This window comes from Cydia fagiglandana, chromosome 1 (genome assembly GCF_963556715.1).
Source record: "Cydia fagiglandana chromosome 1, ilCydFagi1.1, whole genome shotgun sequence".
Taxonomy (NCBI): Eukaryota; Metazoa; Arthropoda; class Insecta; order Lepidoptera; family Tortricidae; genus Cydia; species Cydia fagiglandana.
The window spans coordinates 1,668,812-1,733,953 of record NC_085932.1 but is presented as its reverse complement, the minus strand read 5'-3'; the positions used below and the strand labels follow the sequence as shown (position 1 = coordinate 1,733,953).

Here is a 65,142-nt window from a genome sequence, read left to right as displayed (position 1 = left end):
TAGATGTTATATACCTACGGCAGAAAAGTGACTACTATATTTATTTATATTTTTGAGTGCATTGGTTAATTAGTTTAATAACTAATCGAACAATATTTTATGTTTTAATTTAGTTTATAGGGGACTGACGAATCATGAAAATTGTTTAGTATTGATTTTTAAGTACCAATGTAAGAATGAATTGTATGATACGAAATATATAATAAGTGAGGAATATAGATATGTGTGATTAAATATGTATAAAGAATATATTAATGTCAACGAATTTTTTATCGTCATAATTGGCTTGAATTAAAATTTGTACTAATTCACTACCTACTGTAATATCGGAAATGTTTTTACGTAGGTATTAAAACTCCCGTGAGACTGTAACAAAAACATTGTAAACAACCTAGACACGTAATATTAGTCGAATTATCGCTCTTTATAATTTTGATCTCTTTCGAGGTTCTTCAACCAGAGTAACGGCAGCGGGTGCACGACTTATATTATACCTACTGCGGACATGGGCCATGAGGGGCTACCGTGAAAACCGAAATTCGCAAATCGCGGGGATCTTTCTCTTTTACTCCAATGAAGGCGTAATTAGAGTGACAGAGAAAAATGCCCGCAATTTGCGAACTTCTATTTTCGCGGTTATTGACATTTGCTGATCTTGGTTGCATTTTGGTTCCTCGATACGGATGAAAAGTATATCGAGCGATAATTCGACTAAAATAAGGGCTGATTTAGGGCTCATTTAGACGATGCGAGAACTCGCATGCGAGTTTCATTACATTGCGGGTTTTGATAGGTCGGTAGAATTAGACGTCTAAATCAGCCCTTAGACGGCGCACGAACTCGCATGCGATTTTAGTTACATTGCGGACTGTTGATTACGTCCAATTCAACCGACCAATCAAAACCCGCAATGGTATGAAACTCGCATGCGAGTTCTCGCATCGTCTAAATCGGGCTTAACGTGAGGGGCCTTTGCAAACAGCGTCTTTTTAACGCACAAACGCGCGTCGTCATATCGTGTTTTTCATTCCACGGAGCAGTTTGTTTGCATTTGTAGCGATAAAAAGGCGCGTTTGCATCGATATATTATGCTCACGTCATCTGCGTGTTTTTACTGCCGCGCCTTGACGGCGCGTTACCCGGCTACACACGTTATATAACTGTAAATCGTAGCGATTAATCTGTGCAGTCCGATTTGCGCAGTTTTATCTACCGTGTGTATAACAAATCGTTACGATAATCGACAACGATTTGTCATACACACGGTAGATAAAACTGCGCAAATCGGACTGCACAGATTAATCGCTACGATTTATAGCTACGTGTGTAGCCGGCATTACAAAAACCCGTTAAAATAATTTTAATTGGTACAGTCAGCGTCATATAGTAGGTAAGTAGCATCCAAAGTATTCAAATAGATCGGTACACCATATTATTTATATGACGTCAAACTATTTGACTATACGACGCTGACTGTAGGGAGATACTTTATTTTTACTTGCTACTCGTAATAAAACCCTAAAGCTAATTTTTCCTCCACATACCGATTTATAAATGTACTTGAAATCAAAACTGTACCACTGTAATGCATGGCATTAATTTAATTACGCTGAATTTTAATAAAATATGATATGATAATAAATTAATTTTATTTACATACCTATGCCTCACCAGTAAATTAAACATTATGATTGTCGCTAGTAGATTTCAGAAGGAGCTTCTACGGAAAATAGCACACAAGTCATTAAAAAACGGAGGCTTATTATTATGATTTTAAGATATTATTTTCACCACATCAACACGTAAAGGCTCTCTTTATACTTTGTTTTTTTAGCATTAGAAAAACGGTGAAAAATATTGATGTATTTTTATTTAATAACAATTTAATGATGAGTCACAGCAAATATGTATGTAACAATTGTAATATAGCATAATTATTTGATCATTTACATTTGTTTTGGTTTTATAAGTAGGTAATAGTTAGGTACCTACTATTTATTCAATTATTATGGGGACTTTATTGAGACAAAAAATACAAACTAAACAATAATAAAACTAAACTATTTATTCTATTATCTTTTTTCTAATGCTAAAAAAATATTATACCTACAACTACATGTATAATATCTTCTTCCGCGCGTTATCCCGGCATTTCGCCACGGCTCATGAGAACCTGGGGTCCGCTTGACAACTAATCCCATGATTTGACGTAGGCACTAGTTTTTACGAAAGCGACTGCCATCTGACCTTCCAACCCAGAGGGTAAACTAGGCCTTATTGGGATTAGTCCGGTTTCCTCACGATGTTTTCCTTCACCGAAAAGCGACTGGTAAATATCAAATGATATTTCGTACATAAGTTCCGAAAAACTCATTGGTACGAGCCGGGGTTTGAACCCGCGACCTCCCGATTGCAAGTCGCACGCTCTCACCGCTAGGCCACCAGCGCTTCCCCACATCCCCACAACTACATGTATAATATAATGGAAAAAAATGCAATAACTCTTGATTTGTTTCCTGAGAGATAATTTAATTAAATTTAACTATTAAGTGATGATTTTGAATATTTAATTATTTAAACGCCCTAGGAATCCTAGTCTATGGTATTTTCCTTGCGTTGGTGAGGTGAAAATGTTGTGTTTAACTTAGTGCCACTTGCACGATCTCGCTAACCCGGGGTTAACCGGATAAACCGTTAATCCAAATCCAGTGTTAAATTGTACTGGTAACCATGGTAACTCTAGGTTTAAACGCTTAACCCCGGGTTAGTGAATGGTGCAAGTGGCCCTTAGTAGAAAAGTTTGTTTAACCCTCGTGTCTTGAAATCCTCGCAACACTTAAGATCCACTTTTCGAACCACTCACTAAGCTCGTGGTTCAATTTTGGAGTATTTCGCTTACTCGTTATATTGGCACAATTACTCGGGTATCAATATTAGCACAATTACTCGGGTAGGTATTTATTAGCACCAAGGAGATAAACAACAACTTTTCCAAATAATGTAATTTGATATGACTAAAACATAAAATAAACGTTACGATAACGTAAACGTAAATAACCTAAATGTGTATATACATTGGAAGGTTATATTTTACAAGTTTACATAGAACATCTGACACTGAAAGGAAAGGTAAACAACGCAACAGAACTTATAATGGGAAAGTAACCTTATACCAGATATCGGGTAAGTCAGGGATATTACTTCCAAGGCTGATCGACCGGTAGGATGCATTAGGAATATTCCGACTTTAATTTTTTTTTAATAGCCTGTTATCCCATTGCTTGATTGTTGAGCTTTTGAATAATTTTACGGCTTAGACTCACTTGTAACCCACATGAAACATGTCGCGCGAGTGACTAAAAACAAGTGAGTCTAAACCGTAAAATTATTCAATGTTAATATATCTCACAACAGTTTAAATTCGACTTTTCCGGCCAGTTATTAATGAAGGTGTCTAATGGTAACATTCCATTTCTAACCGCAGCTGCACTACTAGCACTGAACGCGTCGCTGTTATTGTTAATTTCTATAGTAAAATTAACAGTAATGCAGCGGTCGTTGGAAATGGACTGTCACCTTAAGAGTGACATTCCATTTCCAACTGCAGCTGCAATACTGTTCATTTTACTATGGAAACGCGTCGCTGTCATTGTCAATTGCCATAGAAAATGAACAGTATTGCAGCTGCAGTTGGAAATGGAATGTCACTTTAAGTCGTAATGCCATCTCCATCTGAGCCTGCCACGTTTGCGCTTATTTTGCGGCATGCACTTGGTGGATAGTTATATCAACTTTATTTGATTTAGATATCTGGCCACCTCATTGGCGCAAGTTTTGGTGTCACAATACCAAATCAAATTATTTTTAAATTGCCATCCCCCAACATAGGCACCCTCCTAGAGAAAACGACCCTCACACTCGCTACCAGTCTGCGACTGGGGGTCAAAACCAATGAGCCCCACCGCTGCCGCTGTGGCTCCAATGTTGACGAGCTGGGCCACCACGGCTTGTCCTGCCAGAGAAGCGCGGGCCGCATCTCTCGCCATGCCTCCCTGAATGATGTCATCCGGAGGGCGCTTGCTTCCGTTAGCGTGCCGGCCATACTTGAGCCGAACGGTATCGCACGTGACGACGGCAAGCGACCCGACGGAATGACACTTATTCCGTGGAGGCTCCTGCTCCTGCTTTTGTTCCATGTTCCTGAATTGGAAAACTTGACTTAACTTGAAATGAATACAAACTGATATCGAACAAGAATCAATTATACAAGAAATGTGGTAAAGAAGTTCTAGAAGTAGGTATTTGGCGGGATCTCGAGCGGTTCACGGTAGTATTTTATTTAATAGTATAGAAAGTTGGGTCAGAGATTACACCTAATACACAATAAAAATGTAGACACGCCACATTCCGTTTCAATGCGTCTTTATCCTTTAACCGTCTAGCGGTATACAAGAAAAAATCTGCAAAACTTGAATCAATGGCATTGTCTTATGTTATTTTTGTATATTTTGTAACTCGCTCCATATTATTTTTGTGTGGCAATGAATGGTTTCCTATTTTTATTCACTAACTGCATTACAAAGCTTGAAAATAAAAAATAAATATTAAAATGCTCAAGCAATTTCCTGCAAGCAATACCCACTGAAGATAATTTTAATTTGTAAACGTTGAATTTGAGTGTACATTTTTTTTACATAATAATATATACTTACTTAAATACTACAATCTGTTGTAGGTATTCGGCGTTTTACGGGTAAACTCTAGGTCTACCCAATACTGGCTGGGTAATGCTAATGGTGTAAAAGTTGCGGCCCTATTCGAACTTTAAGATACGTCAGTTAATAGATCTAGAAAAGATATGGATTAGATATGTTAGTGTCAAAACTGACATTTCTTCAAACAAAAACGCCACTTTTGACACTGACATACCTAATCCATATCTTTTCTAGATCTATTAACTGACGTATCTTAAAGTTCGAATTGGGCCGTTGATTTTATTTTTGGACTGTGGAGTGGAGTATTTACTGCAGTAGGTAATTTAATCTGTGTCTTGGTATCGGAAGTGTGATAGGAGTTGAAAAGTGTAATTGGAGTTTTTTGTTTTAATCTCGTTTCCTCTTCGATTTCTAGGGAAGAACTTGTACGGCGTATGAAGGTAATATACACCATTAATGATCTTGTATTTGTAACTAAGTCTACAGTAGGAATGAAGCGCCAAGATGGCAGCGAAATTTAAATCAACACCATAAAATAAGTAAAAGCTTTGGTAATTGACCTTCGCTGACGGTCTCCGTTTCAGCTTGGACAAAAATGCTTTCGCTTGTCCGATATAATATTATCCTCTACAAGTCGCATCTCTTAACCGATTCTCGTGAAATTTTATGACCAGTATTAGTACGTAGTTACATAAAAAAATCTGTCGTCTCGTTTTTCGAAAAATGTTCAAAATAGCTGAAATTAGCTTAAAGGACTTAAACGTTAGTAGGGTCTATGGCACTTAAGGCACAGAATAATTAATAGTACTACCGCACAGAAAGGAAACTTCCTACAACACTAGGGTGGTTCAAAAAACTTTTTATTTTATTTTCCGACGGGCCATCCCCTTATTTTGTTACACTTATTATGCTGATAAAATACACCAAGTTTCGTAATTTTATCTCAACTACAAGGGGGTGCTCAACCACTTTGAAAATTTTGTATGTTGTATGAAAACCAAAAAACAGAAGTATTTATTATTCAGATTTTTATTTAAGTATCTGTTTTCACATTATTTGCACATGTGATTTATAAGTTTTTAAGTAGAAAAACAGTTTTAATTCTATTTTTTATAATTTTTCGAAAAGTAAGATTTTTAGAATTTCACCTAAAAAATCATAAAAAATAGAAATAAAAATGGTTTTTCATCAAATAACTTTAAAATCGCACTTTCAAATAATGTGAAAACTACTACTTACATAAAACTGAAAAAAATAATAACTTGTTTCTTTTGGATTTCATACAACTTTGAAAAATTTCAAAGTGTTTGAGCATCCCCTTGTAGTTGAGATAAGATTACAAAACTTGGCATATTTAGTCAACAGAACACGTGTAATAAAATGAGAGGGTGGCGCTTTTTCTAGCTGGAGTTTGAATTTTTCCCATACAAACGTGAACCACCCTATACAACACCGAAGTTTGACAGCGGTTCAGGGTCGAATCACGCTGTCCCTTTCTAATATATGGCACTATCCCTTTCGGCTATTTAGGGTTGTCAAAAATCAAGTGATTATTTTATCTGTGGTCATGCACGCAAAAGGAAGTCAAGTGGTGCCAACCCTAATAATTGCTCGGAGCAACGCTGAGCAGAGCGGAGCCGAGTTTGACCGAAGTCAGGAGTTTCGCACCCCTGCTTAAGGCTAGGTGAAGTAGGTAAGTTCGCTGTGATAAAGATTCGACGTAAGGTTTTATTTTTTTAAGCTTATCACGAGGTTTACAGCTCACAGAGCCACTAGTATTGCAGGTCAATATATTTTTAATGTTTAGCCATTTTAGAATTTGCAGGCTACCAGACTTGTAATATGTTTGAGTTGAGTTGCAGGCAAGTCACGTAATTTTAGTTGCTCTATTTCTGATTTCATACGAAACGACTGGTTGGTTCACACGGCCACGCAAAATGACTTGTCTGCCGAAACTTATCTGAACACTCACTCTAACTAACGCCTTGACAATATTGCGTGTTCAGATATTTGTAAGCACCTTGGCCGCTCCGATATATCTGACGGCTCTACTAGTTATAAATTAGAATTTCTGCAGCAGAAATTACGCAGCTCACAATATTACGCTCGTCTGACTTCACCCTAAGTGACATCGGCATTTTCAACTCACACACGGTCTGAATATCTCGCTACTTTGTACCAAGTTTCAACCATTAAAAGTTCTGCGGTTGTCGGAGATTACTTACCTACATACATACATACATACATCACTGGCTCAGCGACCCAAAGAGGATCTTGGCCTCCGACACAAGAGAGCGCCATTCTGCCCTATTCTGCGCCACTTCATGCCAGTTGGGTATTCCGAGGGCGGATAGGTATTTTTGGGCTTCGTCACTCCAGCGGTATCTGGGACGCCCAGACGGACGTTTTCCGCCCGGGTGCCCCACATACGCTCTTCTCACAGCACGATCCTCCCCCATCCTCTCCAGGTGACCAAGCCAGCGGAGTCGTGTTGCTTTGATCTCGCCAATTATATTAGGCATCGCAACCAGCTCCTCTAGCTCCCTATTTTTTCTTCGCCTCCAAGTTCCATCCTCCTCTCTGACTTACCTACATACCGGGTGTGGCCTGTAACATGAGCAAATAATTAAAACATAGATTGTACTCCTCAAACGGTGACACTTTTGTTCAACAACTTTTAAAAATTATGAAGTATTTAGACTCCCTATTTTTCATACAAAATAAATATTATATTCAATGGACGCCATCGTCACGCCATATCATTGTGATTGACGTTGCTTGTCACGCGTTAAACATAACAGAATTCGCAATACATTGCGTCTTAGAATAAACTTTAAAGTGTATTAAAAATCAAACCACAAGTTATTTTTAAAAGTCGGTCAGTATGAGGAGTACAGCCTACAGTTTAATTTTTTGCTCATATTACAGGCCACACTCGGTATACTTGATATACTACTTGAGATCGAAGCTGTGTCAGGCTTGGTAGTGAAACCTGTGTCAAAACGTCGGAAAGAAAGGTAACAAAGTAAATTCTTTCTAAAATGTTTGTGTCAACTTAGGTATTTTTGGGCTACTTATCTGCTATTAGGATTGAAAAAGCTAGTGATTATGAATTATAAAATCCAAAATTAAAAAATAAAGTTTAGTGCGAGTACAACATTTAACAAAATGGCCCTTGCACTTGTTTGCCGTCGCCGTAATATATAAAAACGAATAATAGTTTTCATTAAACAGTGTCTATAGTTATTAGTCTATAATGGTATTGTGGTTCGCCCTAAAATTCAATTTTAGATGCAAATGGATTTCGAAGGCAGTAATTGTAGTTAGGGAGGCGAATAGGGGAATTTTCGGCAATACTCGAGCGTGGCAGTTTAAGATATGAGAGATACCTTAGACCTAATAGAACAACCTTGTAAAGTATTTAGCTCTATATGTAGTGACGCGCGCCTAGGATAGACGATCAGATTAGTAAAAAAAAATGGATAGTCTGAAATACTCGAGCGCGTCAGATTAAGATATTGGGGGTTGATTTTAGTGTTTAAAGACTAAATTTAACTAATCTGACGATAAGTCCTTGACGCCGCCGAGTTATAGGGTCGCGAACTTGTAAAAAAAAAACGTTAATCCGGCATTCTCGAGCGCGATTTTTTTTTTATTATTTTGAAGAATATAATCTAAAACTTACTAAAAATACAAAATCTGCCGGTTTCCGCATGACCGGAAGTGTGGAGGAGCCATTTCGTCTTCCTAAGAACGCGTTGCGGCATATAAGTCGCGAACGATACATTTTACAAAAAAAAAGTTTAAATAAACAAAAAAGGTCATTTTATTTTACACATAAAAGGGCTCTTTACATTTTTGTCCAAAGTTAAAACTTTTTGACTTGAAGCATCATAAAATCGGTCAGATTAAGAGAACCCACCAACATTTTGTCAGATTAAAAAAATATGCTTTCAGGATACCGAGATAAACCTCCCCTATGAAAATCTGACGCGCTCGAGTATTTCAAAAAAACTTTTTTTTTTTGCATTTTCAAAAATTCATCGTAACTTATCGTCACGCCGAAATCGTCAGTTTTTTTAAAGGAAGCTTCCTTGGGGCCTACTTAACACCCCTTCCGAAAATCTGACGCGCTCGAGTAATTTTTTTTTTTTGCATTTTTGACTACTTTATATGCCTACGCCCACCACGCAAACCGGCAGATTAGTATACCGTTGTTATCAGAGGCACTCGGGGCATACGTAGTATGAATATCTGACGCGCTCGAGAATGCCCAAGTAACTGTTTTTTTTTAACATTTTTGAAAAACCGTACACGCCAAACCCACCGCTAAAATGGTTTTTGCCATACGAGCTTTTCTTTTCGAAATTATTTTATCTTTCGATTTTGATAGGTCTCGACGGCGCCGTTGAATTACGCCATTTAGCTACCTCGCCTCCTTAACTATTGGGAATGTTTTAGGCAATCGAGCCAATCGTTAATTCCTTTGAATGTGAATTCGGTGAGCGTATTGATGCCTGATGTACGAGTAAGCATTACTCGATATTGCATTGCGCCGTCCAAGAGGCGTATATAGGTATTACAATTTCAGTTACAAAATTGATTTGAATAGTGTAATACCGGGTGTGGCCTGTAACATGAGCAAATAATTAAAACACAGCTTGTACTCCTTAAACGGTGACACTTTTGCTCAACAACTTTAAAAAATTATGAAGTACATATTTAGATTCCCTATTTTTGATACATAATAAATATTATCTTCAATGGACGCCATCGCCACGCCATTAAATTATCATTGTGATTGCCGTTGCTTGTCACGCCTTAAACATAACAAAATTCGCAATACATTGCGTCTTAGAATAAAATTTAAAGTGTATTAAAAATCAAACTAAAGGTTATTTTCATACAATATATATACAGTGGTAGAACTAAACAAAATTAATAACTAGCTTAGTTATTTTTAAAAGTCGCTAAACAAATGTTGGTCAGTATGAGGAGTACAGCCTACGGTTTAATTTATTGCTCATATTATAGGCCACAGCCGGTAGATATTACGATTACTACAGTTTGGTGCTATTATGCATGATCACTATAAAGGATGACTCACGCTAGAAAGGGCCGTGCCCTAGCTGAGGCTTCCGACATGTTATTTTCTATGACGGCTGAACCGTGATCACGTGGTGCTTTCCATAGAAAGCTCCGGCCCGGCCACGGCCCGGTCTAGCGAGAGTCATCGTACCGTTCGGATTTAGACTGTACCAGCATTCCTGCTGTGCTGCTGCTGCAGTTATGCGGCGAGACATGGTTGCCGACTGAATTGCTGCCGCAAATGTCAAAAAACAGGGCAACATCGAATTTGACGTGGAATGATGCCGTAAAAGTTGGATTCGGCAGTTAGCTTCGCGGTACCTCCGAAACACAATACTCTTCGGCCAGAAGTCGGCGTCAGAAGTCCACTGCAGCGGTGAACGAAGCACGGATGAGGTAGGTATATTATATATGTCAAGGTCAAGGAGGGAACAGTGACTCGGTCGAAAAAAGTCGGGTACAGTGGTTCACTCAACCTAATTTCAACACGAGAGAGCTGATGTTTGGGCGACTGAGCCACTGTTCAAGCTGAGCCACTGTTTCCGCCTTGACCCCAATCTCATAAAAAAACAGAGGGTAATAAATCCTCTATCCATAAAAAAACAAGTTGCAATAGTTAATAGAGTATTATATATGGTTATGACATACACATAGACGGATAACAAAACTTTAACCCTAAAAATGCAAATACTTGTTCATATTTGCCTGTCGCCTCAGTTTTGCGTCATATCACCATAACACATTTCATATTGAATATCAGTATAAATCACTATAAATACCTAAGTGGATTGGAAAATATCCACGTGGAAAGGATATTGTAGGTAGGTACCTACAGGTATTACCGATAATACAGCACAAACATAAAATCTTTAAATAGGTCAACGGGAAAATGTTTTGTATCATGATTGAATCGAAATTGGGAAAAATGTAAACATACCTACCAATTCACCTTTATTTCTTACTATTTATTTTTACAAGGTTAAGGAGCCCACTGATTAACAGTCTGCCGGACGGTATCGGCCTGTCAGTTGTTCGGAACTGTCAAAATTTTGTTCTAACTGACAGGCCGATACCGTCCGGCGGACTGTTAATCAGTGGGCTCCTTTATATCACCGTATATACCCACACACGTTGATGTGTGAGCGAGACGTGAGTGCGAGAGTACGTATAGCGTTGTCCCCTTTACACTCCCGCATTCATATGTAAAGGCTAGAACCAACATAGTTTTATAAACAATGTAAATAAACCTTATTTAAGAAGACTTACATAAAGAAAGCTTTCTGGCTCTCTCGCTTTCAGCTCGTATCATAAACCCCGTGTAGCTTACCTACTCATATTTTAATGCCTAATTATAGTTACAGTTACATTACACGTCAGCATAAGAAAGACGGCTGTCAGAGAGGAATGGAGGAGTCTTGTAATTTGTAAAGCTTGCTACTAGCACCTAAAATGATGACTACGACCACTCAGTCAAGAGTGAAAACGACGAAGAAGTATATATATATAAACTCTATAAATGCTACTAAAACCATGATAAAAATATTCATAACTCAGAACGAAATACACAACCGGGATTTAAACCCAAGACCTCCAACTTGATAAGCTGATGGGTTTTATGAAATCTAGTAAACAAGCGTAATAAAAATGGAATGGATCATATTTCTTTGCCTTGTTATTTTTACTAGCAACTAGGTTGTTCATTATTCTCATTATGACTCTTAATTTGCCCATAAAACTTTACTAGGTAGTTTAATTCAATTGCACGGCAAATATAATCGAAGACATGAAAACATTAAAGACTGCTATTATAGTCCGTTTTTTTTAGCATTAGAAAGAACTTCGCAGAAGTTCGCTTGTGGTTCTAAATCTGGCACTTTTAGCGGTAACAATTTGAAGTAAATTATATGTATTGACCATGCTACATTAGATAATTCAATAATTAGTAACAAATAACAAGCCTGATAAAAACTGCACGCTTGCTTCTGCGGAGTTCTTTCTAATGCTAAAAAAAACGAACTATAGTGTACCAAAAACTGTTCCTTTGCCGAATCCGAAACTTAATGACGTGAAAAGAATAATAAAACTATATGTACCATCGCTTTCTTTTTATACCTACATATGAACAATGAAACAAATAAAATTCATGTAGAAATGTTACAAATCCGTTTTCTAAAACTACTAGTTAATGAAAAGATAAAATACAGTTGCAAAACTGACTACAGACAATTATTTAAATTATGTAAAATTTTACCAGTGGGATTAAAACTTAAATATATGTTAGCTGTAAACAGTCATGGCAGCCAGGAACACAGGGATCTAGTCAAACATAGTCATAATACCAGAGCACTAACTGCGGGCAAATATGAGGTACTTACGGTGGATAATAATTATGGCGATAGGACACTAAAGAAACGTTTACCCTATTTACTAAACACTTTGCCCGCGGACATAGTACAAAAGCCCAAAAAAATTACATTTAAAAACATCTATAAAGGTATCTCCTGAATACTCTAGGTATAGCGGATGTTTTACCCTACAGTGTATTCATGATATATGTACCTACATATTTTAACTCCGAATGTAAACCTATTATAATATTTTAATTTAATTAAGTATAGTACTGTATAGTGTGACTCTACAGTCAAACTAAATGTAGTTTCGTGGAGCATTGTCTTTAACAAAAAAGTTGTAACTTCTAAGTTGTAAGTGGTATAAAATACCAGCCAAATGCGTGTCGGACTACTCGAATCCTAATTAAAGTACCTGATTAAGAGTTAAGAAAAATAGAATTCATGCACTTATTCAGTATAAAAAACTAGCCGAACGCAATCCGAAAGTGCAATCTTGTAAGTTTCGTTTCGTAACGATCGACAGTTTTTTGGCAGAAACTGCCGAAACCGAACCTTCGGCGGACATAATTTTTATGCCGAAGCCCGCCATAACTAAAACCTTGTTCGGACACTAATAACTTCTGTTTTTAAGTTAATACTCTTTGGCTAATGTCAAACATTCCCGCACCGAAAATAAATATGCACAAGCTCATAAACCTTTTAAAACCTAATTTAATACCTAACTTGCCATTTTTTTATGTATCATTTCATAGTTAGATATTTTTATAACTCGTCATTTCTCCTTATAAGTAGATATTAAATAACTAGTCGTTTAAATCGAAAAAATAACATATTTCGAAGTTTTTTGCAGAAAAGTTGCCAATCTTTATATTTGCCTCGTCTCTAAATTACCTGAACAGAGGATTACTGACAATTCCCTGAATTCCCACAAAGTTGCGGTCCCAGACTGCACATCAGTTTGTAATGATCTCATTAAGCGTTTGTGAAGTTATCAATTAAAAGTTTAAAGCCATTGAAACGTCCATTGTTTCTCAGAATATCAATAAAAACTCTTACATCATCTAATACTTTAGTAATCTGAGTTTTATTTAAGTTAAGAAAAAACATACAACAGTACTAAAGTTAAAACTAGAAATAAAATAAAAATACAAACTATAAAATTTACTTACCTACAAAAATTTAGTAATCTTAATTGGACCTGTTTATTTAATTAGTCTTCTTAAACGTGATAGAGTTAGACCGAGATAATAATTTTTGCAACTATTTTGATAGCACACGCGGTGCACATTTTATTTATATTATATGTACCTACATAAAGTTTGGTTCCTTTTTTTATTATCTGTATATTTTTGCCACGAATAAACTATTTCTATTTCTATAATTTCATAGAAGTTTGACGTTTAAAATTAAGTAGCACTGTGTGTGCTATCAATCAAACTCGTTACAGACTTGGTCTAAATCTTAATTCATTCATTGTAATTGTAGGGCGCAATACCGGCGGGCGGCATTGTGTCAAAGGGATATGTGTTTTTAAGCATTGTCCAGCGATAAAAAAGAGCGACTATCCTGGTTGAATTCCGCTTGAATTGTGCATTTTTCGTAGTAGACCGAAAATAAAGGAATGATTGTTTATTGAATACGACGGCAGTGCGGAGCTACGCGCAGATAGAGTTGGGCCAAGGTAACTCTGCATCGCAAAATGTGGCACTATCATCGTTAAAGTCAAATTTTTATGAAAATGTGACGTTTATATAATGGTAATTCCTTGCTTTGTTCTTTAAATCAGTGCTAATGTTAAGTTAGCTTCGTCGGACTCGAGTTGGACTTAAATCGATTTGTGTAAGATTTTCCACAATATATTTAATACTTATTCATTTCTTAGGTATTTATTTTATTTTCATTTTATAAAAAGAAAAACGAACCGAAAACTAAATAATAAAACTCCAGGCATCATGTCCTTGCTTAGTCAGACACGCACTTGCACTTGTCGGTTGTAACGGGTGGAATTATATGTCAGCTGTCACATCGCTTGCGTTGCGTGCTCGATCGTAATCCGTGGGGCACGTAACGCGCCTGCTCTTTATTAACTATAAACGAATAGAAGAGACATTTTCAGTGGTAGCCCTGCATTTCCAGACATTTGTGGGAACTCAGAAAATTCAAATGAAGTACATACTTCACTTGAAGTCACTCTTTCATTCACTAGTTCAGTTCTGATTCATTTAGTTCTTTACTTCTGCAGTGTTATACATTTATCTTGTCATTTACTTTCTTATTCGCATAGAGAGTGACAAGGACATCATGTTTAAATTAATCCTAGAATTCATCTAAATCCATTTATTTGAGTAATTCATATTGAATGAAATTAGCTATCAACTCATTCATTTAACTGCGCGATTAATCTCCTCATATATCCGCGAATAAGAGGAATGAAACCAGAACTGTTGACATAGATGGATCTCTTGAACCATCGAACTAAACTGAACTAGTGAACTGTCATTATAAAAAAAAAAACATAAAAAAAAATGCGGTAAAATTTAATCATATTTTCATAGGTATAATTCACGTTTATTAAAAAATAAGGATTGTCTGTGCAAACACGTCGGCACTACAAACGGGGCTTTATTTACATTTTTTTTCTGAAAAGCTCTCTTTCTTCTTCAAAAACTGATGAGCAAGTGGCATTTTATCCACAAGAGTGACAATTAATTTAATTTTTGAACCGTTACCGTCTTGTGAGCGTCTTGGCTGGTAGAATTTAGTGAATTTACTTTTTAGTGATGATTTCGAATCTTTTAATGATAATTCGTTTTTAACGTTTTACCGTTAATATTTTCGCATTGTGTTGGCGAAAATTTAATGTTTCACTCGGTAGCAAAGTTTGTATAATTATATTTAACCCTCATCCCTTGAAACTTGAAACCCTCGCAACGATCAAATATCAATATTAGCACGAGAGGTAAACTATTGCCTACCTATCCAGCTATAGTAGCAAACTAACTGGAAACATCCGTCGATTTAGTTTATTGAATCTATCGTTACTATGCGGAAAACCTCGGTAATTCATTACTAAGAAACAGCTCCACTGCTTTTTTAGCGAAATGGGAAAGTAATATTATTTCAGTGCGTAATTCTTATTTCTTCAGAGTAGAGTACTTACTTAGAAAGAAACGGACTAACCTAATAAACTACAATCTGTAGAAATAAGCCTTATTTTTACATTATTCGTGTTGTATGAAAACCTCGAAACATGAAAATGAGGTATTCAGAATAGTTCTATGAATTTTGTCAACTTGTCGCAAATAAGTTAATATGATTGAACATATATAAAACAATAATAAATGAGTGTATATATGGATTTTTAGAAAAATATTTTGCAAATATGTATGACATGAAGCTAGCTAACTAGCTACAATCGTTTTGTCATGGAAAATGCCCCGCGCAATTCCCCATTAAGAAACAACCTACTAAATGTATGTATATATATATTAATCTTTTAATCGTTATTCATTCAATCATAAAACATACCTGGGCTACTCTTTTCTGCCCTCTCTGTTCATAATGCCACCGCATGTCCGTCGCTAGTTAATGACGTAGCCAAAAACTATTCGAAGCCAGATTAAAAGTATTGGCCCGAGTGTAGTACCCGCGGCAGCTGGCGGTAAAAATAAAACTGATTGGTATTGCGATCACGCGCAAAAGGCTCTCTTCGTTTGTTTTAGAATTCGGGATGTTTCTTTTGTCGTTGGTAATAAAGGCTGCGATAGTCCTGCCAAAGATTTTAGTAGAGAAATCAGTGAAATCACCGAGTTTGACAGCTGAAGAAGCTTTTGTCGAGTCACAACACGCACCGCCGTACGAGTAGATAGAGTCAGTCGCCACATGGGATTGTTATGCCATTCAGGGTTCTTGCTAAATTGGAAATTCTATAGCGTAAATATTGAACAACCAATTTAGCTAGGACCCTAAATGACGCAACAATCGCGGAGCGTGATGGTTCCTATGCTTCCGCAGAGGAGAAATACTGCCGTATTCGAACTTCAAAATATTCACAAGAGACGACACGTACTAGACTATTCTAGATACGTTATAGTTTAGATATCAACTAGTTCTCTTTTGCAGCGCAATTCGAGCAACCAATGTCACTTTTACGTTAGACAGAGTAAGATATTCTATTAGATCTCTAAGTCATATCCTGTGGAAATCGATCAAGAGTATCTCCAGAATCGCGCAAATGTCAAATTTGACAGGTTAGATCATAAACATATCGTTATCGTATCTTGGTGATGTCTAAAAGATATAATAGATGTCTATTTCAAAATCCGAATCGGGCCCATAGTCCCGTTCCCGGTGTTGCTCGAAGCTACGGAGCGTTAACGATTGACAGGATGGCTACGCGCCATACCTAATTATTTTAGGCTTGACTTCCTCCTGAGATAGAATAAGTTTGTTATCTTTGACCACGTGGTAATAATTAATTACATTTTAGTAATAACAGAGAGCAAAATTGAACGTCAGGAAGTGGTTTATATTTAGATCTCCGGCCGGTTGTCAAATCCAAGATACAAAGCCTTGGAAGCCTTTGAAATTACATTTTGATGTCAAAACGATGTCATTTTGTAACCAACCATTCACCCGTGCGTCTCGCTCGCGCTAATACTCGTACATGTACGAACAAGAATAAGCGGAATGCACGCGAGTATGATAACATAATTGCATCACTTTGATATCAGAATTTAAGTTCGAATTGGCCTCTTGAACATCGTCGCTGGATCGCCTGCCTGTCGGTGTTCTATCGGATACATTTTAGAGAGTGTGCTCAGGGCGCGTAGCCAACGTGCCAATCGTTAATGCTTCGTCCGTAGCATATCGTATCATCTTTCTCTATCGCTCTTCCACACTGGAGTGAGAGTGACAGTTACGTTTTGTTCGCTACGGAGCGCTAATTGCACGTTGCACGTTGGCTACGCACCCAGGAATTTTGCAAAACCACCTTCCCCGTTCAATCACTTGGATGGATTTATGATTAGTGTTGTATTTATTTAGAACAAACAATATGTAAATACAATAATCATTATTTTGAAATAAGCAGTTAAATAAAGGTTTAACAGGTATAAACTATGAACTAAGTTAAATAGGTACAGGTAAATTGGTCGAACTGTCCGAATCTCTAGTAAAATATCAAGCTACCTAATGCCTTGAGTAAGTTCCGAGCTAAAATTTTAGTTAGGTACCTAATTATCAATAGGTACTGTTCCACTACTTTTTTTATTTTATAAAACCATAAACATAATTAAAAACAAACTTAGAATAAAATTAACCTAAAATTATAAAACTACCTAAAAAACTAAAACTAATACCTAAAAAAATATATATAACATAATGTGGGTGATCTAGCCGAATATGTATATATTAGGCTAGATCACCCAGGTCCGAACCCTGTGGAAGGGTTCCCATAAGGCTGGCTGCGTTCCCCCTTTGGATGGCTATGCCGATCCGTTGGGCGAGGAACGAGCCAGCCCTACGGTCCCCGGTGACCTCAAATATTTTTTTTGAAAGTTGCCGAACTAGTTTATGGGCCCCTGGGCACCACGGTCCCAGAGTTTCGGCTGCAAATGCCGCAAATATATGCCGGTCAGTGAGAGCTATATATTTGCGGCATTTTGCTGCCTCAGCAGCTGCGGCCGCCGCGCCCGCTCTCAATGATGTTGAACCGAGGTGAGACGGTGCCAGGGTGTCCACACACGTTGCGTCCCAAATAAGGGCCCGTCCCACACTCCAGGGCACAAGGGTCATTCCGTCGGGCCTCTTGCCATCGTCGCGCGCGAGGCCAGGTGGTTCGAGAATGGCTGGGACGTTGGCGCTGACGAAGGCCCGACGGAGGATGTCGTTAAGGCAGGCATGGCGTGATAGGCGGGCGGCACTTTTAGAACACGATAAACCGTGGTGTCCAAGGCTGTCCACAAAAGTTCCGCAGGGGCAGCGATGGGGTGAGACAATGTTGGATCCTAGGCGAAGACCGACAGCCAGCCTGAGGGTATTATTGTCGAGTAATGTTCCAAAGTTGGAGGAGGGGAGAGCATGTAACCAGGAGCCGGATTCTCTTTCCGAAACAGCCAGGATGCGTGCTTTTTCCTGGCTGGTGGAGCAAGAGTTTAGGATGTGGGAATGTACTTGTGTGCAGATAGGTTGATCCCAGATTCTCTGAACTGATTTATCTATGGGTAGGTCTCTTCCAGGGCAGGCTATTTTCCAGGCGTCTTCTGCCTCAGACAAGTACGCTACCTCGAAACCACGGAGTGATGGCACTACTTGAAAGTAACCCCATTTTTGAACATGGAACCCTAAAAAAGGAAAACTAAAATCCCTACAAATCCTACAGCTAGACTAGAGTTGAGTATGCCACGCCACGCAGCCAGGACTGCGTGGCGTGGCATTTGGCGTTGTTTACGAAGTTTTCCCCGTGTATCGTTTTAGAAGAACCAGATAAAACAGAATTTAACTAAATCAGGCCCGTAAAGTTTTATGAATAAGGGGGTAAGGTAGAAGTACTAGTGCTCGACTCTGCACTAGTAATCGACATGGGCACTTTATGTCAAACTACCTATACTAAACCTATATTACATAGGTTAAATTTGAACAGCGAAGATTTTTCTGTATTCAAATTTAATGGCACGTATTTAACCGGTCAACTACTTAATTAATCGAATTTGGGTAGTTTAAGAAATAGAAATGGGTACTAAAATTTAATAGTTAAATCGGAGCCTTAAAATATATCAATATGAGTTGTATTTTAATGCCGTTACAGCTTTTGATTATTTTTAGGCAGGTACCAAGTATTTATTTGGCAACTGAATTATTATATTGGAGACCATTTATGAAGCAAATTTTAAAAAGAAAACGGCTATCTATTAATTCAAAAACGAAGTTCTTTTAAAATATTTTGTTTGGTCACTACACGGTCAGCCTAACACGCTCCTCCTCGCTTTGCTCGTCGTCGCACCTATCTGTTGACTCTAGCAGAACACAGTGGTAACTATTGAAATTAGTAATTAAAAATTTAAAGATCTAATGGTATAATGGCCATAAGGCGTTTCATGATTAGAAATTTCGACTATGAGTATACTGACCATTACGTATTGGTAAATTAATTTGAGGTGTTTTGTGTAAAAAGTGACCAATATTCTTTAAATTTAACTGCTTTCGTGTTAAAATACTACCTATCTGAAACGGCATGCTCAGTTATGACTGTAGTTGATTACTTAGGTGTAAACAACTAGATGACAACTAAATTTTATGATCGCTTTACAATATTAGTTGCCAATTTATTATTTTAGTCGCCAACCTATCACTTTAAGTTCCCTGATTTTTTTTGGGTGGCTTGATTTTGCTGCCAGTTTTCATAATAATATGATGCTTATATTTGAGGCTAATATATTTTTTTTGGCGCTAAAATATTAATGCACAGCCAAATTATATTATTATATGCCCAATGAAAGTTCCTGTTTAATATTTTAGTTGCCCGGTTAATAATAAGCCAAATTTAATCCTTGTCACTTTGACATAAAGTGGCTATGTCGAATACTAGTGCAGCGTCGAGCACTAGTACTTCTACCTTAAATGTCTGTGTCTCTGTGAGTATATGAACATGCACGAGCTGAACTAACGGCGCGATTCGGAAAATGAATTCGACATTCACTAGATATTAAATAGTGAAATGTGACGTTCCACGACAAAAGGTACCTTATGGCGGCTGGCGCTTACGCTATTAACGCCGCTCCAATATTCAGTCGGGGCTACGGTATCTTTTGCCATGGAACGTCACATGTCTTTACTATTTCATGTCTAGTGAATCTCTAAGTCATTTTCCGAATCGTGCCGTATAAAAGTACAATGTAAGACACGTTTTATGCTATGTTTAACATTAACACGCGTCTCCTGTAAACATCGCAAAGTTAAGGGAATGTAAAGCTATTTTTTACGTTGTACCCTTATCTTAAAATAAGAAAGACATGATAAATAAGTACCCGAGTCGTTACCTTTTATTGTATAGAATAAGGAGAGTTATTTTAGGTTAAAACGCGTGTTTGATCCATAATAATAAAATACCCAATTCACTTAGTACTGGTGCTCGACGCGGTTCCAGTACATGTGATCTTGAAACTTAAGTCATTGTCAATAGAGATGACCGCAAGGTGTCATCTATTGGGCATTAGCATGTCGAGCACTAGTACGTTTATCTTATATCAGATCACAGAATAAATAATAGTACTAGATACAGAAGACTCACTCTCTAACAATACGCGTCTGTCACGATCAGCACAGATATGGCCGCTAGGTGGCGACAGCGCCACGCGCGGCTTATGGCAAACCCCAAAATTGGGGTCGAACGGATGGATTTTTAGCTACCTGTAGCAAAGCGACGAAATCGCGGAATGAGCCACGCCTGCTTATAGTTATGTAGGTAGGTCAGGAAATGAATGCTCAAAAAACGTTGTAGAGGGAAATGCTAGGAACACAATTTTTGACTCCGTAACTTTGTTTGGACTAGTTAGGAGGTGAACATATCAAAAGTCCCCGGCTGTAGCCCCGGTGCTGGGGGGTAGAGGGGGGTAAGAAGGTCGAATTTTTCGGTTTTTCATTGATATCTTGGAAACTTTGCGTTTTAGCGACATGACTACTAAGACAAACCGAAAGCTGATAAAATTAGTTACAAGTTTTATCCAGTCAAGTTTTTCGATATCTTGAATAGTTTTTGAGATACCCGCTCTTGAAAGTTTATTTAGGGATTTTAATTTTATCTTGATATCTACATCAATGAAGCTGTTAGGCCATGTTTGGTATCATTTTCGTATAAATCGGGGTTGCTGAATTCATTTATGGTATCACATTGACACCATTCCTAAGAAAAAACATTCAGCACCCCCGATTTATACGAAAATGATACCAAACTCGGCCTAGCAGCTTCACTAATGTAGATATCAAGATAAAATTGAAATCCCTAAATAAACTTTCAAGAGCGGATATTTATGAGCTTTCGCCCTCTACCCCCCAGCACCGGGGCTACGGCCGGGGACTTTTGATATGTTCACCTCCTAGCTAGTCCAAACAAAGTTACGGAGTCAAAAATTCTGTTCCTAGGTTTTCCCTCTATCCACTATCATACCGCGTGTGGCCTATAACACGAGCAAATAATTAAAACATAGATTGTACTCCTCAAATGGTGACACTTTTGTTCAACAACTTTTAAAAATTATGAAGTATTTAGACTCCCTATTTTTCATACAAAATAAATATTATCTTCAATGGACGCCATCGCCACGCCATATCATTGTGATTGACGTTTCTTGTCACGCCTTAATCATAACAAAATTCGCAATACATTGCGTCTTAGAATAAACTTTAAAGTGTATTAAATATCGAACCACAGGTTAATGTTAAAAGTCGCTGAACAAATGTTGGTCAGTATGAGGAGTACAGCCTACAGTTTAATTTTTTGCTCATGTTACAGGCCACACCCGGTATAACTAGTTCCTTAGCCACCAGTGTAGGTACCAAGGTCTAGACATGATTCGAGACAAAATGCTTAGCGAATCATTTGTGGAATCCGATTCCGCAATAGCAATCCAATCCAATCACATCCGGGCCCACGCAGCAGCACATGAATACATTCATGACATTTAAGGTTACACTCCAATTTGGACGGTATTGCTGTACAGCATTGCAGCAGCGGTGTGACTGTTTCCTCGAACAAAGGCCTGTTGCATTGACATAATAATAGAGTCAGACCAACAGTCTGGAGCGATTTTGATAGCCCATGCAGTGCAAGTGTTATTTTAAACGTCAAACTTCTATGAAATTACGACGTATAAATAACACTTTCACTGCGTGGGCTATGAAAATCGCTCCAGCCTTTTTTTAGTCTAACACTATAGTATATTAACAAAAGATTAAGGTAAGATTTAAATAAAATTCTGACTGTCAGAATGGCGGCTGTAATGTTTTTTGTTAATAACTTTAAATACCGTGAGGTACTAATTTTTTTAGAGGAGGTACAAAGTAGGTACTAAAATATGATATACTTTTTGTTTATTTTTATTTAGGTACACCCGCCATCCTGACTATCACGTTTCAAAATCTTTATGTATGCTTAGAAGCAAGGCTCGGTACCGGTATTTTTTTAAGCCCCGAAATAGTCCAATATTTTGAATTATTTTATGCTCTTAACGCAGGGCTGAATCATGTATTTACGTAACTACTTCGTATTATTAAATTGGCCGATTAAAAATGAAATATTAAACCAAAGAACGTAAAAGAACGTAGTGGTATTTTAGAACCGAATACTCTGCTTAGAAGTATACCGGTGTGGCCTGTAACATGAGCAAATAATTAAAACATAGATTGTACTCCTCAAACGGTGACACTTTTGTTCAACAACTTTGAACAAAATTATGAAGTATTTAGACTCCCTATTTTTCATACAAAATAAATATTGTCTTCAATGGACGCCATCGCCATGCCATATCATTGTGATTGACGTTGCTTGTCACGCCTTACTCGTAAGCATAACAAAATTCGGAATACATTGGGTCTTAGAATAAACTTTAAAGTGTATTAAAAATCAAACTACAATTTATTATATTAAAAATTAAACAAGTCGCTGAACAAATGTTGGTCAGTATGAGGAGTACAGCCTACAGTTAAATTTTTTGCTCATGTTACAGGCCACACCCGGTATAGCTACTTTATTTTCTCGACCTGAATACCCTACAACTTACTTTGTGAATTTTATTACTTCGCCAACGTAAGATATAAAGCCCTCGGGACACGAGATGAGTCCCTCGGGAGTTCTAAAGCTGAACAACAAAATTACCGTAACTAATTGTCACTTGTTAGCTCTGTTCATCCAATCTGTGCATTCAGGTATGTAATTTTATGTCTTCTATTATTATTACTACAATACAAATACACTTTATTGCAAACCTCATTACAGAAAACAATACAAATAATACAGGATAAAGAGGTAATAATTAATTAATTAATAAATCACCGACATTAAATAAAGTGACAAACAAATATTTATAAAATGTTAAGTGCCACAAAATTGTAAAAATGTAAATAATAAAAAATCAATAAGTAATTAAATATTGAAAAATAATATATATTAAGCATATAAACAGGAAGTAGGCGTGAAAAAGTGACTAAAATATCTTGTTATTACGTTTGATTCTGGGAAATACTACGTATGGCTCTTTAAATTTTCAACATAGTCACTTAATGTGCCAATTATCGCACTAGTGCTGTATAATCTGTATATGTACTTTATTCGGGCTCACTCCATAGTTTGGGTTGAACTACTAGTCAGTTATTATGTAACTGTTGCATTAAATAGCATTATGAAATCGCACAAGTCTGCACATATATTTTTGATATCTAACTTTTCCTATAAGAAATCTTGATATTAACTTAGTTAGAACTTTAGTCACAATGTTTACTCTTGTCATACAGACAGATATTATCATAAGGACAATAAAATACTCCCATTCTACATATATGTAATAATAGTTTGCAAACATACAGGAAACGAAGCTCCAATTGCCTGGAGTCCGGTACAGAAGGTATCGATGTCAAACATATCACTAGTGAAGTGAAAAATCCCCTTAGGAATACCTGCTGTTCTTAAAAATATTCCTGGATCGAGGAAACGTTAAGTTAACGTAACAGCATGGTAAAAAGTAATCATCATCATCATCATCTCAGCCATAAGACGTCTGCTGACCATAGGCCTCCCCCTTGGATCTCCATACGTGCCGGTTGGAAGCGACCCGCATCCAGCGTCTTAACAAGGTCGTCTGTCCATCTTGTGAGTGGACGTCCTAGTTACGCTGCGCTTGCTAGTCCGCTGAAAGCAATATTTTTGGTATAATTTAAATGAAAAGGGGTTTTTATTAGAGAACACCTGGGTGCGTTGGCTAGGCCGGCTGGAGGCCTAATAGCCAAGATGACAATCGTACATCGCCAAAAGACCGTTTATAACGATGTAAAACAGAGTAGGTATTTTTTATGAGTCATCATCATTATTCAACGCAGACGCAGTATAAGTGCGAATATGTGAAAAATCGTTTACGGTTGACGAAATTCAAAAATCGAAATCATTGTTATTCGATTCTTTGCCTACAAATGAGCGGAATATTAAGCGAAAGGGCGAAGGCAAAGATCAAAGAGACCTTCGTGATATAATACGTGTTTTTAAAGCCACGGAACCTGACATAATTCCGACTTTCGTGGCACACCAGCTTGAAAAACTACCCGCTTTGACGTTTGATCATCTTGACTGTTCCAAGCTTTTAAAGGACCTTTTGCGGATCCAGGATGAAATCAACACTATTAAGGATAGTTATGCCACGAAGGGTCAGATAGAGGATTTAAGGAATGAAATGCAACTATCATATAGGTATGCGTGTCCGCCACAGATTCCTTTGTCTACTGTTAACGTAAGGAGGGGTGCGTGGTGTTTACAAGCAGACAGTGGACCTTATGGTATGTCACAACATCATAACTCAACCCTAAACGATAATGCCTCCTCCATAAAGCAAAACGATTCAATGTCAATAAGTCAGAAGGAGGATAATATGCAATACAGAACCATTTTGGATGAGTCATCGTCATCGGCTACACATGAAAAACCTACATCCATGTCAAAATCTAAATCTATTAGTACGAGCAATATACAGGCCGTCGAGATTGATAAGGAAAATAAATTGACTGATATCGAAACCGGTTCCCCTCGAACAACGGAAAGACAGGCGATCAGCTGTTTGACCTCCGGCGCACAAAACGTCATGATTAATAACAACGATCCGATAAGCAGCGAGTGCTTGCACGAGAAACAGAGGGAGGAATGGAAAACTGTTACTTACCGAAAAAGGAAATCTTCAAGCCGCTTTAATGGACAAGTGGGAACGGCGACTTGTGATATCAACAGCAAGTTCAGAGCGGCAGAGAAACAGATACCTATCTTTATATCAAAAATACACCAGGATACAAATGAAAAGGACATAATAGATTACATAAAAACAAAAACTCATGAAAGTGTGTCATTAGAAAAAATTATAATGAAAAAGAAACAAAGTCATAAGGCTTTTAAATTTTTTGTATACGAGAGTAAATTACCATTATTTCTTGACACTAGTCTGTGGCCAAAAGACATTGTATTTAGGCGGTTTGTGCATTTCAAGTACAGATATGCGAACAGAACTACGACTGAAGGCGGCACATAACTACATAATTTAAGTATAATAATGGAACAACACACAATAAAGTTAACTAGTTTTAATTGTAAAAGTGTCAAACGATCAGTCGACTACGTCAGACAACTATGTCAATTTTCCGATATAATCGCTTTGCAGGAATCGTGGCTATTACCTACTGAAATCCCATATTTAGGTAATATTAGCAGCGAATTTTCGTTTACGGGAACATCGGCGGTGGACACATCCTCTGGTATGCTAAAAGGGCGACCGTACGGCGGAGTGGCACTTCTGTGGCGAAGTAATCTGTTTCAATGCGTAACAGTGTTACAGTGTAGTAATCCACGCATATGTGCGGTTAAAATAGTGACAAATGATAGGCCGTTTATAGTTGTCTGTGTGTATATGCCCACGGATTGTTCAGACAACCTGCCCGAGTTTACGGATTGCCTTAGCGCGGTGAGTGCAATAGTGGATGAATGTGAAGTGGAATCAGTTTATATCTTAGGAGACTTTAACGCACATCCAGGTGAGTTATTTTTCACTGAACTAAGTAATTATTGTGATGAACAGAACTGGGTGTGCGTTGATATAAACAGATTAGGCCTTTCCTCTGATACCTATACTTTTATCAGTGAGGCGCACGGGTCTAGGCGCTGGCTGGACCACTGTATTGTGACACAATCGGCTATAAGTTCTGTTCGTAATGTACATGTTAAGTGTGACGTAGTATGGTCCGACCACTTTCCCCTCATATTAGAATGTAATATAGGTGTTTTAACTCCTAGATTAACTGCTGCGCCACTTAATAATACTAATTGCGCAATATGGGGGGACAGAACAAAGGAGCAGATTGCCGTATACACACAAGAATGCGATAACAGGTTAAGAAATATCCATTTTCCTTCCGATTTTATAGATTGTGGTGATAAATGCTGTAGTGACTCCTCTCATGAAGTAATTTTAGATAACTTGTATAGGGACATTGTATCTGCGCTCAGCCAGTCTGCCATAGTTAGTAAGGGAAATGTGGGAATTAAGAAAAAGAACAAAAATCGTATAGTGGGTTGGAATAGGCACGTGAAGGATGCTCATTGGCGGGCGAGGCAAGCATTTCTTGTGTGGGTGTGTAGTGGCAAACCTATAGTTGGCACTGAATATAATAACATGTGTGAAAGTCGACGTATATTTAAGTCCCGACTAAAATGGTGTCAAGATCATCAAAATCAAATACAAATGGACATAATAGCATCACAACACTCGAAAAAAGATTTTAAGGCTTTTTGGAAATCAACTAGCAAGTTAAATGTTAGGTCTGGCCCGCCGGCGAGCGTGGAGGGAGTAACGGATCATAGGGCTATTGCTAACATCTTCAGAGACCATTTTACTGTGAAACCTAGTATAGCACCTTCATGTGAAAGAGTGGCGGGCACTGGGGCCATTATGAATAGACAGGTGACAAGGATATCGGCCTTAGAGGTAGCCAAATCCATTAAATCTATGTCTGGTGGTAAGTCGCCTGGTCATGATGGCCTCAGTGTGGAGCATCTACGTTATGCTGGCTGTCATATCTCACGTGTACTTTCAGTGTTTTATTCTCTATGTATAGCCCATTCCTACCTGCCAATAGACTTGATAAAGACCGTTGTCATACCAGTGGTGAAAAACAAGACAGGAGACTTAACTAGTAAAACTAATTATAGGCCGATATCGCTCGCTACTGTTATGGCAAAGGTACTGGATGGTGTGCTTAATGCACAGTTGAATAAGAACCTTTCGTTGCATGACAACCAGTTCGGGTTTAGGCCCGGGCTGTCAACTGAAAGTGCTATCCTGTGCCTTAAGCACACCGCCGCGTATTATGTTGACAGGAATACGCCAGTTTATGCTTGTTACCTTGATTTATCAAAAGCGTTTGATCTGGTTTCCTACGATATACTTTGGAAGAAACTAGAGGGAATTAACCTAGCTCCCGATCTGATAGGTATATTTAGATATTGGTATGGAAACCAGATCAACAACGTGAGATGGGCAGGTACTTTGTCTGAGACGTATAGGTTGGAATGTGGGGTGAGGCAGGGGGGGTTGAGCTCACCATCACTCTTCAACCTATATATGAACGAGCTGATTGTCGCGCTCAGCAGCATGCATGTGGGCTGTCACATAGACGGGGTTAATGTGAACAATTTGAGCTATGCCGATGACATGGTGCTGCTGAGTGCGTCAGTCTGTGGCATCAGAAAACTGCTTAAAGTGTGTGAAGATTATGCGCACACGCACGGACTCAAATATAACACGGTCAAAAGTCAGTACATGGTCTTTGGGGTCGAGTCTAAAATACCATCTGTAATACCACCTATCAGAATCAACACGGTTGCCCTAGAAAGGGTATACCAGTACAAATATCTAGGTCATATAGTTACGGCCGACCTCAAAGACGATGCCGACATAGAACGGGAACGTAGGGCCTTATCGATCAGAGCTAATATGATTGCACGCAGATTCGCTCGATGCTCAAAGGTAAGTAAAGTGACTTTGTTCAGAGCTTTTTGCACAACATTTTACACCTGCAGTCTGTGGCGAAAGTTCACTTTGAAATCGTATAAGGCCCTACAAGTACAGTATAATAACGCGTTTAGAGCGCTGATGGGGCTACCGCGATATTGCAGCGCGTCAGGGATGTTTGCGGAGGCGCATGTGTCGTGTTTTAAAGCTACCATGCGCCTGCGAGCCGCGTCCCTGGTGCGACGCGTACGCGCCAGTTCCAACAGCGTCCTAGAAATGATTGCGGACAAGTTTTGTCCTTATATTGCATTTTGCTGCGGACTTCATACGCCCAGCAGCACTGTGGTAAGCACATTGAGAAATAGATGATGATTGTCAATGTGCTTACCACGGTTGCAGTAATTTTGAAAATTATAATATTAAGTATGTGTTTAGTGTTTGTTTTTAATGATAATAATTGTAATTATAATTGTATTTGAATTGTGTATGTACTTATGAGTCACAGATACTCGAAATAAATGAATTTTAATTTTAATTTTTAATAACAAGGACTCAGTGAGTAAGTACCAGTAATCCCAATATACCTACTTAGTACTCGTAGGTATTTCCCAGTAATGAATTATTTTTATTGCAACAAAACTTCCATTTACCTGGTAAAATATTAACCTTTTGTCTTTTTAATAAGTTTTTGTTTAAATATATTTGACCATTTGAAACTTCCCAATATTCCTAGTGCCAGGAATATTTCTAATAACGTCACATCACTAATCACAGGTAGCAAATCCAATCTTGCACGTCTGGAGCTATAGACGAGGACAGTCGTGTTTTATTACAAGACGCGATAAACATCGACTGGCCCGATGTCGTCCCAACTTTAGCCAATTACCTCTACACGGTAATTCCCTTCGATACAGGATATTCTTGAGCTAAGGGGACGGCCGCTTCTTCATACATACGTAGTCCCAATTTTCCTCTCTAGATATTGACATTATGGTAAATATTTTGACATAATTTGATGTATATTAACATAGTACGTTTGAGTTTTTTTGGATTATTGTAAAAATTAGGAGCGAAAAACAGATTTCATTCAATTTTTTAAATCCTCTAACCTTTCTTCACAAAACTGTAGTTGATAGTTATAGGTACAACAAATTGTGGCGAAATATTTTGTACAAAAGTATATAAAATTTGTATGAAAAGGCGATTTCCCGCGGGTCTTCCACTTTCGTCTTAACGATCGTATTACTTCCTCGAGTGGCCTTATAAAAATATTACCGTTTCGTCCCTTCGGAGATTAGATTTGGAACTCATTATTCTGTATTATAAGTAGGTACATTCGCCATCAGATATTCGGGGCTGCTGTCAAGGAGTGACAATACATCTATATGGATCTAGAAGGGGACTGTACAGCTGAACAAATAAAGTGTGCGTTGAGAATTTTTTGCTTGAGCTCCAGCATTGTTTGAGTAAAATCTCAACTTTTGTGTTTTCCATTGTAATAAAAATAAAAGAAGGTTTATTTTTAAGGGCTAATTGCTGATTACAAACCTTTTGTTAACAAATAAACTTGACTGTTATGTCTACAGCAAACCATTTTCATTTCAAAACTAAATGGAAAGGCAAGAAAGAATTGTTTTTATTTGGCCTTAAAATGTGACGTGACTGACTTTTAGAAATAGATTTTAGTCACTAAATTATGCTCTATATGGTTGCATATCCGAAACACATACCTATCTATGTATACAATTCAGAATCCCCATTCGTATAATGGCATTGTCATCACTCATCACTTAATAACATATAAACCACAAACGATAACTGCTATAAGCCTATTTATCTGATGGTTCTCTCCCAATCTAGCCATAAAAATGAAATATTCCCCCGTTATATGTAGGTAAAGCATATTTTCGGCAGGTAATAAAATATAATATATTATTGAATTGCCTACCTGCTTGCCTAAGTCATATATGTATTTTATCTTTAGTTTTAGCCCGTGTAAGTTGAACCCTCGGTTCTTAATTACTATGTGTAATTGGAGTTCAAACAGATTTGTTTTTTTAAGAATATTGCTAGAAGAATGATAATATATCTAAAGAAATAACATCTGTTTTTTCTTGAAAGGAAAAGGAATGTAAGGAAAACAAAAGTGTTACGGTAAAATGTGCCTATTTTACACCTCACTGGGTAATTTTATTGTGCTCTAACAGTTTTTATATGAAAACTATATCACAAACTTATATAAGTGTAACTACATGATAGTAGGTCTACTTTAAATCGGCATCGGTAAACCAACACTATTAAATAATTTAGAAATTTCGATTTCTAATTTATTATTTTTTTGATTAAATTTCGAAATTTACTCATACCTCATTTTCCTCTCTGGATGTTAACTTTATGGAAAATATTTTTACATAATTTGGTTTGTATCGACCACAGCTATGGCCCTTCGTTTGACTTTTTTCAATATTACTTTCTACCTTCCTTAAATACCTATTACTGACAGAAATACATAATGAATAAACGCGAAAAGTGTATTAATATTTAAATGATTCAATATTTTTTGTAAATAATTGACATGTACAATACAATAAATTATACAATACATGTATTATACAATAAATTATTTAAGTTAAAGAATTACTTAAATAGTTACTTTTAGTAACTATTCCAGCGTTCTATTCTGAAGTTTCAAGCAAAAGTAGTAAAATGTCTCCACGAACGAATAAAGCACCACTAAGTACATTTACGAGTGTCTAAATGGGACATGCTATATTAGAATTAGCCCCTTATAGAGTGTTGCCAGATGATAAGGTAAGAAATCTGTGATATAAGCATATACTTACGACCTAAAGGCTCTAGACTTATATCAACTGCGTGAAATGTACCGTGAACAAGATGAATGTAACTGCGTCGGGAGCTCGAAAACAATACAAAAGATAATCACGGCCCATATCCCGGTCGATATAAGTCTAGTGAATCTAACCGTGAATAATTCAACACTGTTACCTAGGTACGTCTTTTTACGTGACTGTCGACATTTTAAAGGATCATTTTTCTTTACTATAAACTGATCGGCGATTGGCTCTAGTCACACCTGATGGAAAGTGGAGACAGAGCCTAAGATGGAGATGGATGGATGGATGGATATACGGTATAGGTACCAAATTTTGACAAATTCTAAAAATCTATATAAAATCTGGAACCTATAATTGGCCAAAAATCTGTATAAAGTGTAGATAAATCTACATAAATGGCAACACTGTCTACATTTGCTCTATTAACATCACTCCGAGCTCGAACACTGAGGCTGGAATTTATGGGTGGTGAAAACATTAACGGAAGCAAGCGACCGAAATACTTTACTGTGATTAATGGCAGCGTCACACTCATTACGAGCAATGTACAGCCTCCGAAAATACGAGTGGATAAGTTGGAGTCCAACAATTACTAAATAAAACAAGGCTGTAACAAAAAAAAGTTTCTACTACTTTTTCCTAATAGACAACACGACATTGCAACGAGTAAAGACGTCGCATCGTGCCATGACACGACGTCGCAACGTGTCACGACGTCACATTGTGCCACGACACGACATCGCAACGTGTCAAGACGTCGCATCGTACCACGACACGACGTCGGGTCGAATAATTTTGTGTCTTGGCCCTTGATTCGTCCTTTGAGGAGAAAGATATGCATCGAGCCTTGCACTATTCATCTCATTTTGACTACCATTTTAGTAAGGTCATCTAGATATTAAGCTTAATATCAGTGTTAGGAAATGGGCCATTCGTCCCCATTCCGCCTCGAGGAAGTTGCCGCGCTATACGGATGTGGCGGAAACGGAAGTACGGGAAATTGTTAACGGTGTTAACGGCCGTCAAGCTAAGCCAAGTATGAACACATCTACACTCAAGATCGTATGAACAAGATGTGTTGAAAAAATTTAACTCTCTACAGGTTTTGTAAAAAAAACATATTCTCTTTTAATATCAGTTAAAAATTATTGTTACCTATAATTATAACCCAACCGTAGTTAGGTAAAAATGAAGGCTTGGTGCGCGTGAGATGCAATGTGAGTAGGCACGAATATTACGAGAAAACTAGCTGATTTAAAAAAAAAAACTAATTTAGAACGCGCAAAGGGTCTTTAAAAACCTGTGTCTGCCTTAGCTTAACTTGCGATGTCGCGCGACTCCATATGTTAAGGTTTCCAAAGAGTCGGCCACACATGAAACATCTCTGGAGTTGCAAGCATTCATATGCTACGGTGACTGCTTACCATCAGGCAGGCCATATGCTTGTTGTGCACGTCGGTGGCAAACGTGGATAAAAAAAAATAAAGCAACCAAGTCGCGCGCAGTCACGCAAATCATGCTAAAGTGGTCTGATTTGATGGCAGTTGGCGCTTGCGTCGCGTACAGACTATGTACTGCGTAATTGTTTTCCTTCATTTTTTCTCGGAAACGTTCGTATTTGTGATGCTACTTCAGTCTGTCTCAGTACTTTTTGTACCGTGACTGACTGAAATAGCAAGACACGTTCGTACGTTTCCGTGAATATACGAAAGAAAATAATTATGTACATCTGTACTATGCCGTGTTTCGTGACTACGGTCTTGTAGAACGGAGGTAACCTTTTGCACCGGCAAATTCAAGATGACATTCCACAGCACAGGAAGTTTATTAGGCATTCATGAAACTTGGCAACTTGCCGCCTTGTTACAACATTTCCAAAGCCTGCAATGCAATAGTGACTAAATCTTCTCCCCAGTTTTGTCTCCTTGGTTGCATTCTAAGGGATCTTACACTCACATGAATATATATTATTTCGATGCATAATCTGAATGTGTAGATTCATAATTTATTCATTTTATTATAAAATAAAATTCAGTTCATTGAATAAGGTTCATTATGGTAACTTCGAAAGCGTAGTTTTGAAATTGTCTAAAATCGATTAAACCAAAAGCATTTTTTTATACTTTTTCTACTCTAGCACTTTTATTTGGCGATTAAATGACTGCTAGTGAGATCGAAATCAATCGAAGGGCGTTCTTGTCTAAAGGATCACAACAGAGTATTCTCAGAAATACTCATACAATATTAGTTACATATACCAATCGCAAAGCCACAAGTAATTTCGGTCAGACGATTCGTTTTACCGAAATTGGTTCGCAATAATGTTTTTCCCTTACCAAATAAATATTTACGCAAACAGCTGCGTAGGTTAATGATTTGTAAATGATATTCACCACGCCTCGGGCACAAACAAACTTAGGTATATATATTTAAGAGATTACTCTAATCTGGCGTCCGTTTGCTCGTTGGGCGGATGACGTCCGAAAAATCGCGGGGCACTTTTGGATGAGACTTGCCCAGGACCGGGAAGAATGGCGTACTCGAAGGGAGGCCTATGCGCAGCAGTGGGCGACTGAAGGAAGGCTATGATGATAATGATGATGATGATGATGAGATTACTCGTGAAATTTCGATCGGAAATGACATACCTTTGTGTCGCTTCTTAAGAAACAATTAAACAAACGTGAGGGCGATTTTGTTTTACCAATTGGATAGGGTTTTGATATCATTTTGATACAACAAACTAGAATAAGTAACTATAGCAGTCTGACTAATGATCTAATATACGTCCTGCGCGCAGCTTGACAACGGGTATTATTGCTGTTAAGTCTTCCTTTAAGGTGGTTTTAAGTGTTCCGCACCCAAAGGGTAAAAACGGGAGCATATTACTAAGACTCCACTATCCGTCTCTCTGTCTGTCACCAGGCATCTCATGAACCGTGAACAGCAGGACAGTTGAAATGTTCACAGATGATGTATTTCTGTTGCCGCTATAACAACAAACAACAAAAAGTACGGAACCCTCGGTAGGCGAGTCCGACTCGCACTTGTCCGTTTTTTCACCAGTTAGATTGCTCCAGATTCAAGCGAGAACAATTGGCTAGTACAAAAAGATACACATTCGAGAATTAGACTCTTTCCTCGGATTCAAATCACATTGCGTCGGTATGGGTATACAATCGACACCCTTACTACGAGCTGCTACGAGTTCGCATGACCGTACCCGCTTCAGCGTAAAAAAATTGTTGAGGTCCCAGCGCGCATAAGTTGTTCGCAGAAATCGCAAAGCGTCTGGTTGACCTAAACAGGCCGCGTAGCCAAGATACCAATCACTTACGGCGTAGCGGTCGAAACGCAACTGTCACAGTCGCGCTAATATGGAAGAGTGATAGAGAGACATAATGCTTTTCGTTGTCGAAGCGATAGCGATTGTAACCTTGGCTAGGCTGGCTGGTGACTGAAGAGCTGGCGGCTACCTCGCACAACGTATCAGCATTGAGATACAGCGAGGAAATGCCGTCAGCTTCCATGGTACAATGCGTCAAGGGCCTATTTTAGATTTAAGTTATTAATTTCTTTTGGTAATACCACTGTAGACATCTTGTTTGTAAATAAATGATTTTCCAAGGGAATTGTAGATATGTATGGTCTGGCCAGTCACGCATTGTCGTGGCCAGGCCGTAAGCTTCAATAGCTCAGTTGGTTATCTAAGAAAGATCGGGCCAGAGTTTCGAAACGACACAAGGTCGAGTCTTGCCCGAAGCCGTGATTTTTTTTTTAAAGTAAAAGTTCGATAGCGACCCATGGTAATGTTAAAACCCTCCGCAATTTACTCTTGATTATTTCCCTAAATAGCTGAATGTGGCGTCCCGGAATGCACTACTGCCTGCGAACCCCCCTTATTTCCGCGTTATTGTCTCCGGCCGGCGGATCGGCGTAGATAAAATTTTAGGGCCGAGCTTTTGAAATGGCGGTTTTTGCGTTGTTCGTCAGCCAGTAGGCAGAGAGGATAAATTTAGACTTGAATTCTTTAAAGTCATTGTGGTGGATTGTTCAAATCGGACGAACAATCACGACCAAAATTACTTCCTATAATAGATCGAGAGAAACAAAGATCGTGAAATTTTGTAAAGAGCCACTAATAAGTATCTTTTTTAATACCACGTCGGTGGCGAACATGCACAGCCTGCAACTACAGCCCTTTAAAAATCTGTACACTTTTTTGCTGGACCTCATACTGTAGCCCCTCGAGAATCTAAATTGCAAAAATTTTTTTTCAACAAAATGACTTCTTTGGCGTTTCCTGCATCAATGCAGTTGGCTGCATGATTGCGCGACATTGCTGCTGCAAATGTAAATGTCAAATTCGATGTTGATGCTGCCCGGATTTTTGACATGATTCGTGATACTGGGCAGTAATTTCGCGCTACAATTTAATACTGCACCAGTAATGCAGATGCACTCGGAATCCCAACGATACGTTTAAGTGGGTAACATTTCTCAACCTTTGAAATATATTTTGCCCCATGTTTCATTTGCCGCATTTTCCTTTCACCGCACGCGTTTTAATAATATAATCGGAATGTCAGTTTTCTAAGTTTAGAACTTAGGTAATCGTTTTTAAAGTTAACAGACTCTAAGTCTAAGAAAAAAACGTGACTAGGAAATCAAGAAAAAGTCATTCACAAATAGATGGCGCCAAACCTTTGGCCTATTCTCGGCTAGAGGGTGTTGACGACACCGTTTGATATTTAACAATTTTAACACATATCAGTCAAAGAACATGGGTCGGTATGGAACAATAAAAATTAAAAATCATTTATCCGTAAACATATTTCGATTAATTTATACATTTTCAATTTTATTTTAACTTTTAATCGTGTGTCGAAAGATGGCAGTAAATGTACAGTGACTACAATATTTACTTTGGCAATAGAAATAGAACAGAATACAATAGAAATAGTTTATTCGTGGCATAAAAAATAGGTAACAGACAAAAGATAAAAAAAGAGTAACAAAAAAAAATACACTTAACATTACAACACATATCATTACATAACAGAACAAGTAAATAGCCCTCTAAGTCTAGACTATCTATCCCCTTTGCTATTACTATTTGTTTAAAAAATCAAGTTCTTTCACTATGAACCTGACATTTAATTGGATGCATTGCTTGAAGGAGGTTGTACTCGAGTTAATATGATTCACCTAAATAAGAATGCTTCTAATTACATGTAGGCAGCTACTAGTAAAAGCATGCACAAATTAAAAGTATTTCACTAGTCACAGTCGTCGCAAAATCGTAAATTGTACAAACATGTCTCCCACTTATTCCAAGAATGTTTCTTTCGTATCTACTTCACAATATCTTTGTGAAGTCCTGCAGTGTTCGCTGTTAGATAAAATTCTAAGCAAACAGTACCCTTACCACGGTTTAATAGTTGCCTGAAAGTAATGGTTTCACATTCAATTTCATTTAAATGAGTTTTTATGTGACCGTTTGCTAGTGAATTCGCAAATAGTGATTTGTATGTCAAGTTATTTTCAAAAGTCGCTGAACAAATGTTGATCAGTTTGAAGAGTGAAGTCGAAGCGAGGCGTAGACTAGCAAGAGCTTGCATGTAATTTAAGTTACATTCCCGGCTACTAAGGTAAACTGCATTAAATAACAGAATGTAATTTTGCTAAAATACCGCAATGTAATGAGAATAATGAAACGCGTTTACCGCTCCTGACTGGCCCACACGGTATAAAAAATACTATTAAATATTTTCCTATATTAAAACAAAATTTGACTTAAACACGTGTGTAACCCGATTTATACCTACATTTAATGTATGGCTAGGTCAATGACCGGTCTTGATTATTATTCACGTATTCAAAAAATCCGACAACAATAGCTTTATAATACAAATTAAATTAGTGAGCGCTCAGAGGGTTTGTAGTCGACAACTTTTCAAAAAGTTTCCCGACAACAAGTAAAGAAGCCGCAGTGAGAGCTTTCGAGTGGAACTAAGTTCCTTTTTTCAGAGTATTCATCAATCTTATACTGAGATTTCTTTACGTTTAGGGTGACTCTTAGGCCCACTTGCACCATTCCACTAACCCGGGGTTAACCGGTTAAACCTGGCGTTACCATGGTTACCAGTACAATTTGACATTAGGTTAACGGTTTAACTGATTAATCCCGGGTTAGCGGAATGGTGCAAGTGGGCCTTATAGTTATTGGCCCTATATAGTACTGGCTGGTAATGGCTGCTATATAGGTAGGTACTAGTACAACAGCTATAGCAGTACCGTACCAAATGTATAATGTACATATATGCCTGAGAAACAAGCTAGTTGAAACTTTAATTGAAACAAGCTAATTGAAAACAGACAGACATTATGGATCAGTTAAGTATCAAAATCTAAAATAATCTATTGACACGCAACAAAGGCCCATAACCAAGGCCCAACGTTTTCTGTTCACTTTGACGGCGCAGCAACTAATATCACTTGCCTCTCCTCGCTCTTTTAAAAATGCCATTTGTCAAAAAAGGACAACCATACTGTTGACAAGGTGAACTTCAAATCAAGTGTTGCCTTTTTTGATGCATCCAGGCTGTGTATGTGTGCGTAAAAACGTGTATGTGTGCTCTTTTAGGGATGTGGAAAGTCGATTTTAATCGTATTATATATCGATAAACGCTACGCAACGGAACGAAATAGCTATTAATTGAAGCTTCAATATCTTTGTTAAACATAAACATAATTGAAATGCTAATGAATAATAAATATATTAGAATATAATAAAATAATTTAATTATTGCGGAACACATATTTCAGTAGGTATTTATGTATTTTAATTAAATATCAGAACTTTCCCTTAGTTCCCTGCTGGGGCGTGACGATAAAATTGTGATCTGATAACCACAATAAAGAATAAAAGCGTTTTTGTTCATTTTAGGTATCGTTAAACCTTTAAAGTAAAATAAAAATTGCAAGAAATGTCGATAGTTTATCGATATGACTTTATCGACATGGCTACAGCAAGGTGGGCCACATTGTTAATCGTACAGTAAACAAAAGTGGCAACAGTGACAGCTCGCTGAGGCGTCATCTAAGTATATTACAGTGAAACCTGGATAAGTGAGATCTCAAGGGGCGAGCAAATTTGTCTCACTTAAAGAGGTTTTTCACTTACCCAGGCTCCCAGTTAGCCAAGTACAAATAAATTTCTGTCTCATTCAACATCAACATCAACATCAACATTTATTCAGCAAATAGGCCACAAGGGCACTTTTACACGTCAACATTGAATTTACATAAAAGCAAAAATAATAACATCAACAATTTTATAAAATAAAACTAACAATTCAATCTAACGTATTACAATTACTAAGAGATGTATATGGTCTCTTAATGTCAAATTACATACAAAATACAGATAAAAAAAACACACACAAAAAAAATCTATAATATTTAGAGGTGTAAATGTCTCTAGGTGTCAGAACTATAAGATTATATAGTTTATCAAGTTATCCTTAGAGATGTATAGGGTCTCCAAGAGTCAATATCCTGTATAATTAATACATTCATTAAAAGAAAAGAAACATACGAGAACAGAATGAGGCGTCGCACTGTAATTAATTAATAAAAGTTACTAAGTATAATAATTTACAGAGGGTTCCATTAATAGAGGTGAGAATAGAGTATATTTCAGTTATAGAGGTGGTTAATAGGGTATTTAGTAATTATCTTTAAAATTAAATAAGGTAAAATAATCCTTGTCCCTAAATATTTTTTTAGTCGGTTTAAATATTTCTTTGAATTAATTTTGAATGATTCTCCAAAGGATAGATATTTCAAAATTAAATTAAATTTGATATGGACTTCAATGCGTATTAGAAATTTAATAAATGAAAATTTATTTTTTCGTGTTACTTATCAAAATTTCAGCTTTCGTTTCGATAGTTTTAACTACTTACATAAATTAACTAAATCAAACTTGAAGTTGTTTAGACACAATTAGGCAAATGCGAAATTTGTGGATTGACTAAGAGTTAGTAAGAATACGGAAATTGTTCAATGAAGTCCGAGTTAGAGAGGTCATAGATTGACGTTATCTCAGATACAGAAGTCAATTCCCTATAAAATTCCAAAAACAATTAGGAAAATGTAATCTTATAAATATAGTCTCAGTAAAAGAGGTAAAATACACTCTCTGTCTCAGTTATAGAGGTAAATGTGACTATAAAATCACAATAACGAATCCCAGTTATAGAGGTTCGTTTTTTCTCAGTAACAGAGGTAATTCAGTGCTAAAGTGTCGGGACCGCACCATGAGTCCCAGCTATAGAGGTTTCTCACTTATCCAGGTCCCACTTAACCAGGTTTCACTGTATTATATCTATGCCCATAATATAAGTTACGGACTATTAACCTACATACAATAATTTTATTATAGGTATTCTTAAAAATTAAAAGGCCATCAAAAGTTATATCTAAAACTCGTGGTAATGACCTAGACTAGAACTAAATGCCTTTGTACTTAGTAATGCCTTGTTAGTTCGAGATTTTACAATGCTATTTAATTTTAAAATAATAAAGTCGTTGGTAAATGCTGCTTTAAAATTGTATTTAATTACCTTGATGTCTTTCATAGAACTGTTGCTTTCAAGTAAAATGCCCGAATAAGGAACTTATACAAAAAATATGTATTTTTCTACTTGATGGTTACCGATTGAAAATCCGTATAAATAATAAACCTTTGAGTGCATTCAAAAACTTAATTTTTAAACGATTTGATAAGTATATTTTTTGTTATGGTTAGGGAGGCGAGGTAGCTAAATGGCGTAATTCAACGGCGCCGTCGAGACCTCTCAAAATCGAAAGATAAAATAATTTCGAAAAGAAAAGCTCGTATGGCAAAAACCATTTTAGCGGTGGGTTCGGCGTGTACGGTTTTTCAAAAATGTTAAAAAAAACAGTTACTTGGGCATTCTCGAGCGCGTCAGATATTCATACTACGTATGCCCCGAGTGCCTCTGATAACAACGGTATACTAATCTGCCGGTTTGCGTGGTGGGGGTAGGCATATAAAGTAGTCAAAAATGCAAAAAAAAAAAATTTACTCGAGCGCGTCAGATTTTCGGAAGGGGTGTTAAGTAGGCCCCAAGGAAGCTTCCTTTAAAAAAACTGACGATTTCGGCGTGACGATAAGTTACGATGAATTTTTAAAAAATGCAAAAAAGAAAAGTTTTTTTGAAATACTCGAGCGCGTCAGATTTTCATAGGGGAGGTTTATCTCGGTATCCTGAAAGCATATTTTTTTAATCTGACAAAAATGTTGGTGGGTTCTCTTAATCTGACCGAAAAAGGTTTTTTGGTTTCTTTTTTTTCCTTTCTTTCTCCTTTCTTGGACAAAAATGTAAAGAGACCTTTTTTGTGTAAAATAAAATTACCTTTTTTGTTTATTTAAACTTTTTTTTTGTAAAATGTATCGTTCGCGACTTATATCCGCAACGCGTTCTTAGGAAGACGAAATGGCTCCTCCACACTTCCGGTCATGCGGAAACCGGCAGATTTTGTATTTTTAGTAAGTTTTAGATTATATTCTTCAAAATAAAAAAATAAAAAATCGCGCTCGAGAATGCCGGATTAACGTTTTTTTTTTACAAGTTCGCGACCCTATAACTCGGCGGCGTCAAGGACTTATCGTCAGATTAGTTAAATTTAGTCTTTAAACACTAAAATCAACCCCCAATATCTTAATCTGACGCGCTCGAGTATTTCAGACTATCCATTTTTTTTTACTAATCTGGTCGTCTATCCTAGGCGCGCGTCACTACATATAGAGCTAAATACTTTACAAGGTTGTTCTATTAGGTCTAAGGTATCTCTCATATCTTAAACTGCCACGCTCGAGTATTGCCGAAAATTCCCCTATTCGCCTCCCTAACTATTACGGAATATCATTAAACAACTATCATTAAACTTAATAAAGCTATTAAAAATAAAAACTATAATTAAAAGTAATAAATAAACTCAGATATGGAGGTAGAGCCTTGATTTCCTTCCCCTAATTTATCAAACTAAAGAATTTAACGTTTAAAGATATGCCATTAACAAACATGATTTGTCTCTGTAGCTACATCCGCGCCTATACCAGTATCTCTTATACTGTCACCTGCATTAATATGTCACACTTCGAAGGCTGCAAAAATATGTGACACGCTCAAGGCTCTACAAATATTTTTCAGTGTGTAATTCTAGTGTCAGATATTTTTGCGGCTTTCGTTAGGTAACAAATGATTGCAGGAGACTGTACCAACATACCAACAAATTTCTACGTTCATAAATCCCTTGAACTCTCCTAAGCCAACATATTAGGATATGATCCTCTAAAGCCATTCGTAGCGGCTTAAAGTACTAAGCTGGAATATATGTCGCGCTTCCGTGAGTTTACGATTTACAGTAACGAGTCTTCTTTGGAAATTTACTTAATTAAATAATTAACTTTCTAATAATTACCACTGATTAATCTCATTCTTGATGAGGTCTGTATTCATTGTTATAATTTCATTTTAAATAAAAGATTACAACTATAATTATCTCCTACCTATTGTTTTACTTATATAATGGCCCAATTTCCATCTGTAAAATTGAGCCATGTTACTAAAAATCTTTAATTTGAAAAAAATAATACCTGAAGCTCTTTTGAACCAGATTTACATAAGAAAAAAAATATGCCCTTTCCATACATTTTTAGTGGACATCGATCCCGTTAAACTCATACAAAGCCTACGAAAAATGGTGACGGTTTTTTCTTTTTCTTTTGTAAGAATGGAATCATTTATAATTCTGAGTAAAAATAATAAAGTTTACTGACTTAAAAAAAAGTTGTATAAGAATACAGCTTTTCGTAAAATGGCCTAATTTATACCAAATTTGTTTAGAGGTGACATCTATGTAAATAACAACAATACACCAGACGACCTTTGAAACTAAAAAGTTGCGAAATACGTCACAACGAATGCGGCAAGGGAATGAAATCTGTGGCGGTCATAGGGGCGGGTCAACAATATAATATATCAAAATTGGGAGTATCTAAGCGTCCCACGCAATGACGTCACGTGTTATATGCACAGCACAGTTATTATAATAATATTACCCTAGTATTCAAGATTAAAGCCAGTCCAGACGGGATGATCAAATCGACCGATTTAAATTTGAATTGACCTCTGGTACTCTAAACTGTTGTAAAACTGTAGGGTCATACACATTTTATTGCATGCAATGCTTAACTCGTACGTCTTTCCTTTAGACATCGCAAAGTTTAGAGAATCAAAGGCTTATTTTATTTTTGAACTACAGCCGCCCTCGAAGTTGTAAACTTTTGATGTGATTGTCCACAGAAGTGACTTATTTGGAATATATGTTTGATTCTGTAACGGTACCTACGTGTACCTAAGTACCTACGATACGAGACATGTAAGTTTGTCGCTTTACTTACATACATTATTAGTACCGATCCGTTTCTTTGACGCAAGTTACATATTGAATGTAGAAAAAGTTGGCAAATACGAAACGCAATTTTGATGTGTTTTATATATTAAGAGGCACACTAACCCGCAACCAGCGCCACCGCCGCCGTCGGCAGTCGCGCAATGTCGTGGCCGAGCCGTAAATCGGTTCACTGAACGATAAACGTAGTTTCTTTGCTATTAAAAAGTTCCAACTGTTCCAAGCAATTTTCTTCGAGACGACGTTGACGAAATTGTTGTTCACTCAATCCTGATGTTCACGAAATTGTTGGTGACTCCGCTGTCTGTCACCAGGCTGTAACTCATGAACCGTGAGATATAGTTGACATTTTCACAGATGATTTTTATTTTTGTTGCCGCCATAAAAACAAATAAAGTACTAAAAACAAAATAAAATAAGTATTTAAGTGGGGCTTCCATTCAACAAACGTGATTTTTTCCGTAATGGTACGGAACCCTTCATGCGCGAGTCCGAGTCGCACTTGACCGGTTTTATTCTAATATAAGTTGTAAGTAACTTAATTTGAGGTTTGTGAATAAACGAAACGCTGGCTGTTTATGCCTGCTATGAAGTTTGAGATGCCATATTATTAGTAAATTTATGCAATTAATAAGTTTTTGGCAATAATTTCATTTTTGGTACAAGCTTTTATCGCTGACTGTACTTTTCTTACGACAGACAACTAATACTCATCGCGACAATTCTAAAAACCCCTAACACAATTAGGTTGCGTTGTTTCATCACAGAGTTCCTATGGCCACCTCCTGTCCCCATCATCAGATCAGCTCGATGGTACCATAATATTGCATTGTCATCCGATTTATACATGCATGCAAAATTTCAGCTCAATCGAAAATCGGGAAGTGGATCAAATTTAGCTTGCAAGATTTGATTACAGACCGACAACGGGACAGGTGAAACTAAATAAAAGCTTGTAAAAAAAGGTAGGTACTTACTGAAGACATTCTTTAGTTAGGTACTTTGCAGTAATAAGTAGTGTGTAATTGCTTAATATAACGCAATTATTTTTTGTATGGAAAGCGAGAAGACCACCTTAAATAAAAGATTTGCCAGATGTGAGCTGTGTCAAAATAGCAAGAAGTGATACATAGCATTCTTATGGACGCGACCAAAAAATATCCCTTCTGTGGAGAATACAAAAAAAAAGTGACAGATTTGGGTACATAAATACATAATCAGGTTTTACATTTGAATCTTAAGTACTGAAAAAATATATCACGCCTGTAAATTTACAGCGTAAAAATTTGCTTACATTTTTCTTAACTTTACGATGTTACAGGAAGACTGCAACAAGTTAACCATAGCCTAAAAAAAGTTTTTTTTTCATAAGAATTACATCATAAATCATATACAACTAAACCTATTACAAATTAAAACTTATATCTAAACACACTCGATCCATTATTAAATTAATAAATTAATTCTAAATTAAAACTAAGCTAAATAAAGCCACAACCAAGAACTCAATCAAACAACCCGTCCCGCGCCCTTCCAGATGCAAAGGTGCCCATCACGCGCGCCGCGTTGCCACGCTGGACCGCGATAGACAGCCTCTGCATCAGGAATGACCCGGAACGAGGGTCATGACCTCCATCCCTCAAACGTTGCCCCAATTCGCTCAAAAAAATTTTAGCCTCGGCTCGCCAACACCCGGACGTCTCCACTGCCAAAGGGACAAAAAGATATTTTGTCAGCAGGGCCGAGTTCAGTACTTATCGCGCTTCCGAAGCGCCGCTAACTCAGCCGCCGCTCCTGCCGCCCCGCCCGGACCGTCCGGCCCATGTGCGAGGCGGCAAACGTGCTGACACATGTGGCATCCCACAGTAGACACTTACCCTTCTCCCATGGAATAAGTGTTAGCCCGTCAGGTCTTTTGCCATCGGACCGGCTCAGGCCTGGAGGTGGAGGTGGAGGTCAGGTCTGGAGGCCTGGTGGTAGCCTAAAATGTGTTTGACCATGACCCCACTGCATTTAAATACCCCGCAGTGTGATCAATCGTTGACAGGGTGTACAATTCTGTAGCGGTGTCTCAGTCTAAATTCTCAAGCGATATAGATGCTTGTCCAATCAAGCGCGCAAACAACCATTACTATCTATTGTACGGCCATCGTTCTCAGTATATCACCCGGGCAATGTATGGCCTGCCAGTGAGTTTGCTGAGATACATCGCTCTCTCGAGGTGTTGACATGATGAAGTGGCTAAGGTGCGGAAACCCCCTACTATTATTTAATTAATGCCTGCTATAAGCCTTTGACTATGCCTATTATTCGCTTTTGTAATGCCTATCCTGTGCCATATTATATTTGTGTTTTGTACAATATAATAAAGAGTTTATATTTACATGCTTGCATACAGGGTGATTCATGAGACGTGAGCAGGACTAATCCTGCACACTCAGTGACTGATAATTGATCGATCACCGTCGTATTAAGGTGAAACAAGCACACTTTTTCCTATTTTTTTTATTTTTGTCTAGGGCAAATTTAATTCTCTGCAATCATGGTCACCCTACAAGATCTAATTAATAAAAATAATAAACATAAAACCTCTTTAACTGCAATGACAGCATATTGATTACGATGAAAATAAACTGTCAAACTTGAATGACATACGAGTTTTCAAAAGTAACCAGACCGTGATGACATTGAATTTGACACAGAATATCGGTAGTTTAGTATTCTAACTGTAGGGTGACCATGCATGTCGTAAATAAATAAATAACTTTTTTTTCAACACGACTAGAAAATTAACGTTAACCGCACTAATACTGATACGAAACAGTTGCTTATAATTTACGAAATGCGCAGTGTTAGTCCTGCTCACGTCTCCTGAATCACCCTGTATATTACATATTATATCTAAAACCACACTAGAATAATTATTGTAAATGCGAAAGTGTTTCCTGTCTGTATGTTACATCTTCACGCTTAAACTGCCGCAATCTGGTATAGAGATAGTTTTAGGTATAGTGTTATTTCAAACGTCAAACTTCTATGAAAAAACTATCTGTTGCCCGCGACTTCGTCCGCGTGGAATCTTATCTTCAACATTTTACATCTTTAGTACCTATAATTTTCATATCCGAGCAATGTTGAAATTAAGTACTTTTCTTTTTTAGCAAGTTGTATGAAGTTTTAAGTCAAGTGGATTTTGATGTTGGTTGCTGAAATTGCTTTTCTTGTATTCTCATAATAGATACCTATGCCCTTATACAAAGATTCAAGTTCCGCATTCCGCACTCACAAAATATCTGATCTCCATACAAACTTTCAACCCCTTTCTCACCACCTTGGGGGATGATTTTCAAAAATGCTTGAATTAGTTTTCATGTTTGTTAATTGATTACCTTTTCTTCCAAAAAGTTAAAGTTCCTAGTTTAAATTAAACCTATTACAAATTAAAACTTATACCTAAACACACTCGATCAATTATTAAATCAATAAATTAACTCTAAATTAAACTAAATTAAAACTAAGCTAAATAAAGCCACAACCGAGAACTCAATCAAACAACCCGTCCCGCGCCCTTCCAGAATTTAAATTAAATTTACACCCCGAGACGAATTTTCATCCCCTTTTTAGCCCCCTTAGGGATTGAATTTCCAAAAACATTGCAATTACTTTTTTTTGTAATCGGCTATTATGTATTTCTAAGAAGTTTCAAAGCATTTGTAATGGATTCAAACTTTGAACCCCATTTTAACCCTGTTAGGGGATGAATTTTACAAATCGCTGAAATCACTTTTATTGTCTTCTAATAGTATCCCCAAATACAAAGATTCAAATCCCGCGCTCGAAAAAATGCATGATATCCATACAAACTTTCAACCCCGTTTTCACCACCATAGGGATGTATTTTCAAAAACGCTGAAATTGGTTTTCTTGTATTTTAATATAATACCTTTTTACAAAGTTTCAAGTTCCTAGCTTCAAATAAAATTTGCACCTGAAGACGAACTTTCATCCCCTTTTTAACCCCCTTAGGGGTTGAATTTCCAAGAACGTTGCAATTACTTTTTTTTTTGTAATCGGCTATTATGCCTTTCTAAGAATTTTCAAAGCATTTGTAATGGATTTAAACTTTGAAACCCATTTTAACCCTGTTAGGGGATGAATTTTACAAAACTCTGAAATTACTTTTCCTGTCTTCTAATAATATTCCTAAATACAAAGATTCAAGTCCCACACTCGAAAAAATGTTTGATGTCCATACAAACTTTCAACCCCTTTTTCACCACCTTAGGGGTTGAATTATCAAAAACGCTGAAATGAGTTTTCTTGTATTTTAATAATATATCTTTTAACGAAGTTTTAAATTCGTAGCTCAAAAGAAAACTTTAACCCCATACAAACTTTCATCCCCTTTTAAACCCTGTTAGGGGATGAATTTTACAAAACGCTGAAATTACTTTTATTGTCTTCTAACAATATCCCCAAATACAAAGATTCAAGTCCCGCGCTCAAAAAAATTTTTGATATCCATACAAACTTTCAACCCCTTTTTCACCACCTTGGGGGATGAATTTTCTAAAACGCTGAAATCAGTTTTCTTGTATTTGGATTTGATACTTTTTTACAAAGTTTCAAGTTCCTAGCTTAAAATAAAATTTGCACCCGAAGACGAAATTCCATCCCCTTTTTAACCCCCTTAGGGGTTGAATTTCCAAAAACGTTGCAATTATTATTTTTTGTAATCGGCTATTATGTCTTTCTACGAAGTTTCAAAACATTTGTAATGGATTAAAATTTTCAACCCCATTTTAACCCTGTTAGGGGATGAATTTTACAAAACGCTGAAATTACTTTTCCTGTCTTCTAATAATATCCCTAAATACAAAGATTCAAGTCCACCACTTGAATTTTTTTTGATATCCATACAAACTTTCAACCCCTTTTTCACCACCTTAGGGGATGAATTTTCAAAAACACTGAAATCAGTTTTCTTGTAGTTTAATAATATATCTTTTAACGAAGTTTCAAATTCCTAGCTTAAAATAAAACTTTAACCCCATACAAACTTTCATCCCCTTTTTAACCCCCTTAGGGGTTGAATTTCTCAAAATCCCTTCTTATCTCTAGTACACTTTATAAATGCAATGTGGTGTGCAAATTTCAACTTTCTGGCTTTTGTAGTTTCGGCTCTGCGTTGATGAATCAGTCAGTCAGTCAGTCAGGACACTTGCATTTATATATATACTAGCTGTTGCCCGCGACTTCGTCCGCGTGGAATCTTATCTTCAACATTTTACATCTTTAGTACCTATAATTTTCATATCCAAGCAATGTTGAAATTAAGTACTTTCCTTTTTTAGCAAGTTGTATGAAGTTTTAAGTCAAGTGGATTTTGATGTTGGTTGCTGAAATTACTTTTTTGTATTCTCATAATAGGTACCTATGCCCTTATACAAAGATTCAAGTTCGGCACTCACAAAATATCTGATCTCCATACAAACTTTCAACCCCTTTCTCACCACCTTGGGGGAAGATTTTCAAAAATGCTTGATTTAGTTTTCATGTTTTTTAATTTAATACCTTTTTTTTGCAAAAAGTTCAAGTTCCTAGCTAAAATAAATTTACACCCCAAGACGAACTTTCATCCCCTTTTTAATCCCCTTAGGGCATGAATTTCCAAAAACGTTGCAATTACTTTTTTTGTAATCGGCTAATATATCTTTCTAAGAAGTTTCAAAGCATTTGTAATGGATTCAAACTTTGAACCCCATTTTAACCCTGCTAGGGGATGAATTTTACAAATCGCTGAAGTCACTTTTATTGTCATCTAATAAAATCCCTAAATACAGAGATTCAAATCCCGCGCTCGAAAAAATGTATGATGTCCATACAAAATTTTAACCCCGTTTTCACCACCATAGGGGATGAATTTTCAAAAACGCTGATATTAGTTTTCTTGCATTTTAATTTAAAACGTTTTTACAAAGTTTCAAGTTCCTTGCTTAAAATAAAATTTGCACCCGCAGACGAACTTTCATCCCCCTTTTAGCGCCCTTAGGAGTTGAAATTCCAAAAACGTTGCAATTACTTTTTTTGTAATCGGCCATTATGCCTTTCTAAGAAGTTTCAAAACCATTTGTAATGGATTCAAATTTTCAACCCCTTTTTAACCATGTTAGGGGATGAAATTTACAAAACGCTGAAATTACTTTTCCTGTCTTCTAATAATATCCCTAAATACAAAGATTCAAGTCCCACACTCGAAAGAATGTTTGATATCCATACAAATTTTCAACCCCTTTTTCACCACCTTAGGGGATGAATTTTCAAAAACGCTGAAATCAGTTTTCTTGTATTTTAATAATATATCTTTAACGAAGTTTCAAATTCCTAGCTCAAAAGAAAACTTTAACCCCATACAAACTTTCATCCCGTTTTTAACCCTGTTAGGGGATGAATTTTACAAAACGCTGAAACTACTTTTATTGTCTTCTAATAATATCCCCAAATACAAAGATTCAAGTCCCGCGCTCGAAAAAATTTTTGATATCCATACAAACTTTCAACCCCTTTTTCACCACTTTGGGGGACGAATTTTCTAAAACGCTGGAATTAGTTTTCTTGTTTTTGAATTCGATACGTTTTTACAAAGTTTCAAGTTCCTAGCTTAAAATAAAATTTGCACCCGAAGACGAACTTTCATCCCCTTTTTAACCCCCTTAGGGGTTGAATTTCCAAAAACGTTGCAATTACTTTTTTTTTGTAATCGGCTATTATGCCTTTCTAAGAAGTTTCAAATCATTTTTAATGGATTAAAATTTTCAACCCCTTTTTAACCATGTTAGGGGATGAATTTTACAAAACGCTGAAATTACTTTTCCTGTCTTCTAATAATATCCCTAAAGATTTAAGTCCACCACTCGAAATTTTTTTTTATATCCATACAAACTTTCAACCCCTTTTTCACCACCTTAGGGGATGAATTATCAAAAACGCTGAAATTAGTTTTCTTGTATTTTAATAATATATCTTTTTACGAAGTTTCAAATTCCTAGCTTAAAAGAAAACTTTAACCCCATACAAACTTTCATCCCCTTTTTAACCCCCTTAGGGGCTGAATTTCTCAAAATCGCTTCTTATCTCTCGTACACTTTATAAATGCAATCTGGTGTGCAAATTTCAATTTTCTGGCTTTTGTACTTTCGGCTCTGCGTTGATGAATCAGTCAGTCAGGACACTTGCATTTATATATATAGATATACAGGGTGATCAATCTAAATGGGTCAGTATGGAGAAGTCAGAAACTATAAGAGATAGCGAAATCTGTTCTTAGGAACCATGGCTCCGATTTTAGATTTAATAATAATGGCATTCAATTTTTTTTTTAAATCTATCATACATAACCGGGATTCGAACATGGTCAATATTCTTGTTGTTTGTTTGTATGGCAACTTTTAAACGATGCGTGATAGGTGGGGGGTGCTCGACCAAATATCATAGAGGGCCCCGAGACAAAACAAAGTACATTAAAAAAAATCAAAATGGCCGACTTTTTTATTTTTTTCAAGTTGGTCCGAGCGCGCTGAGATTCGGCATGCGGCGAGCCTGGGGGCCCAAGATTACAATGTCAAAATAATATTTTTGAAAAAATTCAAAATGGCGGCGGACCCGTAAAATTTTCAAGTAGGTTAAGCGAGCCCGAAGGGCGAGCTTCATGCAGGGAGGCCGAAGGCCAACCCCGGTGGAAGGCCGAATGCCCTGAGCCTCCACCCCGACTCCCAAAACGCGAGGCCGAAGGCCGAACTGCGTGAATTCGGTGCTTCCAAGCGTTCTACCAAGTCAACTGTCTTGATGACCGAAGCCGGCGGGCCGAATGCCCCACGGCGAAGCGTCGAGGCTTGCTAAGGCCGAAGGCCGAGCTCTGCGTAGGGCCGTAGGCCCGAAGCGTCACACGAGAGGGGGAAGTTGGAGCTTAAACACGACCCAACACTTTTCCTATTGGGAGTCGCTTTTTGGGCGTCGGGGTGGAGGCTTCGGGCCTTCGGCCCTCCACCGGGGTCGTCCTTCGGCCTCCCAGCCTGAAGCTCGCCCTTCAAGCTCGCTTAACCTACTTGGAAATTTGTCTTTGCCCGTGTCCACCGCCATTTTGAATTTTTCCAAAAATATTATTTTGACATTGTAATCTTGGGCCCCCAGGCTCGCCGCATGCCGAATATCAGCGCGCTCGGACCAACTTGAAAAAAATAAAAAAAAGTCGGCCATTTTGATTTTTTTTAATGTACTTTGTTTTGTCTCGGGGCCCTCTATGATATTTGGTCGAGCACCCCCCACCTATCACGCATCGTTTAAAAGTTGCCATACAAACAAACAACAAGAATATTGACCATGTTCGAATCCCGGTTATGTATGATAGATTTAAAAAAAAATTGAATGCCATTATTATTAAATCTAAAATCGGAGCCATGGTTCCTAAGAACAGATTTCGCTATCTCTTATAGTTTCTGACTTCTCCATACTGACCCATTTAGATTGATCAGCCTGTATATATATATATATATATATATATATATATATATATATCACCCAAGCTCTTCAACCTGTATGTAAATGCATTAATAGAGGAGCTCAGCAGCACTCATGTCGGCTGCCACATTGATGACGTATGTCTCAACAACTTAAGCTACGCTGACGACATGGTGCTGTTGAGTGCCTCTCCGTGTGGCCTTGGGCAGTTGCTTGGCATATGTGAGCAATATGCTAAAAGTCACGGTCTAATGTACAATATAAAAAAGAGCGAATGCATGGTCTTTCAAGTCAGAGGTAAAGATCTGCCACCTGTGCCGCCTATTCGATTATATGGTACTCCTTTGAGTAGGGTAGAATCTTTTAAGTATCTTGGCCATGTGGTAACCTCTGACTTGAAAGATGATGCCGATATTGAGCGAGAACGGAGGGCGTTGTCTGTTAGGGCAAACATGGTGGCCCGCAGGTTCGCTCGTTGCTCTGCTGAAGTTAAGGTAACTCTCTTTAGAGCCTTTTGTACAACTTTTTACACGAGCAGGCTGTGGATCTCTTATACGCAGAAACAGTACAACGCCCTCCGTGTACAGTACAACAATGCCTTCAGGATGATGATGGGGCTGTCTCGCTACTGCAGCGCATCGGGGATGTTTGCTGAAGCTAGGGTAGACTGTTTCTACACCACAATGCGGAAGCGGTGCACATCCCTGTCGCGTAGGGTGCGGGACAGCTCTAACATTATCCTGAGGGCATTTGCGTCAAGGTTTGACTGTCAGTACATAAACCATTGTAATATGATACATGTTCTGACAGACAAGCCAATATACTGTATGTGGAAAGTCTGTGATGTCCTGTATATATCGCCGTGTGCCTGCTACACTGCCACATCTCAAAAAACCGTTTTTTCGAGAAATCGCGTCTCAAAGTTTTGAGAGTATAGTTCAGGGTGTTTAATAGGATCTTACTCCTTTAGTTTTAGGTCTATGAATTTAAAATTTAGCTTTTTTTACTCGGAATGATATAACCCTCCTTATGACCACGCCACTTTTTAAAAGAAATGTATATTTTTTAAGACACAAGGCCCGAAAGACAGGTATTTAGAGTTGTGGCCGTATTGCAGAAACGTTTTTTAAAGATTTTGAGATGCGGCCAAATTTAAACACAAAATTATTGGATAAAGGTTACCATGCAAATATAAATAAAAACACCAAAATAGTTAAAATCCCTTTATTTTTACCCGACTACGGCAACGCAAAAGGAGGGTTATGATTTTGACCGGTATGTATGTGGGTATGTATGTATGTATGTATGTTCATTTGTTCCCCCATAACTTCTAAAGTACACATTATAATTTGACAAACGATATGTCATTCGAATTATCTTAATCGTCCGCTGGTTATAGGTTATATGAAGTCACAAAAAAATGAACAAGGCGTCCTCTAGAGGTCATAAAGTCACGAACGAAAAAAATAAAAATAAGTAATGATTACGTGATGTATATCATTTGAAAGAGCTCAGTTAGCACATTTCAAATATATAAATATTGTTAGCTTTTGCGACCGGCTTTGCTTGCATGCACCCGATGAAACATTAATTTATCGGGTAGGTAGGTAATTCGAACTACGAATCTACAAGCGCTCTGGATTCTATCCGCGTATTACCCGACTACGGCGATACAAGAAGGTATTTGCAAAATAAATTTGTTTGGCCGCTATAAACATAGTGTTTTTTTTAATGACCTGCAATATTTTATAACGTGAATAGGTATAGAAGTCCAGATCAGCCAAAATGTATGAAACAGCCGTACAAGAGACGTAGGAAGCTCGCTGTACGCGTTCCAAAGCCGGGCGCCTTCGGCGCCCTCATACTAGAGGAGTCGGGCGTAGCCTGACGTACGTGGCGCGCTGCAAGCAGTCCAAAGCCAGGCGACTTCGACTTTCTCATACTAAAAGTGTCGACATACGTGACACGCTGGACGCTTACCAAATCCGGGCAAATGCATGAAACAGCCGTACAAAAGACGTGCGGGCACGCTGTACGTGTTCCAAAGCCGGGCGCTTTCGGCGCCCTCATACTCAACGCGTCGGGCGTAGCCCATCGTCGTACGAGGCGCACTGTATGCGTTCAAAGCCGGGCGCCTTGGGCGCTCTTATACTAAAAGAGTCGGGCGTAGCCCGACGTACGAAGCTCGCTGTACGCGTTCCAAAGCCGGGCGCCGAAGGCGCCCTCATACTAAAAGAGTCGGGCGTAGCCCGACGTACGAAGCTCGCTCTACGCGTTCCAAAGCCGGGCGCCTTTGGCGCCCTTATACTAAAAGAGTCAGGCGTAGCCCGACGTACAAGACACGCTCTACGCGTTCCAAAGCCGGGCGCCTTCGGCGCCCTAATAGTAATAGAGTCGGGCGTAGCCCGACGTAGGAGGCGCACTGTACACGTTCCAAAGCTGGGCGCCGAAAGCGCCTCCATGCCAAAGGATAGCGCAGCCCGATATATGTGGCGCTCTGCGTGTATTTCTGTACTGGGGATGCCCTCGAAAAAGTAATATAAAGTGACTTCGAATAGGTAGTTAGTAACGAAGTCATGACCCCAAAATTAATTAAATAAAAAATAAGTTCAAAAACTAAAACCCGACTACTGCAAATCGCGCTCTAATAGTAGTTTATGTGACTGCTACATAATGAGAGGCATTAAAATACGAGTGTGGGTTTAAGAAACGAACGTTAGTGAGTTTCTTAATAGGATCACACGAGTGTTTTAATGCCTAATTATGTACAGTTACATACACTACTTTATCTAAAACATACTTAAAACGAACTAAAAGATAAACTGTACTTCAAATGGCGGTGAATGAAAACTTTTTACACGTATGTCACACATCCGTAGTTTTTTTAAATTCCTAAACAAAAGAATGAAGTCCCTATTCTCATGTCACTCGAGATCAAATATCGTGCGGTTTATATTTAAAAAACATACTAAATTGACGTTTCGTATCGATAACTGTTTTAATATCTATGGATACTAGAATAGAGACCTACTTGAGTTTCGACTGCTGTTCCAAATTTAAACTCATAACCTACAAAAATCTATAACGTTATGTACATTAAAGTACAAATTTTCCTACTACCACAGATAAGAAGTTCTCATAGTAAAATTGGTTGTAATAAAGCTTGTCATTTCCTACGGTTTCTGAACGCTTTATAGAGCACTAATGACATGTGTGTAGATAAAAGTATGAAACAAGATAGAATTCTTATCTGAAGTTATCAAACAGGAAATATTATAAATATTATAATTTTTTTAATAAAAAAATACAACGTAATATGTATAATTTACTACATTATTTATATTTTTACAGAGATTCAGAGGATAGCTGTGGTCGTATGCCACTTTACCTTAAAGTTTATAATCGTGGCATACGACCATGCACGGCGATCCTTTGAATATCTCTGTAAATATATCAAAAATGTAATACATTTTATTACGTTGTATTTTTTTATTAAAAAAATTATAACATTTATAATATTTCCTGATTGATAACTTCAGATAAGAATTCTATTATCTTGTTTCATACTTTTTAGAGCGCGATTTGCAGTAGTCGGGTTTTAGTTTTTGAACTTATATCAACTTTGATAGGAACAAGATCACTGTACGCGACAATAATAATATGTGTAACTCAGCTAATTATTATTTTCTAGGACGCAACTCAAAAGCTTCATTTAAAACGTGTGCTTTATAGCCACAACTCAAAAGTGGCTGTATTGCAGGGAATTGTCTGACAATTTATGGTCAAATGCATAAGGCCACTTGTGAGAAAAAGGCTCTTAAAGACCTTTTTTGCTATGGCTCTCGAAATAAGGTCGTAAATTGAACAATTTTGAATACGAATCTGCAATAATCCAGAAAATCTAAAATTTTGAATTGTGGCAGTATAGCAGGCACACGGCGATATACTAACCTTAGTTGTAGGAACATTAATTTAATGATTTCACACTGTTACTAACACATGTAATGTATTAATGTAATGTAATGTTATACTTTAATTTAATTTTAGTTTTAATTTTAATTTTAATTTTAATTTTAATTTTAATTTTAATTTTAATTTTAATTTTAATTTTAATTTTAATTTTAATTTTAATTTTAATTTTAATTTTAATTTTAATTTTAATTTTAATTTTAATTTTAATTTTAATTTTAATTTTAATTTTAATTTTAATTTTAATTTTAATTTTAATTTTAATTTTAATTTTAATTTTAATTTTAATTTTAATTTTAATTTTAATTTTAATTTTAATTTTAATTTTAATTTTAATTTTAATTTTAATTTTAATTTTAATTTTAATTTTAATTTTAATTTTAATTTTAATTTTAATTTTAATTTTAATTTTAATTTTAATTTTAATTTTAATTTTAATTTTAATTTTAATTTTAATTTTAATTTTAATTTTAATTTTAATTTTAATTTTAATTTTAATTTTAATTTTAATTTTAATTTTAATTTTAATTTTAATTTTAATTTTAATTTTAATTTTGATTTTGATTTTAATTTTAATTTTGATTTTATTTATTTTAATTTTAATTTTATATGGACCTGGTCTGAAATAAAGAATATTCATGCATTCATTCATTCATTCATATATATATATATATACAGTACCGGTCAAAAGTTTAAGTTCACTCTGTAAATTCGGTTAAATGAAGCTATAACACAATGTACTAATAAAAGTATTTAATAATCTTTTATTACATAATAAATTAAAGGTAATTCTCTAATTTAAAACCACAATTAAATAAAAAAAGATCAGTTTTTGCCAACTTTAGACTCTTCAAAATATCCGCCTTTTGCTTTCAATGCTGCCATACACACTTTCGGCATTCGCGTAATTAGTTTTTGCAGTGTTGATGTCGAAATTTTATTCCAACAAATGTATAGGTATTCCCAAAGCTGTTCTTTATTAGTTGGCCGCATTTTTCTCACACGCCTGTCCAATTCATCCCATAACAACTCAATCGGATTGAGGTCGGGCGATTGAGGAGGCCAATCCATATATTTTAATTCTTTTTGGTTCTCTTTGGATGAAATGTAGTTTTTGCACAACTTCGACGTATGCTTGGGATCGTTGTCTTGTTGGAAAACAAAACCTCTGCCTACAATCCGTTTTCCAGATGGAAAAGCGTGACGTTGCAAAATGTTATAATACATTTTCTTATCCATTATGCCATTGACTCTCACGAGATCACCAACTTTATCACCCGCAAAGCATCCCCAGACCATAACTGATCCTCCACCGTGCTTCACTGTTGGCATCACGCATTGCTTTATCATTCGTTCGCCTACTTGTCGTCGAACATATTGACGACGTCTCCCTCCAAAAATTTCAAACTTCGATTCGTCAGAAAATAAAACTTTAGACCACTGTTCAGACGTCCAGTTTTTGTGTTTCTGGGCCCATTTCAACCTCTTAACTTTATTCTGACTACGTAACAAGGGTTTTTTGGCAGCAATACGACCTTTTAGACCATAGTTTCGCAGACGCCGTTGCACTGTCGAAACCGATACTCGCTGTTCTCGGGTGGCGTTGAGTTCTTCGCAAATTTCTGGAGCAGTTAGAGTACGTTGGCGTTTGCTCTGCACGCAAATAAATTGGTCTTCGCTTTTAGACGTGACTTTTGGCCTACCTGATCGAGATCGACTGCAATTAAGACCGGTTTTTTGTTTTCGTTTCAAAGTACTCACGACAGCGGTTTGAGAAACCTTCATTTTTTCAGCGATTTTCCGCGTCGTGTAGCCCTCATTTGACAGAGTTACAATAACAGCACGAGTTTCGACACTAAAATCGGCTTTGCGACCCATTTTAAATGATTTCTAACTTCACGAAATCTCATAGGAAATACGGAACAAAAATATTAAATGGATCAAATTTTCCGAATAACATAAAACGATTCCTCCAAGAGGTATTTTTATTGTTATTTGGTAGTCGTGGAAACAATTAAACGTTTGAAATTCAAAACATATTCTATATTTGAGCATAATTACATATGATAACCTTATTTCGCAGAGTGAACTTAAACTTTTGACCGGTACTGTATATATATATATATATATATATATATATATATATAAAGAAATAAGATTTCTTTGAATGGTCTACAATGCATGACTCTGTCGGTAAAGTGGAAGTTTGCTTGGCGGGACCAACAGATGGCGCTGCCACCGCCATTGCTGCTCTATCGGTAAAACAGGATTTGTTTTGCAAAAAGATGGTGTGAGGTTATAAACCCGGAGAGTAAAATAAAACAAATAAAATAGCTTGAAATGTAAAGTGGGAATCGACATGCCAATTAATAGACTTTAAATGTCGTTTCTTTGTTTTCAGGTATGTTTTTATTGTGTTTAAGGCTAAATAAGTTAAGTTTCGAAATGTAAACGTTTGGTTAAATAAAAACTTTGTTTTCAGAGCAACACAATACGTTTATTTTGGTGGATTCCTAACAATTCTTGAGAATTGTCTTATAAAACGACATTTCTAGTAAAGATAAAAACATGGAAAAGTTAAGATTTACGTTCGAGGTACTAGCGACGGGATCGGAAGGAAAAACAAATACAATATGCATAACCTCAATCGAAGTACCTGATGGTCGTGTGTTTGAAGTTCCTGACGATTTGAAACCTGCTAGTAAACACACTGGTATTACGATTACGGATGTATTCAAGAAAGTAAAAAATTCATTAAAAAAAAGACATCAAACACGGAAATTATGGATCCCACTAACTGAAGAATTGAGAAAAATCTACTTAGACGAAGGTGAAAATGTACAGTTTGATGATCAATATTTGGACGAAATTATAAGTGAAACGAAACATTCAAATAATAATACTAATAATACAGAACCTGTTAGTAAAAACTTAGGGAAAATAGCTGAACGGTTTTTACTGGAGAAATTTTCTGGAAAAACAACAAACGTTGAGCAGTGGATTAAGGAATTTGAGAATGAATGTAAAAGGTTTGAAATGGTGCAGGATACTAAAAAAATTGAAATGTTAAAACATCTAATGGATAAACAGTGCTTAGATTGGTACAACAGCATGGTGATAAAATTTACCATAGATTCAGACTGGACAATTTGGAAAAATAATCTGTGTGAGTCGTATGGAAACAAAGGCTGGTCTCAGATAAAATACGCATTCACATTTAAATACCAAGCGGGTTCGCTAATAGAATATGCCACTAAGAAGGAAAGACTACTCCTAGAGGTAAATAAACAGACTGACTCACAGACAATGATTCATCTCATCGTAATGGGCTTACCAGATTTCATAATGGACAAGATTGATAAGGGAAAAATAACTTCCACCACAAGTCTTTACAATGAACTCGGAAAATATGAGCATACAATAAATAAAAAGACTTACTATAAAACGAAAAGAAACGCCTTTGACACAAAAATAGGAGCTGATAAGAATGATAAGATCAAACCCTGCAAAATATGTGAAAAGTTAAACAAAGGTGCCCGTTTCCACCCCGAGGAAAAATGCTGGTTTAAGCAAAACGGGGATCATGAGTACAAAAAAAAGAATATAAATGTAAACAATGTTGTGCTAGACGTTGAATTGAATGATGATGATCAAAAAAACGCGTAATTACACCATTGATTAAAGTCAAACTAATATTAAATGATAAGTTAGAAGTATTGGGTATATATGACCCTGGCTCTAACGTGTCTCTAGTAAATTCAAAATTATTAAAACTGAAGAATTCAGCAAAAAAAATATATAATAAAAATGCAAAATTAGTAACAATTAATGGTGTAAAAAGGGCAAAAGGTTTGACAAATTTGAAAATAAAAATTATGGAAATAGAAAAACATATGGATGTGTACATCGTGGATGGAAAAGAATTTAAGTATGACTTCCTCATAGGACTAGACATAATAAAAGAGTTTAAGTTGGCTCAAGATGAAAACTTGGAAATCAGTCAAAAACCAGAAAGACTATCAATCGAAAAAGAAGATCATAAAAAAACTGCTTCAGCAGTTCTCAATGACAAAATAGATTCAATCTGTGTGAATTTTAATGAACACATGAAAGAAGAGTTTAACACAGATATGAGTCATTTAAATGAAAAGCAAAAATGTGAAATAAATAAACTTATAAAAAAATATAAATCAAGCTTTGCGAAGGACAAATATGATATCGGAACAGTGAGAGACTATGAAGCCCGAATAGACTTACTTGTGGATACATATTGTAGCAAACGCCCTTACAAATGTTCTATACAAGATAAGAACGAAATCGAAGAACAAATTGGAAAATTACTTCAAAATAATCTCATAGAGGAATCATACAGTCCGTTTGCTGCACCAGTGACCCTAGCTTTTAAAAAAGAAGAAAAAAGAAGATCCAGATTATGCATTGACTTCAGAGATCTAAATAAAATAGTTGTTCCGCAAGCTCAGCCTTTCCCGTTGATTGAGGACTTAGTAATAAAGACAAGAAACTGCAATTTTTTCTCATCATTGGATATTAACTCCGCATTCTGGTCCATCCCGCTTCGGATTGAAGATAGAAGTAAAACTAGTTTTGTCACACAACAAGGCCATTATCAGTGGACCTGTTTACCGTATGGATTAAAGACCTCGTCGGCGATATTTCAAAGAATATTAAGTAACATACTGAGAAAGCATGGATTAACAGAATTTACCGTTAACTATATAGATGACATTTTAGTATTTTCAAATTCATATACTGAACATATCAATCACTTGACGCAGTTATTAGAGGCAATAAGAAAAGAAGGTTTCCGGCTAAAGTTCACTAAGTGTACATTTGCTTCAAGTTCAGTAAAATACCTTGGTCATGTAATACAGAATAACACAGTGCGACCAGTGAAAGATAACTTAATTTCAATAAGAGAATTCCCAACACCGAAAAATCAAAAAAATGTCAGACAGTTTTTAGGAAAAATTAATTTTTATCGAGAATACATACCAAACAGCTCCAGTATTTTAGAACCACTGCATAAGCTACTCAGGAAAAATCAGAAGTTTGTTTGGTCAGCGGACTGTCAAAATTCATTTGAAGAAGTAAAGAAATTAATGTGTTCACAACCAATCCTGGAAATTTTTGATAAAGATTTACCAATAAGAATATACACTGATGCGTCATTAGAAGGAATTGGGGCAGTCTTAAAACAGATACAGCTAAACGGAGAAGAAAAGCCTGTAGCTTACTTTTCAAAAAAACTAAATGAAGTTCATAAAAGAAAAAAAGCTACATATTTAGAATGCTTGGCAATTAAAGAAGCCATAAAATATTGGCATTATTGGCTAATAGACAAGACATTCATAGTATACTCTGACCACAAGCCGTTGGAAAATTTAAATATCAAATCTAGACCTGATGAAGACCTGGGAGAATTAACCTACTATTTATCACAATACAATTTTACAATAAAATACGCACCAGGTAAAGATAATTTAGAGGCCGACTGCTTAAGCAGGAACCCAGTATTAGAAGCCAATGAAGATTTAGAAGAACAATTAAAAATAGTAAATTTAATAAAGTTACAGGAAGTACTCGCAGACCAAGAAAAAAATAAGGACATTCAAAACTATAAGAACGACTTAATACATAGACACAGTATATATTACAAGAAAATAAAGAATAGAGAAAAAATAGTACTGTCAGAAGAATTTAGCATAAAACTAATAAAAAAAGTACATGAAAATATGTGTCACATAGGTGTAAAACAATTGCAGATGAAAATTGGAAAACAATATACAGCAAAAAATATGACTAGAAATATCACTAATACATGTAAAAACTGCGAGGTGTGTATAAAGAATAAAACGAGAAGACAAGTTAAATATGGTTTAATGTCGCATTTAGGTCCTGCCACTAAGCCCTTTGAAATCGTTTCTATAGATACAATTGGCGGCTTTGGTGGATCGCGCTCGACAAAAAGATACCTTCACCTTTTAGTGGATCATTTTACGCGATACGCATATATAGTGACCTCAAAGACTCAGAGTGCAAAGGACTTCATAAAACTAATAAATAATGTAATAAAAGATTATGAAATTAACATGGTCCTGTCTGACCAATATCCAGGCATAAATTCCAAGGAATTTAAAGATTTCTTAAATGCAAATTCAATACAGCTGATTTTCACAGCAGTAAATGCACCATTCTCTAACGGTTTGAATGAAAGACTCAATCAAACTCTTGTAAACAAAATAAGATGTAAAATGAACGAAAACGGGAATACGATTGCTTGGACAACAATTGCTCACGACTGTGTGAACCAATATAACAATACTGAACACACAGTCACTGGTTTCACACCAAGATACCTTCTGGATGGCTCAGATGATTCATTGCTGCCAAACGAATTAAAACTAGATAAAGCAGTAGATGACTGGATTAAAGACAAAAAACTTGCATTCGAAAATTCAATTAAGTCTCATAACTATAATAAATTGATATACGACAAGAATAGAACATGCCATAAATTCAATACAGGTGATATGGTATATGTAGAAAATGGACACAAGTTAAACAGAAAAAAACTGGATGAATTAAAGATTGGAAATCAAAGAAAAAATTTCAAATTCTATATATAGAATTGATACAGGCCACAAAAAGTTGGAGTCGAATCTTTTTCATATCACGAAACTCATTCCAGCAACTGTGTAAATGAGAAGCTTAAAATAATAATCGTAGCATGCTTGAAAATTTTCTATAGTAAAAAATTTTCTTTCCGTGGAGGGGAGATATAAAGAAATAAGATTTCTTTGAATGGTCTACAATGCATGACTCTGTCGGTAAAGTGGAAGTTTGCTTGGCGGGACCAACAGATGGCGCTGCCACCGCCATTGCTGCTCTATCGGTAAAACAGGATTTGTTTTGCAAAAAGATGGTGTGAGGTTATAAACCCGGAGAGTAAAATAAAACAAATAAAATAGCTTGAAATGTAAAGTGGGAATCGACATGCCAATTAATAGACTTTAAATGTCGTTTCTTTGTTTTCAGGTATGTTTTTATTGTGTTTAAGGCTAAATAAGTTAAGTTTCGAAATGTAAACGTTTGGTTAAATAAAAACTTTGTTTTCAGAGCAACACAATACGTTTATTTTGGTGGATTCCTAACAATTCTTGAGAATTGTCTTATATATATATATATATATATATATATATATATATAGATAGAAGATAGAATTCAAATTCAAAATTCAAAATTCTTTATTTCATAATAATATACATCTTTTGTGATACAGGGGATGGAGCCGCCCGGTAAGCTTATGCTTGTGTTGGGAGACACCGCTCTTCCCTAGGTTTATAAGTAGTACAATTTTTTATTTTATTGTATTAATTATACATAAGAAAAGTAGGTGATTATACAGAATTACTAGTTAATTATGTTTTTAACTTAATTCTAAGACATGCATTAACAATACAGATAGGATCTTACTCGTTTGATTTAAGGTGTGAATATCGAATGAGACAGGTGTGTGTGTGTGTGTGTGTGTGTGTGTGTGTGTGTGTGTGTGTGTGTGTGTGTGTGTGTATGTGTGTGTGTGTGTGTGTGTGTGTGTGTATGTGTGTGTGTACGCGTGTGTGTGCGTGTGTGAGTGATTGTGTGTATTCTAGTACTCTGTTCTTAGTAGCTTCTCCGTTTCGTCGTAGGTTTTAGTTTTAAGCCATTTAGTGAGATGTAATTTACATTCGTGGTATGTTTTTGAATGAATATCTAATTCTCTGTTAATTTTGTTATAAAGGTAGGACGACTTTGAATTAAACTGCGATCTTGCAAAATAGGTTCTCGTACGTAAAGATTTAGCTACATTGACCATATTTCTTTTGTTTTTATAATTAGGAGATAAAACAATATAAATAGAAGATAAAACACTTGCTCTGCGTAGGTATGCAATCAAGATCGTTGCAGTTTTTTGGTCTAACTCTATCAGTATAATGATTAAAAAAACATTAATGAGCAAGAAAAACAAAAAAAAGATTCTCGAGGCGACTTCGCCTATTTGAACTTCTACCGGAAAATTAATAACTACCATAGAGTATATTGAATAGTAGATAACTACTAACTAATGTCAAAGAAATTATCAAGATTTATTTGAACTTCACAGCAGTTTATTTAAAAGCAGTTGAATTGCTCTCGGAGCCTGGATCAACTAGCGTTTAAAGAAAATCTAAAGGGAATTTTATCGTTTGCAATCCTTTTATTTTCACTGAACTACTTTGAAAAGAAAACCGATAAGAATATTTAAACGACATTAAACGGCTATTTAACCACAACTGGTAGTTTTATTTGAATTGAGGGAAAACATTAAATAAGTTGGTGCACATTTAAAAGCGTTTAGTTCATAAAACCTTAATGGTTAGGGATTTAAATTACCTACACTTTTTTTTATACCTCGTCTTCGGTAGCAAACAAGCATACGTCATTCTTCATACCGTTATGTGTCAAAATTTAATATTAACGCTTTTGTCACTTCGTTATCTTATATGTAGACATTAATTATAAAGTATTTAAAACAAATACTTTATAAAATCAAAATGAAAAGTTGGCCTAAGTATAGAATCAACTTGTGTGTAGCTCATAGTAAAACGATTGCTAGAGATTCTTTACTTAAAGATAGGCAATTAAATGTTTGATAATCTGACACAAACATACTAATCTTATAATAATCAAATCATGTTTATTTGTCTTATGTATTATCTTAGACTATATACGGTACATAATATCTTAGACTATAAATAACATTAATCCGGATTAATTATCAAAACTGTGTTAATTTAATTCACTATAATCATTCCCTTTCACTTCACGAACAAGATGATTTCTCATAGCAAGGTTATTAATATAATGTACTTATACTTTATGTCAATCTCTTTGATGTGAGTAATTGTATTATTAAATTGAACATTATAATATTATTGTTGGCATCTAGCTCTTCCAAATCCTAGACAGTTCTAGTTTCGTATTGAAATTTAGTTTAGGTAGGTACTTTAAAAACTTCTTGAGAAGGTACTATCAAAAACAAAAATTTTCGCTGTTTTTTTTTTTGACTATGTTGCGTTCGGCGCTCTAGGTCACAAACTTGGATTATTCATTGGGCCAACATCATAAACAAGTATGTATGTATGCAAAAAATCAGAACTACCGGATTTGACGCTAACACTAACTACTGCAATGAATCTAATTGGATAAATCATATCTAAGAACTACCGCTAGAAAACCTGCTTTCAAATAAAAAAATCGGTTTAAGGATGACTCACGCTAGACCGGGTCGTACCCGGCCCGAGGCGTCCGACATGTCATTTTCTATGATGGCTGATCACTGCTTTTCATAGAAAACGTAGCTCCAGAAGCTCTGGCCCGGCCACGGCCCGGTCTAACGTGAGTCACCCTTTACCCTTTTAAGGTGCCATAGCATAAGCGTACGCACGGTGGGGCAAGTGGGGCAACTTGCCCCACCCTGGTCTGTGGTCTGGCTAGAAGCTAAAAATTTTTAAGGCACGTAACCCTATTTCTGCCCCATCCTGTAAAAAATGCTGGGTACGCCTATGTGCCACAGACAGACACACACGCATAGCGGTTAAACCTATTTATATCTAATATCCTTTTTGAGTCGGTGGTTAAAAATACACTAGGTACCTACTCATATTTAATACACGTTCCACACATAACATATTCTTCTTAAGAAACTTTCCTCTTCGTGAAAAGAGTCTCGCATGACAATAGTCGTAATATATTACGCTTATATACGTCACCGTTCGTTTGCATGGGAAGTGATTTAAATCCACGCTGAAGGGGACAGAAACGGTTGCAGCCTTACGTGCTTCCGCGAAGCCGATGGTGCGTTGGGGTTATTAAGTGCTCACCTTTCTTTTCCAAAATTCACACTATTTACGTTGTTCCTTCATTTTATTAAATTTTACATTTGTATCTCCGGACCGATACGACCTTCAAACCTTGAACAAAAGAGCGTACTCCGATTTTAAAGGCCGGCAACTACTTACTACCCCTCTGATGTAGCGGTTGTCCATCGGTGACGGTAATCGCTTACCATCAGGCGATTAGTCTGCTCGTTTGCTTACAATATAAAAAAAATATATCTTGGATCTCAACCCCATTTAATTAATACTCTATTAATACTTACATAATTAAATTAAAGTAAACGAATATTGACCAACGCTTTATGAGTATATTGTTAACTAAAATATCTTTCAATTAAAAAAAAAACAATGTAACTCTGTCTCACAGCACAGTTTAAATTCTATTATTGCAAACCTATACTGTGTTAGTTAGCACCACTTGCACCATCCCACTAACCCGGGGTTAA

General features: G+C 36.6%; 1 protein-coding gene across 1 annotated transcript; it reads left to right on the top strand.

Moving 5' to 3' along the window:
• The first annotated feature begins 24,260 nt into the window (after positions 1-24,260).
• Positions 24,261-28,333, top strand: LOC134671173 (uncharacterized). Its single transcript, XM_063528991.1, has one exon. The coding sequence runs from the start codon at positions 25,456-25,458 to the stop codon at positions 28,276-28,278; it is 2,823 nt and encodes a 940-aa protein (XP_063385061.1). The 5' UTR covers positions 24,261-25,455; the 3' UTR covers positions 28,279-28,333.
• The last annotated feature ends 36,809 nt before the right edge of the window (positions 28,334-65,142 follow it).

Coding starts and splice junctions, on each gene's coding strand:
- LOC134671173 (XM_063528991.1), top strand. CDS start 25,456: ATGGAACAACACACAATAAAGTTAACTAGTTTTAATTGTAAAAGTGTC.